This window comes from Mobula birostris, chromosome 15 (genome assembly GCF_030028105.1).
Source record: "Mobula birostris isolate sMobBir1 chromosome 15, sMobBir1.hap1, whole genome shotgun sequence".
NCBI lineage: Eukaryota > Metazoa > Chordata > Chondrichthyes > Myliobatiformes > Myliobatidae > Mobula > Mobula birostris.
In genome coordinates, this window is record NC_092384.1 from 20509016 (window position 1) to 20569963 (window position 60948).

At 43.9% G+C, this 60948-nt stretch overlaps 1 protein-coding gene and 1 pseudogene across 1 annotated transcript; one reads left to right on the forward strand and one right to left on the reverse strand.

The window, feature by feature from the left end:
* Positions 1–11185: 11185 nt before the first annotated feature.
* On the forward strand, positions 11186–32829 carry LOC140210424 (adhesion G-protein coupled receptor G2-like). The gene is made up of 6 exons (XM_072279377.1): positions 11186–11194; positions 19107–19234; positions 20284–20552; positions 30048–30147; positions 31599–31876; positions 32256–32829. Exons 1-6 carry the CDS (start codon positions 11186–11188, stop codon positions 32333–32335), a joined length of 864 nt encoding a protein of 287 aa, XP_072135478.1. The 3' UTR covers positions 32336–32829.
* A 1457-nt stretch (positions 32830–34286) lies between these two features.
* On the reverse strand, positions 34287–43723 carry LOC140210426 (uncharacterized; annotated as a pseudogene).
* Positions 43724–60948: the final 17225 nt, after the last annotated feature.

Here is a 60948-nt window from a genome sequence, read left to right on the forward strand (position 1 = left end):
TACCGTCATTCTATTCCTCAGTCACACGTTCACCAGTACCGTCATTCTATTCCTCGGTCACACGTTCACCGGTACCGTCGTTCAATTCCTCAGTCACACGTTCACCGGTACCGTCATGCTATTCCTCAGTCACACGTTCACCGGTACCGTCGTTTCATTCCTCAGACACACGTTCACCGGTACCGTCGTTCTATTCCTCAGTCACACGTTCACCGGTACCGTCGTTTCATTCCTCAGACACACGTTCACCGGTACCGTCGTTCTATTCCTCAGACACACGTTCACCGGTACCGTCGTTCTATTCCTCAGTCACACGTTCACCGGTACCGTCATTCTATTCCTCAGTCACACGTTCTCCGGTACCGTCATTCCATTCCTCAGACACACGTTCACCGGTACCGTCGTTCCATTCCTCAGTCACACGTTCACCGGTACCGTCGTTCCATTCCTCAGTCACACGTTCACCGGTACCGTCATTTTATTCCTCAGACACACGTTCACTGGTACCGTCATTCTATTCCTCCGTCACATGTTCACCGGTACCGTCGTTCTATTCCTCAGTCACACGTTCACCGGTACCGTCGTTCTATTCCTCGGCCACACGTTCACCGGTACCGTCATTCCATTCCTCAGTCACACGTTCACCGGTACCGTCGTTCTATTCCTCAGGCACACGTTCACCGGTACCGTCATTCTATTCCTCAGCCACACGTTCACCGGTACCGTCATTCTATTCCTCGGTCACACGTTCACCGGTACCGTCATTCTATTCCTCAGTCACACGTTCACCGGTACCGTCATTCTATTCCTCGGTCACACGTTCACCGGTACCGTCGTTCTATTCCTCAGACACACGTTCACCGGTACCGTCATTGTATTCCTCAGTCACACGTTCACCGGTACCGTCATTCTATTCCTCAGTCACACGTTCACCGGTACCGTCATTCTATTCCTCAGTCACACGTTCACCGGTACCGTCATTCCATTCGTCGGTCACACGTTCACCGGTACCGTCATTCTATTCCTCAGACACACGTTCACCGGTACCGTCAATCTATTCCTCAGTCACACGTTCACCGGTACCGTCGTTCTATTCCTCAGCCACACGTTCACCGGTACCGTCGTTCCATTCCTCAGTCACACGTTCACCAGTACCGTCATTCTATTCCTCAGTCACACATTCACCGGTACCGTCGTTCTATTCCTCAGTCACACGTTCACCGGTACTGTCATTCTCTTTCTGCTCTGACCTGCACTTGGTTCTGGCACTGATCCAGGGATGACTTCAGATTCTTCCCTGACTCCCTATACTCTCTGCGCAGGATCTCTTCTCCCTTTCTACCTATTTCTTTGGTGCTATTGTGCACCATGACCTCTTGTTGCTCATTCTCCCCCTTGAGAATCTTCTGCAGCCAGTCTGAGGCATCCTGGACCCTAGTACGTAGTGGGGTGGGGAGCAGCACATCATCCTGTGTCTCTTTCGCAGCCAAGGAATCTCTTGTCCGTCCCTATAACTATTGAGTCTCCCTTCACTATAGTATGAAAGAGTACAAATCATTAGTTGATTGAAAGCAGTATCACGGGTAAACAGGGTGATGAAATAGCTGTTTAGCACATGAATATTCATCAATCAGGACCTAAGTAAATAAGACCAGAAGACTCTAAGATATAGGAGCAGATTTAGGTCATTTGACCCATCGAGTCTGTTCTGCCATTTTATCACGGCCAATCCATTTTCCTCTTAACCCTAATCTCCTACCTTCCGTATCTCTTCATGCCCTGACCAATCAAGAATCAATCAATCTCTGCCTTAAATATACGTAAAGACTTGGCCTCCACAGCTACCAGTGGGAATGAATTCCCACATTCACCACTCTGTCAAAAGAAATTCCTCCTCACCTCCATTCTAAATTGACATCCCTCCCACCATAGGAAGCACCCTATCCACATGCATTCTATCGAGACCTTTCATCATTCATAGGTTTCAATTATGTCCTCCCTCATTCTTCTGAATTCCAGTGAGTAGAGGCCCAAAGGCATCAAACACTCCTCATATGATAAGCCCTTCAATCTCGGAATCATTTTCATGAAGCTCCTTTGATCTCTCTCCAATGTCAGCACATCCTTTCTTAGATAGAGGCCCAAAGCAGATCACAATACTCCAAGTGAGGCCAACCACTGTTTTATAAAACCTCAATGTTACATCCTTGCTTTTATATTCTCGTCCTCTCAAAATGAATACTAATATCTTATTTGACTTTCTTACCACTGACTCAATCGTTTTGAATTTTCTCCCCATTTAGAAAATTGTCTATATTTTTTATTTCTTCTATCAAAGTACATGACTGTACATTTCCCAACACTGTATTCCATCTGCCATTTCTTTGCCCATTCTCCAAATCTGTCTAAGTCCTTCTGTGACCTCTCTGCTTCCTCAATACTACCTGTCTTCATATCATTTCACAAACTTGGCCAAAAACCATCAATTCTGTCATCCAAATCATTGACATATAACATAAAAAGAAGCAGTTCCAACCCAGACCCCTGTAGAACATCACTAGTCACCAGCAGCTAACCAGCTCCCTTTGTACCCACTCTTTGCTTCCTGCCAATTCACCAATGCTCTGTCTATGCTAGTATCTTTCCTGTAATACCACGGACTCTTAACTTGTTAAGCAGCCTCATGTGCGGCACCTTGTCAAAGACCTTCTGTAAATCCAAGTACACAACATCATCCACCGATTCTCTTTTGTCTATCCTGCTTCTTATTTCTTCAAAGAATTCCAAAAGGTTTGTCAGGCAATATATTCCCTTGAGGAAACCATGCTGATGAAGGCCAATTTTACCATGTGCCTCCAAGTACCTTCAAACCACATCATTAACAATCAATTCCAGAATCTTCCCAACCATTGAGCTCAGACTAGCTGACCTATTATTTCCTTTCTTCTGTCTCTCTCCCTTCTTGAAGAGTAGAGTGACATTTTTAATTTTCCAGTCCTCCAGAACCATGCCAGAATCGATTGATTTTTGAAAGATCATTACTAATGTTTCCACGATCTCTTCAGCCACTTCTTTCAGAACCCTGGGGTGTGCACCATCTGGTCCAGGTGACTAATCTACCTTCAGACTTTGCTGTTTCCCAAAAACCTTCTCTCTAGTAATGGCAACTTCAAAGTCTTCTGACCCCTGACACTCTCAAACCTCTGGCAAACTGCTAGTGTCTTCCACAGTGAAGACTGATGCAAAATACTTATTCAGATCATCCACCATTTCCTTGCCCCCCATGACTACCTCTCCAGTATCATTTTCCAGCAGTCTGATCTCTATTGATCTCTATTCTTGCTTCTCTTTTACACTTCATATATCTGAAGAAACATTTGTAGTCCTCTTCAATATCATTGGCTATTTTATTTTTGTATTCCATCTTTTCCTTCTATATGGCATTTTTAGTTGCCTTCAGTTAGTTTTGAAAAGCTTCCTAATCCTCCAACTGCCTGCCAATTTTTGCTGTATTATATGTCCTCTCTTTGGTTTTTATATTGGTTTTGATTTCTCTTGTTGGCCACGGTTGCATCAGTCTACCATTAGAATACCTCCTCTCCTTTGGGAAGTATCTATCCTGCAACGTCTGGATTGCTCCCAGCTATTGCTGTTCTGCTGTCATTCATGCTAGTGTCTCTTCCAATCAGTTTTGGCCAGTTCCTCTTTCATGCCTCTGTAATTCTCTTTATCCCATTGTAATACTGATACATATGACCTTACAGCGATTTCAATGGGGCACAAACATACAAGTGTATGGAGGTCCACCAGTGAGAACAGCAAGAAGAGTTTAAAAAGAAAACAGATTTATATAGCGGGCGTGAGAGTAGAGAGAGACAGAGTAGGAAGGCTTTGGCTCAACAGGGCCTCCGCGATAAAGGGTCGGGGTGAGGTAGGTTATCTGTTTAGAATACAGACAGAAAGTATGTATGTGAGGCTGGTTTTTTGTGCTCGGTGTCAGATGTGGGAGGTCCTGGAGACTCCCAGCCTCCTGGACGGCCACATCTGCACCAGGTGCATCGAGCTGCAGCTCCTTGGGAACCATGTTAGGGAACTGGAAATGCAGCTCGATAACTTCCGTCTGGTCACGTAGAGTGAGGAGGAGATAGAAAGGAGTTATAGGCAGGTAGACACACTGGGGTCTCGGGAGACAGGTAAGTGGGTAACAGTCGAGTCACAGTCTAGAGAGTACCCCTGTGGTTGTCCCTCTTACAATCATCATCATTATCATCAGGTGTCATGCCCAGTTTGAGCTTTGACTACCATGGCCCACACACTCCTGTTTCGGGTCAAGTGGATCAATTCATTGGTATTCATTTCCAGTTCTCTGGCTGCTGTCTCCATCATCATTTGTCTTTGTCTTCCTCTTGCTTTCTTCCCTTCAATCTTTCCCATAATTACTGTGCATTCTAACTCCTCTTTCCTAATCACATTTCCAATGAAGTTACGTTGCCTTTTCATGATCTCATACATTATTTCCCTTTCTGTGTTTGCTCTGTTCATAACATCCTCGTTAGATATTCGTTTCATCCATGATATTCTTCGCATCCTCCTCAAAAACCACATTTCTGCTGCTATAATTCATTTCCTCATGTTACTAGATATTGTCAAACATTCTGAGCCATATAACATAACTGGATAAACATAACATTTCAGTACTCTGAGGCGGGTTGTCATGCTTAGTTTAGTGTTGGTCAGTATACTCTTCATTCTCGTAAAGGTGTCTTTTGTCTATTCTTCTTTTTATGTCCAAGTCGCACCTGCCATCTGATGTCACCCAGCTTCCTAAGTAGCAAAAGTTTTGTACTTATTTTATGTCTTCCCCATTTATTCTCAGCCTGCAGATAGGATTCACCTTCTTTTTGGATATCACCATACATTCTGTCTTTTTGCAATTGATAGATAGATCCATTTTTGCACTTTCTTCAACAATTATATCAATTAAGTTTTGTAGTTCTTCCTCCGTACTTGCAATTAACACAGTGTCATCTGCCTATCTGAAATTATTGATGCTTTCACCGCCAGCTTTGATTCCCAAGATGTCTCTTATTTTTTGTAATATTGTTTTGAGAATGAGGGGGGATCTTATTGAAACGTATAAAATCCTAAAGGGATTGGACAGGCTAGATGCAAGAAGATTGTTCCCGATGTTGGGGAAGTTCAGAACGAGGGGTCACAGTTTGAGGATAAAGGGGAAGCCTTTTAGGACCGAGATTAGGAAAAACTTCTTCACACAGAGAGTGGTGAATCTGTGGAATTCTCTGCCACAGGAAGCAGTTGAGGCCAGTTCATTGGCTATATTTAAGAGGGAGTTAGATATGGCCCTTGTGGCTAAAGGGATCAGGGGGTATGGAGGGAAGGCAGGTACAGGGTTCTGAGTTGAATGATCAGCCATGATCATACTGAATGGTGGTGCAGGCTCGAAGGGCCGAATGGCCTACTCTTGCACCTATTTTCTATGTTTCTATGTTTTCTATGTTTCACTGTACACATTAAATAAATCAGGGGAGAAAACACACCCTTGTCTAACGCCTGTCTTGATTTTCGTAAACTGACTCTCTTCTCCATCTATTCTTACAGTGGCAGTTTGTTCCCAATACAGACTAGGCGGAAGTCTTTCGAATCTAGATCTAGAGTTTTCTGTAATATTTCAAATAACTTACTGTGCTTCACTTTATCAAATCCTCTTGTGTAGTCGATGAAACAAACAATCTTTTCGCACTTGAATAGCTCATTCTGATCGTATCCTTAACATCAATACTGTATTGCGTTTCCTGTACCTTTGTCTTTCACAAAACCACCTTGTTTTTTACCTAAGCAACACATATCAAAGTTGCTGGTGAACGCAGCAGGCCAGGCAGCATCTCTAGGAAGAGATACAGTCGACGTTTTAGGCCGAGACCCTTCGTCAGGACTAACTGAAGGAAGAGCTAGTAAGAGATTTGAAAGTGGGAGGGGGAGATCTGAAATGATAGGAGAAGACAGGAGAGGGAGGCATGGAGCCAAGAGCTGGACAGTTGATTGGCAAAAGGGATATGAGAGGATCATGGGACAGGAGGCCCAGGGAGAAGGAAAAGGGGGAGGGGATGAAAACCCAGAGGATGGGCAAGGGGTATAGTGAGAGGGACAGAGGGAGAAAAAGGAGAGAGAGAGAGAAAGAATGTGTGTATATAAATAAATAACAGATGGGGCACGAGGGGGAGGTGGGCCCTCAGAGGCTCCATCTTCCTCTCACCGCAACCCTCCCCTCTCCACTGACACCCCTAGCCTCACCCTCCCCCCCTTTGATCCCAGCTGTCATCCGTGCCGAGTCTTTACCATCCCCCCCCCCGACCTTCAACTGTCTGAGGCAGAACACTCTGTCCTCAGTAAGGGTCTCACCTTTGTCCCCCTTCGCCCACACCTCAGCAAGTTCTGTGCTCGCTATGACGCGGAACTCTTCTTCCGCCATCTCCGTCTCCGAGCCTACTTCTTCGGCCAGGACTCTTCCAACACCACCAATGACCCCCTTTCCCGTCTTCAACCCTCCTCTTCATGGACACCCCGCTCTGGATCTCTTTATTGCTAACTGCCGACGGGACATCAACCGTCTCGACTTCACCGCACCTTGTTCCCATTCCAACCTTACTCCTTCCGAACGCTCTGCTCTGCACTCCCTCCACACTAATCCTAACTTTACTATTAAACCCGCCAATAAGGGGGGTGCTGTTGTAGACTGGCGTACTGACCTTTACCTTGCCGAGGCACAGTGACAACTCGTGATACCTCCTCTGATTTACCCCTCGATCGTGACCCCACTAAGGAGCACCAGGCCATTGTCTCCCACACCATCACCGACTTTGTCCGCTCAGGGAATCTCCCATCCACTGCTACCAACCTTATAGTTCCCACACCCCACACTTCCTGTTTCTACCTCCTACCCAAGATCCACAAACCTGCCTGTCCTGGTAGACCTGTTGTCTCAGCTTGCTCCTGCCACACCGAACTCATTTCTGCATACCTCGACACGGTTTTATCCCCCCTTGTTCAATCCCTTCCTACCTATGCTCGTGACACTTCTCACGCTCTTAAACTTTTCGATGATTTTAAGTTCCCTGGCCCCCACCGCTTTATTTTCACCATGGATGTCCAGTCCCTATATACTTCCATCCCCCATCAGGAATGTCTCAAAGCTCCCCACTCCTTTTGGACTCCAGACCTAATCAGTTCCCCTCTACCAGCACTCTGCTCCGTCTAGCGGAATTAGTCCTTACTCTTAATAATTTCTCCTTTGGCTCCTCCCACTTCCTCCAAACTAAAGGTATAGCCATGGGCACCCGTATGGGTCCTAGCTATGCCTGCCTTTTTGTTGGCTTTGTGGAACAATCTATGTTACAAACCCATTCTGGTATCTGTCCCCCACTTTTCCTTCGCTACATCGAAGACTGCATTGGCACTGCTTCCTGCACACATGCTGAGCTCACTGACTTCATTAACTTTGCCTCCAACTTTCAACCTGCCCTCAAGTTTACCTGGTCCATTTCTGACACCTCCCTCCCCTTTCTAGATCTTTCTGTCTCTATCTCTGGAGACAGCTCATCTACTGATGTCTACTATAAGCCTACTGACTCTCACAGTTATCTGGACTATTCCTCTTCTCACCCTGTCTCCTGCAAAAATGCCATCCCCTTCTCGCAATTCCTCCGTCTCCACTGCATCTACTTTCAGGATGAGGCTTTTCATTCCAGGACGAGGGAGATGTCCTCCTTTTTTAAAGAAAGGGGCTTCCCTTCCTCCACCACCAACTCTGCTCTCAAACGCATCTCCCCCATTTCACACACATCTGCTCTCACTCCATACTCCCATCACCCCACTAGGAATAGGGTTCCCCTGGTCCTCACCTACCACCCCACCAGCCTCCGGGTCCAACATATTATTCTCCGTAACTTCCGCCACCTCCAACGGGATCCCACCACTAAGCACATCTTTCCCTCCCCCCCCGCTTTCCGCAGGGATCTTTCCCTACATGACTCCCTTGTCCATTCGTCCCCCCCATCTCACCCCACTGATCTTCCTCCTGGCACTTATCCTTGTAAGCGGAACAAGTGCTACACATGCCCTTACACTTCCTCCCTTACCACCATTCAGGGCCCCAGACAGTCCTTCCAGGTGAGGTGACACTTCACCTGTGAGTCGGCTGGGGTGATATACTGCGTCCGGTGTTCCCGATGCGGCCTTCTATATATTGGCGAGACCCGACACAGACTGGGAGATCGTTTCACTGAACACCTACGCTCTGTCCGCCAGAGAAAGCAGGATCTCCCAGTGGCCACACATTTTAATTCCACATCCCATTCCCATTCTGATATGTTTATCTACGGCCTCCTCTACTGTAAAGATGAAGCCACACTCAGGTTGGAGGAACAACAACTTATATTCCGTCTGAGTAGCCTCCAACCTGATGACATGAACATTGACCTCTCAAACTTTGGCTAATGCCCCACCTCCCCCTCGTACCCCATCCGTTATTTATTTATATACACACATTCTTTCTCTCTCCTTTTTCTCCTTCTGTCCCTCTCACTATACCCTTTGCCCATCCTCTGGGTTTCTCCCCCCTCCCCCTTTTCCTTCTCCCTGGGCCTCCTGTCCCATGATCCTCTCATATCCCCTTTGCCAATCACCTGTCCAGCTCTTGGCTCCATCCCACCCCCTCCTGTCTTTTCCTATCATTTTGGATCTCCCCCTCCCCTCCCACTTTCAAATCTCTTATTAGCTCTTCCTTCAGTTAGTCCTCACGAAGGGTCTCGGCCCAAAACGTCGACTGTACCTCTTCCTAGAGATGCTGCCTGGTCTGCTGTGTTCACCAGCAACTTTGATGTGAGTTGCTTGAATTTCCAGCATCTGCAGAATTCCTCGTGTTTGCGCTATTCTTTACCTGTTTCAGCTTGTATCTTACTCTTAGCTCTTGTCATCAAAATTCTTAGAAGTATCTTGGCGATATGACTTATTAAATTATGGTCCTATGTAATTCACATTCTATTGCTTCAGCTTTCTTAGGAAGAGTGATAAATACTGATTTTTTCATCTCTTCTGGTATTATTCTAGTCTCATAAATGTCATTGATTAAACCATTAAGTGTTTCAATTCCATAATCTTCAAGGGCGATAATTTGTTCTATTACTCATTCATCAGGACCTACTGCCTTCCCTTTCTTCATCTTATTTATTGGATTATGAGCTTCAGATTTTAAAATACTTGGACCTTCAATGTTTTCCTTAATTTCTCGTTTCTCGCCTCGATCGTCTTCAAACAACTCCTGAATATACTCAGTCCGTCTGTTCATAATCTCATCTTTTTTCATGATAATGGTACCGCCTTTTGCTTTCAAACATCCACCTGAAGAACAGAGGAGCTTTTTACCAGTGATATTCTTGATTTGTTGATGTCACCTTTTTGGAGCAGTAATAGGGATTCTTTCTATTTGCTAACATTCCTGGTTTAACCATTCTTCTTTGGCTTTTTGACATAAGCTTTTAACTTTTTTATCTGAGGACTTATATTCTATAGGATTTGCTTTCTTCCGTCTCCTTTCTTCCATTAGATTTTTGATTTCATCTGTCATTCCTTTATTCTTTGTGCTTTTTTTCTTTTTTAGGAATCACTGACTTTGCTGATTCTACCAAGGCACCCTTTAGAGAGTTAAACTTCATTTCTACATGATTGCTATCATCTTGGATTGTAACAGTCTTTTTCTCCAGGGCAGGAATGTCTAAAACGAGATTTAGGTTGACAGCAAAGATCTTAAATGCACTGAGGGGCAACTTTCTCATGCAGTGGGTAATGAGTGCATGAAATGAGTTCCCAGAGGAAGTTGTTGAATCAAGTACTATAGTATCATTCAAGAAACACAAGGACGGGTTCATGGATGATCATCAAATCCTGATGCTTTAGCTCCTCGAGGCTTCAGTCAGAGAAAACGAGGCAAAGAAAAGCTCTTGCGGGATGTGGGAAGATAGAGAGACCTCCAGTTCCCCTCACAACTATAACTGCGAGAAGTGCATCCAGCTGCAGCTTCTAACAATCTGGATGAACTCCAGATCGTTCGGGAGGCTGAAGGAGTGATAGGATATATAGAGAGGTAGTTAAAGCCAGTAAACTGGGTGACAGTCAGGAAGGGGAGAGGGGTTAAGGAGCCAGAGCAGAGAAATCCTGTGGCCACCCCTCTCAACAACAGGTTGGATATTGGTGGGGTTGACCTAACAGAGTCACAGTGGTCGGGTCTCTGGCACTCAGTCCACCTTCGTGACCCAGAAGGGAAGTGGGGGTGGGGGGAAGAAAAAGCACATTGTGGTGAGTAATAGGCAATATGTTAGTCAGAGGAATGGACAGGAGATTCTGCGGGTGAGAATCAGATTCCCGGATGGTATGTTGCCTCCTGGGTACCAAGGCCTGGGACATCTCGGATTGGATCTTCAGCATTCTTCAGTGGGAGGGTGAAGAGTCAGAGGTCGTGCTCCATGTAGGTACCAATGACATGGGTAGGACATGTGACGAGGTCCTGCATAGGGAGTTCAGGGAGTTGGGTGCTAAGTTAAAGGGCAGGACCGCCAGGGTTGTGCTCTCAGGATTGCAACCCGTGCCATGTGCTAGTGAGGCTAGAACTAGGAAATTATACAGTTTAACATGTGGCTAAGGAGTTGGTGTAGGAGGGAGGGCTTAAGATTTTTAGATCATTCGGCTCTCTTCCAAGGAAGATGGGACCTATACAGAAGGGACGGTTTGCACCTGAACTCGAGGGGGCTAATATCTTTGTGGAAAGATTTGTTAATGCTACATAGTGGGGTTTAAACAAGAGTTGCAGGGGGATGGGAACAGAGTGCCAGAACAGATAGTGGAGACTTTGTGGAGGCAGATGTTGCTAAGTCCTCAGACAAAGTCAGGCATCGAAAGGTTGAGCATAAAGCAACTTATGTCCTGAGCTGTGTATGTTTCAATACAAGAAACTCCTTATAGCACTAAGACTCTTTTGTACAGACCCTGGTGCCCACAATGGTACATAGATTGCTGAACAGTCATTGCAACAGGTTTCTGGTAACACACAAACTAATTAAACAAATCCATATCTTTCAGAATGGATCACATCGATGTGTATTCTTGTTTGAAAATGACAACGGTAAGCTGAAAACCAGTTCAAATATTTCAGTCAATGTTGGAAACCCACTTACAATGTAATCTTTAGCCCTTGAATTAACGTTACAGAGAACATCCCAGACTGCTGGAATTCCACGGGCTGTAAGACAACAGTTGAGGCTAATCAAACCATTTGCGTGTGTAACCACCTCACCTTCTTTGCTGTGCTGCTGGTAAGTTTTATACTTGCTGTCCCCCCCCCCCAAGATAAGTGATAACACTATGTCTGTCACGTGTACAATGCATCGCTGTCTGTCCCTTAATCTAACATCTACTGCACACAGCGGGCCATTCAGCTCACCAAGTCTGATATGACCAACAAGAACTCATTTACACCAATCCTACAGTAATCTGGTTATATTCTCCCCATATCCACTCAACTCCCCTCCCCACAACCCCCACAATCTACCCAGTCGCTTCACAGTGGACCAATTCAGAGTGGCCAATTAACCTATCACCGTGCAGGACTTTGGGACATGGGAGGAAACCAGGGGAACGAGTGGACACCCGTGTGGCCTCAGGGAGAACATATCAACTGCACACAGACAGCACCCAAGGTCAGGATTGCACCTGGGTCGCTGGAGCTATGAGACAGAGGATCTACCAGCTCCATCCCTGAGCTGTCCCCTTCCTCCTTTCCTCTTTCCAACACTTCACCTTCTTCAGCCAGTCCTGTTTGTCCTTGAAAGTCCTCAAGTTCAGCTGCTGACCTGAAAAAGTCTCCCCACCACACAGCATATAGAATCAATCTCCCATCCCTGGTCAGGATGGAGCCATTCCGGTACTGAGAACTGGCACCTACATGGTTAATGGTACAGCAAATTTTTGCACTTGGCCAGAAACATGAGCAGCTCTGTGCCACTCCAAGAGAAGACATGAATACCAACAAGGTCCAGCCCAAGACAGAATTTTATTGATGGTGACCTTCAATGACATAAGGGAGAATAGCCACTGGAATTTGTGTTGCCTTTGGAACTTGCAGCTGCTGTTCCGTGATGGGCACAGCAGTGACCATGGGGTCACACAGCAAGGAAACAGGTCAGTGGGTGCACTGTCCATGCTGACCATCAAGCACCCATTCACACTGATCCCATTTACATCTGGCCCACTCACTGGGAAGTGTGGGTACATCTGTGGGGAATTTGAGAGGGAGAAGCTAAAATCAGATGTATCAGTAAAGATAACTACAGGGGTGTGAGAGGGGAGCTGGCCAAACTTGATTGGAAGGGGGCACTAGTAGGGATGATGGTAGAGGAGCAAAGTGAAGAGTTTCAAAATATACAGGATCATATCATCTGGATAAAGAAGAATTCTAAAAGGAGAATAAGACAATTGTGGCTGACATAGGAAGTCAAAGCCAATATTAGTGAGAATCTAGAGATCTTAAAAATCTGCAGAAGGCAACTAAAATGCAATAAGGGAGAAAATATGAAATATGAAGATAACTTAACCAATAATAAAAGCAAATACCAAAAGTTTTTGCAGATATATAGTATGCCAATGATATAAAAAGCGATACCAAAAGATTTTTCAGATTTATAGTAAGTAAAAGTGAGGCGAGTAGACACCAGATAATGACATGAGGGAAGTAGTAATGAGCATAAGCAATGAATGTTGTTTACTTGGATTTTCTGAAGGTCTTTGACAAGGTGCCACAGAGGAGGCTGCTAAACAAGAAACTAGCATATAGTATTACAGGAAAAGTATTTGCATGAACATTACACTGAGTGGCAGAAGATGGTGTGAATAAAGGGAGCTTTTTTGGTTAGCCACTGTAGGCTAGTGGTGTTCTGCAGGGGTTGGTGTTGGGTGCGTAATTTTCATGTTATATGTGGCGATCTGGATGAAGCATCTGATGGTTTTGTGGCCAAGTTTGCAATGAGGCAAACGTCTGTCAAAGGAGGAAAAGTGCTGAGGAAGCAGGGAGTCTGCAAACGGACCTGGAGAGATCAGGAGAATGGGCAAAGGTGTGGCAGGTAGAATGCAGTTTAGGGAAGTGTATGGCCATGTACCTTGGTAGGAGGAATAAAGATGTAGACTATTCTAGGTGAAGTGGCAAACAGAATTGGGAGACCTGAAGGTTAATATGCAGATTGAGTCAGTAGTATGATAGCCAAATGAATTGTTGGGATTCATTTCAAGAGGACTAGAATATAAAAGCAAGAAGTGATGGTAAGAATTGGAGGAGATGGCAGTTGAATGTGTGGCTGAGGAGTTGGTGCAGGGAGCAGGGTTTTAGATTTTTGGATCATTGTGTTCTCCTCTGGGGAAGATGGGACCTGTACAGATTGGATGGGTTGCACCTGAACTCTATCCTTGCAGGTAGGTTTGCTAGCATGGTTCTGGAGGGTTTAAACTAATTTGCAAGGGGGATGGGACCCAGAGCGATAGAGCAGTGAAAGAAGCGCATGGAGTAAAGCCAGATCTAACATATAGACATCAAAGTTGCTGGTGAACACAGCAGGCCAGGCAGCATCTCTAGGAAGAAGTACAGTCGACGTTTCGGACTGAGACCCTTCGTCAGGACTAACTGAAGGAAGAGTTAGTAAGAGATTTGAAAGTGGGAGGGGGAGGGGGAGATCCAAAATGATAGGAGAAGACAGGAGGGGGAGGGATGGAGCCAAGAGCTGAACAGGTGATTAGCAAAGGAGATATGAGAGGATCATGGGACAGGAGGCCCAGGGAGAAGGAAAAGGGGGAGGGGGGAGAAACCCAGAGGATGGGCAAAGGGTATAGTAAGAGGGACAGAGGGAGAAAAAGGAGAGAGAAAGAAAGAATGTGTGTATAAAAATAAATAACAGATGGGGTACGAGGGGGAGGTGGGGCATTAGCGGAAGTTTGAGAAGTCAATGTTCACGCCATCAGGCTGGAGGCTACCCAGACGGAATATAAGGTGTTGTTCCTCCAACCTGAGTGTGGCTTCATCTTTACAGTAGAAGAGGGCATGGATAGACGTGTCAGAATGGGAATGGGATGTGGAATTAAAATGTGTGGCCACTGGGAGATCCTGCTTTCTCTGGCGGACAGAGCGTAGGTGTTCAGCAAAACGGTCTCCCGGTCTGCGTCGGGTCTCGCCAATATATAGAAGGCCACATCGGGAGCACCGGACGCAGTATATCACCCCAGCCGAATCACAGGTGAAGTGTAGCCTCACCTGGAAGGACTGTCTGGGGCCCTGAATGGTGGTGAGGGAGGAAGTGTAAGGGCATGTGTAGCACTTGTTCCGCTTACAAGGATAAGTGCCAGGAGGGAGATCAGTGGGGAGGGATGGGGGGGGAACGAATGGACAAGGGAGTCGTGTAGGGAGCGATCCCTGCAGAAAGCGGGGGGGGGAGGGAAAGATGTGCTTAGTGGTGGGATCCTGTTGGAGGTGGCAGAAGTTACAAAGAATAATATGTTAGACCCGGAGGCTGGTGGGGTGGTAGGTGAGGACCAGGGGAACCCTATTCCTAGTGGGGTGGCGGGAGGATGGAGTGAGAACAGATGTGCGTGAAATGAGGGAGATGCATTTTGTGTGAAATGGGGGAGATGGAGGAAGAACACCTTATATTCCATCTGGGTAGCCTCCAACCTGATGGCATGTAACTCCCAGTGGCTGCACATTTTAATTCCACATCCCATTCCCATTCTGACATGTCTATCCACGGCCTCCTCTACTGTAAAGATGAAGCCACACTCAGGTTGGAGGAACAACACCTTATATTCCGTCTGGGTAGCCTCCAACCTGATGGCATGAACACTGACTTCTCTAACTTCCGCTAATGTCCCACCTCCCCCTCGTACCCCCTCCGTTATTTACTTTTATATACACATTCTTTCTCTCACTCTCCTTTTTCTCCCTCTGTCCCTCTAACTATACCTCTTGCCCATCCTCTGGGTTCCCACCCTTGTCTTTCTCCCTAGGCCTTCTGTCCCATGATCCTCTCATATCTGCTTTGCCAATCACCTGTCCAGCTCTTGGCTCCATCCCACCCCCTCCTGTCTTCTCCTATCATTTTGGATCTCCCCCTCCCCTTCCCACTTTCAAATCTCTTACTAACTCTTCCTTCAGTTAGTCCTGACGAAGGGTCTCAGTCCGAAACTTCGACTGTACCTCTTCCTAGAGCTGCTGCCTGGCCTGCTGTGTTCACCAGCAACTTTGATGTGTGTTGCTTGAATTTCCAGCATCTGCGGAATTCCTGTTGTCTAAAATAGAGAGAGGCTTTGAGGAAAGAGAAGCAGAATAAATGGTGTAAAGACAGTAAGATAGAAGGGCTGAAATGTGTGTACCTCAATGCAAGAAGCATCAGGAACAAAGGTGATGAACTGAGAGCTTGGAATTATGATGTAGTGGCCATTACAGAGACTTGGCTGGCACCAGAGCAGGAATGGATTCTCAATATTCCTGGATTTCAGTGCTTTGAAAAGGATAGAGAGGGTGGAAAAAGGGGAGGAGGGGTGGCATTACTGCTCAGGGATACTATTGCAGTTACAGAAAGGGTGGGTAATGTAGTAGGATCCTCTTTTGAGTCAGTATGGGTGGAAGTCAGGAACAGGAAGGGAGCAGTTACTCTATTGGGGGTATTCTATAGGCCCCCTGGTAGCAGCAGAGATACAGAGGAGCAGATTGGGAGGCAGATTTTGGAAAGGTGCAAAAATAACAGAGTTGTTATCATGGGTGACTTTAACTTCCCTAATATTGATTGGCACCTGATTAGTTCCAAGGGTTTAGATGGGGCAGAGTTTGTTAAGTGTGTCCAGGACGGAATCCTGTCACAGTATGTGGACAGGCCGACTAGGGGGAATGCCATACTAGATCTAGTACTAGGTAATGAACCGGGTCAGGTCACAGATCTCTCAGTGGGTGAGCATCTGGGGGACAGTGACCACCGCTCCCTGGCCTTTAGCATTATCATGGAAAAGGATAGAATCAGAGAGGACAGGAAAATTTTTAATTGGGGAAGGGCAAATTATGAGGCTATAAGGTTAGAACTTGCGGGTGTGAATTGGGATAATGTTTTTGCAGGGAAATGTACTATGGACATGTGGTCAATGTTTAAAGATCTTTTGCAGGATGTTAGGGATAAATTTGTCCTGGTGGAGAAGATAAAGAATGGTAGGTTGAAGGAACCATGGGTGACAAGTGAGGTGGAAAACCTAGTCAGGTGGAAGAAGGCAGCATACATGAGGTTTAGGAAGTAAGGATCAGATGGGTCTATTGAGGAATATAGGGAAGCAAGAAAGGAGCTTAAGAAGGGGATGAGAAGAGCAAGAAGGGGGCATGAGAAGGACTTGGCGAGTAGGGTAAAGGAAATTCTTCAATTATGTGAAGAAAAAAGGATGACAGGAGTGAAGGTAGGACCAATTAGAGATAAAGGTGGGAAGATGTGCCTGGAGGCTGTGGAAATGAGCGAGGTCCTCAATGAATACTTCACTTCAGTATTCACCAATGAGAGGGACCTTGATGATGCTGAGGACAACACGAGTGAGGTTGATGCTCTGGAGCATGTTAATATTAAGGAAGAGGAGGTGTTGGAGTTGTTAAAATACATTAGGATGGATAAGTCCCCGGGGCCTGATGGAATATTCCCCAGGCTGCTCCACGAGGAGAGGGAACAGATTGCTGAGCCTCTGGCTAGGATCATTATATCCTCGTTGTCCACGGGAATAGTACCAGAGGATTGGAGGGAGGCAAATGTTGTCCCCTTGTTGAAAAAAGGTGGTAGGGATAGTCCGGGTAATTATAGACCAGTGAGCCCTACGTCTGTGGTGGGAAAGCTGTTGGAAAAGATTCTTAGAGGTAGGATCTCTGGGCATTTATAGAATCATGGTCTGATCAGGGACAGTCAGCATGGCTTTGTGAAGGGCAGATCGTGTCTAACAAGCCTGATAGAGTTCTTTGAGAAGGTGACCAGGCATATAGATGAGGGTAGTGCAGTGGATGTGATCTATATGGATTTTAGTAAGGCATTTGACAAGGCTCCACATGGTGGGCTTATTCAGAAAGTCAGAAGGCATGGGATCCAGGGAAGTTTGGCCAGGTGGATTCAGAATTGGCTTGCCTGCAGAAGGCAGAGGGTCATGGTGGAGGGAGTACATTCAGGTTGGAGGATTGTGACTAATGGTGTCCCACAAGGATCTGTTCTGGGACCTCTACTTTTCGTGATTTTTATTAACGACCTGGATGTGGGGGTAGAAGGGTGGGTTGGCAAGTTTGCAGATGAGACAAAGGTTGGTGGTGTTGTAGATAGTGTAGAGGATTGTCAAAGATTGCAGAGAGACATTGATAGGATGCAGAAGTGGGCTGAGAAGTGGCAGATGGAGTTCAACCCGGAAAAGTGTGAGGTGTTACACTTTGGAAGGACAAACTCCAAGGCAGAGTACAAAGTAAATGGCAGGATACTTGGTAGTGTGGAGGAGCAGAAGGATCTCGGGGTACATGTCCATAGATCCCTGAAAGTTGCCTCACAGGTGGATATGGTAGTTAAGAAAGCTTATGGGGTGTTAGCTTTCATAAGTCGAAGGATAGAGTTTAAGAGTCGCGATGTAATGATGCAGCTTTATAAAACTCTGGTTAGGCCACACTTGGAGTACTGTATCCAGTTCTGGTCGCCTCACTATAGGAAGGATGTGGAAGCATTGGAAAGGGTACAGAGGAGATTTACCAGGATGCTGCCTGGTTTAGAGAGTATGGATTATGATCAGAGATTAAGGGAGCTAGGGCTTTACTCTTTGGAGAGAAGGAGGATGAGAGGAGACATGATAGAGGTGTACAAGATATTAAGAGGACTAGATGGAGTGGATAGCCAACGCCTCTCCCCCAGGGCACCACTGCTGAATACAAGAGGGCATGGCTTTATGATAAGGGGTGGGAGGTTCAAGGGGGATATTAGAGGAAGGTTTTTTACTCAGAGAGTGGTTGGTGCGTGGAATGCATTGCCTGAGTCAGTGGTGGAGGCAGATACACTAGTGAAGTTTAAGAGACTACTAGACAGGTATATGGAGGAATTTAAGTTGGGGGCTTACATGGGAGGCAGGGTTTGAGGGTCGGCACATTGTAGGCCAAAGGACCTGTACTGTGCTGTACTATTCTATGTTCTATGTTCTAAGAATATAATGCTGAGGAATTACAAGGTATTGGTCAGACCACATTTAGAGTACTGTGAGCAGTTTTGTGCTCCTTATCTAAGGAAGGATGTGCCAGTATTGGAGAAAGTCCAGAAGAGGTTTATGAGAATGATCCTGGGAATAAGAAGAAAGAGGCAATTGATGTATGAGGAGTGTTTGATGGCTCACTGGAATTTAGAAGAAGTGGAAGTATCATTGAAACTTATCAAATATTGCAAGGACTGGATACCGTGGATGTGGAGAGGATGTTTCCAATAATGGGAGAGTCAAGGACCAGAGGGGAAAGCCTCTGAATAGAAGGATGCCCCTTTAAATTAGAGATGAAGAGCAGTTTCTTTAGCCAAGGAATAGTGAATCTGTGGAATGCATTGCCTCAGATGGCTGTGGAGGCCAAGTCATTGGATACAGTATATCTAAAGCAGAGGTTAATGGGTTCCTGATTGGTGAAGCTATCAAAAGTTGCAGGGAGAAGGTGGGAGAATGGGGTTGAGGGAGATAGATGGACCATGATCAAATGTTGAGGCAGACACAATGGAGCAAACGGACTAATACTACTCCTACGTCTTTTGGTCTTATGGGCTTTATTTCAGCATGAACGGTAGATGTGTTCAGAGTTGCTCTCTGGAACTTGTTTCCTGTTAACAATTCCAGTTTACATCACATACACTTTAGGCATTGTTAATATTCAGTTAACTGTAATTACAATAATTTAAATCAACTCCGTGAATAAACAGTTCGGAGTGAGAACAAGTTTAATTTTTGCTCACAATAACCATTATTTCTCAAAGGATTTACGCCTGGACAACAACATGCTGGATGAAAAAGATGTGATATCATTAACGTACATCACAGTGACTGGCTGTGCAATCTCTGCCGTCTTCTCAGCCATCACAGTATTCCTTTACTGTGCGATGAGGTGAGTGACCCCATCCAGTGAGTTCTGTGGGAGTATCACTGATCAGACTGCACCCTGTCGTAACCTCAGTCCACACAGCAGCTTGTGTGTTTCACAGATCAGTCTCTTCTGTGAACCTTCTAATTATCTCTCCATGGAGCAGTAAAGAAATGGCCACTGATTATTCATCACTCACACCATCACTAACTATTCTACAAATTACCCAACAATGACACAGAAACTGACTACAGATTACTTATAAACCAGTTGACAGCTAAACTGATTCTTTTACAACGCAGGGGTGTCGACAGTGGTGTCCTCAGTGTTAAAAGCTGAATGCTCATTACTTACTGGATGCACGACGTTAATTGAGGTAATCTGCATCGGAATAAGGTTACTTCCGATGGCATATTCCTTGTGTTCCATCGCCTGTAACCCAGCTGTGCCCCCCTTTCCTGGGTCACTGTTAAACCAAAGGGGTGATCGATTCCCTTACCACCTGGCTCCTGATTCCAGTGTGGATCCACAAAGCACAACAAAAGCCTCGGTGATAGCTCCAGGCGTGCTGATGAAGTGTTTCAGTGTGTGAAGCAGTCTGGAGGAGCTCGGCACCACAGTGGCTCGTGGTCACTGCACTCTACAGAATGCAGCTCAGCCTCTCAAATCAGAGAGTCTCAAAGGGCTGGGGAACACAAGCAGAGGGAGCAAGGGAGGGAGAGGAGAAAAGGGGGAGAAGCAGGGCAGGAGAGGAAGCAATGGCAGGAGAAGGAGAAGGGAAGAGTAGCAGGAAAAGGACATTCAGAGTCAGTGCTGAGAGATGTTTTCTGCTTGGAATTCAGACTGTCCCTTGTGTAAACACAGTTCTGAATCCTGGTTCTCCATTCCACCACCGTTCCCACAGTAACTTCCCTCTTGTTCTGACAGTCACCAAGCCCTTTGAAAATGACTAAAACGATTGTGTAAAGCTGAATTGTCTGTTTCCATGTGATATTATCTCAGTAGGATCAGAAAGGTTCTTGAAGTATGACTGTAGTTCACAATGTTGGTATCTGGTTGTCTCTTTGTTTTAGGAAGAATAAAGGTGATCACACCACCCAGATCCACATTAACCTCTGCATTGCTTGCTTTCTACTGAATACGAGTTTCCTGACCAATGAGTGGATTAGTAAGCTGATGGTTGACGGTGCCTGTAAGACGATCGCTGTGTTCCTTCACTATTCATTACTGTGCACTTTAACATGGATGGTAATTGAAGGACTTCATCTCTACTTGTTGCTGATCAAAGTGCTCAACATCTATGTCAAACGCTACATACAAAAACTGGCTTTGATGGGTTGGGGTGAGTATCAGGCCATTTATTTTGTTTTTGATGACACTGCTTTACACATGGAACATTGGCAGATTGAATTGAACATTTCTGACAACATCCAATGCACTTGCCCTGGGCTCCGTGTCTCAGCAGCTTTCCACACATGGCAATGGTTTCCACTCCCTCCTGAGATGCTGAGACTGATTTTTATTTCATTCCCATGGAGAATATGTTAAAGCACTTCTGCAACACGAATTACACATTTCAGACACTCTCCATCCTTTTCCAGAAGTTTTATCCTTTGTTTTATGCTGCCTTCTACTTATTGTAATTGCAGTTTTTATTTTATATTCTAGTATCTTTATTATCTCCTATCACTCTCCCTCTCACCCCACCTCTCCACCCCCTCGTTCTCTCTTTCTGTACCTCTCTCACATTCCCGCACCCACAGATTTTCTCTAACCTCTGTCACATTTGTTATAATTTTCCCCAATGTACCCTCCCTGCAAAGACGTTGAATGGATAGCCATCCGTTTGGTGCAGATTCCCATTATTACAGAGATAGAACTGAAGGGGTTTTTCAGTCTCTCTGTCCTCTTCCCAGGCATAAAGTTTCTAACCTAGGAATCACACAATCTCTTTCACAAAAAGCTGGAAAGATCCTGACAAGAGAGGAGGAAACCGATGAGCCCCAGACACAGCAGGAACTTGTCTCTTTTGTAGTGTGTGGTATATTTTGCGCAGGAGCCCAGGTACCTTTTGCCCATATGGCCTGCAGCAGTGTAACATTCGATGGGAAGGGTGGTGAGCCAGCTGCTCCTGGACCACTGTGAATCTCACTGGTATGTCTCCGATCAGCTGAGCAATACCTACAACTGTTCCCAGCAAATATCACATTGGCATGAAGACAAAACCTCCTTATGAAACCAACTACAGCTGAACTGTGCTTCTGTCAGTATTGGAGAAATCAAACTTTTAATCAGTAATCAATCTTTTAATTAGTGTTGATTAAACATTCCTGCATTCGAACTTCAGTGTAACTGATCTACAAATCTCCTCCTGAAATACCAGGTGCCTCTTGGATTGTCAAACCATGAGCGCTCAGGTGGGTAACCTGATCAGACACTGCCATCACCACCTTTCATTATCAAATTCAAACAACCTTCAAATTAATGTTGCAAAATTGGTAAAGGACTTCTGGGCAGATCGAACTAACTTCCGTTGGGGTTGTGGTCTGCGTCACACAACTGCCCAGAATTCAGCATTTGGTGCCTGGTTAAAAATGCATTTAAAGTATCTTTTTTAGAGGGCGTAATTTTTCATTTCACATCTACTGTTCTTGAATTTGAATTGAGTGTATAATTGGAAAATAGTTTATCCCTAATGCTAATCTGCAAATCTATGATAAAGTACTTATACCTTAACATTCACAATAAGGTAGATAGTGTAATGATATAGCAGCCATTTGGGAGTGCGAGAAGGCATAGCTCACTCCCATTCACCAATTGAGTACATAAGGCATTGATTCCTGGCAGTTTGGTAATTGAACTGTGGTCAATCAGTGATCAGGATTGACTGGCAAGAACAAATTAAAATAAGGCAGGGGCAAGTGACACAGCTGTTGTTGGAGTGGACAGTGTCAGAGTGGTAATTTGAGGATTTAGCTCTTTAAGGTTTCAGTGAGGGCAGGCTTGAAGGAAAGAAGGCAAAAAAAGCTATGAGTAGATTTTTTCCAATCCATTTATTGCTTCCTCATTTATATTTACACAGTTAGAACAGTAGGGATGCCAGGCAGGGAATGCTCCTCTTGTGGGATGTGGGAAAACTTCCAATTTCCCTGATGACTTCGACTGCAAGAAGTGCGTCCAGCTGCAGTTTCTAACGCTCCACGTTAAGGAGTTGGAGCTGGAGCTGGATGCACTGTGGATCTTTCGGGTGGCTGAGACAAGACATATAAGGAGGTAGTTATACCCAAGGTACAGGACAAAGGAGACTGGGTGACAGTCAGGAAGGGAAGAGGAGTGAAACATCCCTGTGGCCATCCCATCAACAACAAGTATATCACTCTGGCTCCTATTGGGAGGATGACTTAGCAGAGGAAAATCACAGCGGTCAGGTCTCTGCCACTGAGTATGACTCTGTGGCTCAGAAGGAGGGAGAAGAGGTGAGGTAAGGTGTAGTAAGTGGGGAATCATTAGTTGGGGGAAAAGGTTCTGAGAAGGAGAACAAGATTCTCAGATGATTTGTTGCCTCTCGGGTGCCAGGGTCCAGGACATCTCAGATCGAGTCCTCAGCACTCTTCAGTGGAAGGATGAGCAATCAGGGGTTGTGGTCCGTGTAGCTACCAATGGCATAAGCAGGAATAGTGATGAGGTTCTGCAAAGTGAGTTCAGGGAGTAGTTAGCTGCTGAGTTAAAGGAAAGGTCCTCCAGGATTGTGATCTTGGGATTGCTACTCATGCTACGTGAGGCCAGGACTAGGAAGATCATACAGTTTAACACAGGGCCAAGGAATTGGTATGGGAGGGAGGGAAGGAGGCAGATTTTTGGATTATTGGGCTCTCTTCCAGGGAAGGTGAGACCTGTATAGCAGAGGCACTTGGCGCCTGAACAGGAAAGGGACTAAAATCCCAGCAGGAAGTTTTGATAGTGCTGTGTGACTAATGTTCTGAGCTGCATATATTTCAAAGCAAGAAGTACTGTAGGAAAGTTACATGAGCTCAGGGCATGGATCAACACCTGGAATTATGATATTATAGCCATTAATGAGAATTGCTTGCAGGGAGAGGTCGGATGGAAGCTCAATATTCCAGGGTTCTGTTGTTTTAGACACGATAGAACAGGAGGGTGTTGCAAGGACGTGGCTGGGCACGAACCCAAGTGCAGGACACAGATGCTGAGGCAGAGTTGTTAGGCATAGCACCTCCGCGAACGGGGAGCCGATATCCAGGAGATGATGTGAAGCTTAGAACTAACAGTTCTCAGGAATAGGAAACAAGGTTTACTCTCACAAGAGTTGACCAACGAACATAGAACATAGAATAGTACAGCACAGTACAGGCCCTTCAGCCCACAATGTTGTGCCGACCCTCAAACCCTGCCTCCCATATAAGCCCCCACCTTAAATTCCTCCATATACCTGTCTAGTAGTCTCTTAAACTTCACTAGTGTATCTGCCTCCACCACTGACTCAGGCAGTGCATTCCATGCACCAATCACTCCCTGAGTGAAAAACCTTCCTCTAATATCCCCCTTGAACTTCCCACCCCTTACCTTAAAGCCATGTCCTCTTGTATTGAGCAGTGGTGCCCTGGGGAAGAGGCGCTGGCTATCCACTCTATCTATTCCTCTTATTATCTTGTACACCTCTATCATGTCTCCTCTCATCCTCCTTCTCTCCAAAGAGTAAAGCCCTAGCTCCCTTAATCTCTGATCATAATGCATACTTTCTAAACCAGGCAGCATCCTGGTAAATCTCCTCTGTACCCTTTCCAATGTTTCCACATCCTTCCTATAGTGAGGTGACCAGAAGTGGACACAGTACTCCAAGTGTGGCCTAACCAGAGTTTTATAGAGCTGCATCATTACATTGCAACTCCTAAACTCTATCCCTCAACTTATGAAAGCTAACACCCCATAAGCTTTCTTAACTACCCTATCCACCTGTGAGGCAACTTTCAGGGATCTGTGGACATGTACCCCGAGATCCCTCTGCTCCTCCACACTACCAAGTATCCTGCCATTTACTTTGTACTCTGCCTTGGAGTTTGTCCTTCCAATGTGTAGCACCTCTCACTTCTCTGGGTTGAACTCCATCTGCCACTTCTCAGCCCACTTCTGCATCCTATCAATGTCTCTCTGCAATCTTTGACAATCCTCTACACTATCTACAACACCACCAACCTTTGTCTCATCTGCAAACTTGCCAACCCACCCTTCTACCCCCACATCCAGGTCGTTAATAAAAATCACGAAAAGTAGAGGTCCCAGAACAGATCCTTGTGGGACACCATTAGTCACAATCCTCCAACCTGAATGTACTCCCTCCACCATGACCCTCTGCCTTCTGCAGGCAAGCCAATTCTGAATCCACCTGGCCAAACTTCCCTGGATCCCATGCTTTCTAACTTTCTGAATAAGCCTACCATGTGGAACCTTGTCAAATGCCTTACTAAAATCTATATAGATCACATCCACTGCACTATCCTCATCTATATGCCTGGTCACCTCCTCAAAGAACTCTATTAGGCTTGTTAGACACGATCTGCCCTTCACAAAGCCATGCTGACTGTCCCTGATCAGACCATGATTCTCTAAATGCCGATAGATCCTATCTCTAAGAATCTTTTCCAACAGCTTTCCCACCACAGACATAAGGGTCACTGGTCTATAATTACCCGGACTATCCCTACTACCTTTTTTGAACAATGGAACAACATTCGCCTCCCTCCACTCCTCCGGTACCATTCTTGTGGACAATGAAGACATAAAGATCCTAGCCAGAGGCTCAGCAATCTCTTCTCTCGCCTCGTGGAGCAGCCTGGGGAATATTCCGTTAGGCCCCGGGAATTTATCTGTCCTAATGTATTTTAACAACTCCAACACCTCCTCTCCCTTAATATCAGCATGCTCCAGAACATCAACCTCACTCATATTGTTCTCACCATCAACAAGTTCCCTCTCATTGGTGAATACCGAAGAGAAGTATTCATTGAGAACCTCGCTCACTTCCACAGCCTCCAGGCACATCTTCCCACCTTTATCTCTAATCAGTCCTACCTTCACTTCTGTCATCCTTTTTTTCTTCACATAATTGAAGAATGGCTTGGGGTTTTCCTTTACCCTACTCGCCAAGGCCTTCTCATGCCCCCTTCTTGCTCTTCTCAGCCCCTTCTTAAGCTCCTTTCTTGCTTCCCTATATTCCTCAATAGACCCATCTGATCCATGCTTCCTAAACCTCATGTATGCTGCCTTCTTCCCCCGACTAGATTTTCCACCTCATTTGTCACCCATGGTTCCTTCACCCTACCATTCTTTATCTTCCTCACCAGGACAAATTTATCCCTTACATCCCACAAGAGATCTCTAAACATCAACCACATGTCCATAGTACATTTCCCTGCAAAAACATTATCCCAATTCACACCCGCAGGTTCTAGCCTTATAGCCTCATAATTTGCCCTTCCCCAATTAAAAATTTTCCTGTCCTCTTTGATTCTATCTCATAATGATAATTATAAAGGCCAGGGAGCGGTGGTCACTGACGCCCAGATGCTCACCCACTGAAAGATCTGTGACCTGACCCAGTTCATTACCTAGTACTAGATCTAGTATGGCATTCCCCCTAGTCGGCCTATCCACATACTGTGGCAGGAATCCATCCTGGACACACTTAACAAACTCTGCCCCATCTAAACCCTTGGAACTAATCAGGTGCCAATCAATATTAGGGAAGTTAAAGTCACCCATGATAACAACCCTGTTATTTTTGCACCTTTCCAAAATCTGCCTCCCAATCTGCTCCTCTGTATCTCTGCTGCTACCAGGGGGCCTATAGAATAACCCCAGTAGAGTAACTGCTCCCTTCCTGTTCCTGACTTCCACCCATATTGACTCAAAAGAGGATCCTGCTACATTACCCACCCTTTCTGTAGCTGTAATAGTATCCCTGACCAGTAATGCCACCCCTCCTCCCCTTTTTCCACCCTCTCTATCCCTTTTAAAGCACTGAAATCCAGGAATATTGAGAATCCATTCCTGCCCTGGTGCCAGCCAAGTCTTTGTAATGGCCACTACATCATAATTCCATGTATATATCCAAGCTCTCAGTTCATCAGCTTTGTTCCTGATGCTTCTTGCATTGAGGTACACACATTTCAGCCCTTCTACCGAGCTTCTTACTGTGGTCTCAGGGTTTTTATCTTGCTGTTTGATGGGAAGCAGGTGCGTGTAGTTAGTGGTACCCGGGAATGATTGGAATCTAAATAAGGTGATCGAGGCCCAAATCTTGAGGCAAATGGCAAGGTGGGGGATTGCCAGACGGGACCATGACAGAGGGATTAAAGGTGGTGTTACTAGTCAGGGAAAATGTCCCAGCAGTGCTCAGTCAGGACAGACTGGAGAACTCATCTAGTCAGGCTTCATGGGCGGAACTGAGGAATAAAAAAGATATGACCACATTAAAGGGGCTATATTATAGACTACACAACAGACTGCAGGATTTAGAGGAACAAATTTGTAGAGAGATTGCAGACTGTTGCAAGAAACATAAGATTGTAACAGTTGGTGATTTTAACGTTCCACATATTGACTGGGACTCCCATACTGTCAAAGGATTAGATGGGATAAAGTTGACAAATGTGTTTAGAAAAGTTTCCTTAATCGGTACATAGAAGTCCCAATGAGAGAGTGTGCGATACTTGATCTCCTATTAGAGAATGAGATAGAACAGGTGACAGAAGTTTGTGTAGGGGAGCATTGGTTTCAAAGTAAAGATGGAAAAAGATGGATCTGGTCTGTGGGTTAAGATTTTAAATTGGAGAAAGACCAGTTTTGATGGTATCAGCAATTATCTGGCAAGTGTGGATTGGGATAGGCTGCTTTCTGGCAAAGGTGTAATCGGTAAATGGGAGGCCTTCAAAAGTGAAATTTTTAGATTACAAAGCTTGCATTTGCCTGGCGGAATAAAAGGTAAAGATAACAGGTGTCGGGAACCTTTGTTTTCAAGAGAAATTGAGTCCCTGGTTAAGAAAACAGAGTACATAGCAGGTATAGGCAGGTAAGAACAAATGAGGTACTTATGGAGTATAAGAATTGCAAGAGGAATACTGGAGAAATCAGGAGGGCTAAAAGAAGGCATGAGGTTCCCCTTGCAGACAAGGTGAAGGAGAATCCTAAGGAATTCTACAGAGATGTTAAGAGCACAAGGATTGCAAAGGACAAGATTAGTCCTCCAGAAGATTGGAATAGTAATCTACATGTGGAGCCAAATGAGGTGGGAGAGATCTATAACCGGTATTCTGCATCTGTATTTATTCAGGAGAGATAAGCAGAGTCTAGAGGACTGAGGCAAAGCGGCAGTGAGATCATGGACCCTCTACAGATGGCAGAGGAGGAGCTGTTTGCTTTCTTGAGGCAAATTAGGATGGATAAACCCCCATGACATGACAAAGTGTTCCCTTATATCTCATGGAAGGAAAGTGCAGAAATTGCAGGGGCCCTAGCAGAGATATTTAAATCCTCTTAGTGACAGGTGTGGTACCGGAGAATTGGCGAATATTGAATATTGTTTCCCCGTTCAAGAAAGGCTCTAAAAATAAAGCAGGAAACTATAGGCCGGTGAGCTTGACATTAGTAGTGGGAAAGTTATTGGGAGGTTTTCTAAGAGACTGGATATGAGTATTTGGATAGACATGGACAGTTTTGTGCGTGGTAGGTCATGTGCAACCAAACTTAAGAGTTTTTCAAGGAGGTTACCAGGAATATTGATGAAGGCAAGGCAGTGGATGTTGTCTAAATAGACTTTAGCAAGAATTTGACAAGGTTCTGCATAGGAGGTTGGTCAGGAAGGTTCAGTCTATTGGATTAGACATTGGCTTTGTGGCAGAAGCCAGAGAGTGATAGTAGATGGTTACCTCTCTGACTGGAGGCCTGTGACTAGGGGTGGGCCACAGGGATACTTGGAGGACCTCAGTTATAAGGAAAGTGTCATGGTCCGGATTGGGGTCTCTTTAAATTTACTTTGTTCATGTTATGATCCGGACCATTGACTCCCTGTTTCCCTTTGTTTCCCTGTTTTCCCATGTCCCTCGGCCTTGGTGATTAGAGGCAATTTACTCTCGGCTAAACCAGTAGTTTATAGTCTCCGGCTTTCAGCTGTTTGGCGCGAGAGCGTTTGCAAAGTCACCAAGGTACGGCGTGCCAATGTAATCTGGCCGGAGCGAGCCTAGTCTCCACCCGAAGCGAGTGTCGGTAATTCGCCTTTCCTCATTGGAGCAACCCTGTCAAGTTACCTTGTCAAAGCGAACCTGCAAAGTTTCCTCACCTAGGTGGGTCCATCAGTTAACCCACTGGAGGGAATCAAGAACCGCTATCTACTGTTCCTGGGCCGAGTCGAGAGCTCGCCACTACCCGGAAGTTCCGAGTCAAGTCCTGGCCCTGATGGCATCCAAGTTCCGAATCGAGTCCTGGCCCTGGCGGCTTCCAATTTCCGAGTCGAGTCCTGGCCCTGGCGGCTTCCAATTTCCGAGTCAAGTCCTGGCCTTGGCGGTCTGTGATTCCTGTCCTACCCCCCTGTCTGAATCCCTTCTCTGCCCCTCTTGCCTCTAGCCCTCGTCTGCAGCCCTCACCTGCAATTCGGTCTAGTTCTGTCGCCATAGCTAGATAGGTACTGTCTGGTGTTCTTTCGTGTTGGTCTTGTCTTGTCCTTGCCTCTGTGGGGTAAGTCTGGCCATCTTGCCGTTGCCCCGCGGGGGGTTATGTCTTGTCTTGTCTTGTCCTCGCCTCCGTGGGGTAAGTCAGGCCGTCTTGCCATTGCCCCACGTGGGGGGGGGTGGTCATGTTTTGTCTTGTGTTGTCCTCACCTCCGTGGGGTAAGTCAGGCCATCTTGCTGTTGCCCCGCGGGGGGTCATGAGTCCCGGCCCTATGTCCTGTACCCAAGGAGGGGTCCCGACTCTGTGTTCTGTGTATGTGTCCATGGTTCCGTGTACCTGCTCTCCCGAGACCGAGGCTCTGTTTTTCCATGTTCCTCCTCTCCCTAGCCTGGTTCTGGGGTCCGAGCCTGAGGCAAGACCCAGTACCTGGCTCAGGGTCCATACCGTAGCCTCTTCATGTCGCCTCTAGTTCTGGGATCCAATTTTGAGTCCTAGCCCAGACCCTTGTCCCAGCCTAGTCGTAGTCCTGAGTCCTTGTCCAGTTCGCTATTTCTTGCTTCTGTTTTGCTCTCCTGGTATCAAACAATAAACTCAATTTAATTACCCTCACAAGATGTGTCTTGAATTTGGGTCCACCCTTGCTCCCTATGCTCCCCTCCCCCATTGCGACAGAGAGATTGAATGGATTAGGACTTTATTCCTTCAAAAGTAGAAAATTGCAGGGAGATTTGGTAGAGGCATACAAAATTTTAGGGGTATAGATAGAGTAAATGCAAGTAGGCTTTTTCCACTAGGGTTGGGTGGGACTACAACTAGAAGTCATGTGTTAAGGGTGAAAGGTAAAACGTTTAAGGGAACATGAGGGGAAACTTCTTCACTCAGAAGGTCATGAGAGTGTGGAACGAGCTGCCCGTGGAAGTGATGCATGCAAACTTGATTTCAATGTTTAAGAGAAGTTTGGATGAGGGGTGAGGGTGGGTATGGAGGGCTATGGTCCAGGTGCAGGTTGATGGGATTAGGCAATTTAAATGGTTCAGAACAGACTAGATGGGCCAAAGGTCCTGTTTCTGTGCTGTACTTTTCTATGATTCTATATTTATCTGTGATAAGCATTGATTATGTGATGATACGTGTCATTTTCTTCTATTGACAGGCATCCCTGCTGTGGTGGTGTCTTTGTGCATTGCAGTGGACAAGAACAATTATGGACAGTTTCAAATCAAAATGCAGGACAATAACAGCTCTGTTTCCATGTAGGTCTTGTTAACCATGCCAACAGTAATAATGTTGATATTTATCTCCATTGCTCAGTCTGTGACTAGCATTTCAGCTGAGCTAGATGTGCATCGAGCCAAACAGGCAAGGGTGCTCTGAGGTTCTGAGTCAGCTGACACTGGACAGTCCACAGTGAGGAGAGGAGACTCTGCCAGGGATCAGGAGCAGGTTAACTACGTTGCAGCCAACTATCAAACATCCCACTGACACCCTTTATCATGGAGAGACATTGGGGGGTGGCCAGCAGACCGGTAAAGCATCATTGTCTGTTGGAAAGAGGTACTGGAGAGAGCAGGACGGGCAGAGAAATAATGGAGATGATACAATTAAAGAGCCGTGTGAAATAGCAACAGATTATACTTCAGTAACTCAGTATTAGATAGAGAAACATCATACGATTTTTGCCATTTCCTTTCCATGGACAAAGAAGATAAACGGTTGCCGTGATTTACACAAGAAACAGCATGTGGCATGTTATCTCAGGAAGTTGTTTTTCAATTTTTCAATTACTCACTGCAGTGAACCAATTTGCTTCTCTCCCTACCACCCCCACCCACCAACCCCACCCCATCACAAATGGTGGATCTGAAAGGGATTAAGTTAAAGCCTTACTTGCATAGAGGATCATTTTTGGACTGGATGTCACTTTGCAATGACTGGTCAGGGCATGAAGCATAAAAAAATTGGGAAGTCACTCACGTTGCAGAAGATGAGGCCTCATTTGGAGAATGATAGGCGGTTCTTGTTGCTGCATTACAGGAAGGATGAGGAGACCTTGGGGAGGGTGCAAACAAGTTCATCAGGCTGTTTCGTGGATTACAGAGTATTAGATACAAGGAGAAGGTTGGACAAACTTAGATTATTTTCTCTGGAGCATCAGAGTCTGAGAGGCAACCTGATAGAACGATATAAAATAGAAGTACGAGAAATATAAACAGGATCAATATCAGAGCATTTATCTTGGGGCAGAAATGTTTAATACTAGAGGGCTTAGACTTCTGGAGGGTGTGTGTATGGGGTGGAGTGACATGAAACTTTAATGGATATTAACAAGTAAGATTTTAGAGACAGGGATAGAAGGTGCCTGGAACGTACTGCCATGGGAAGTGATGGAAGTAGATAAGATGGTAAGATTTTGGAGGCATTTGGACAGGCACATGATCAGGCAAGGAGTAGAGGGATATATTCCACATGCATTGGAATGGGATTAATCTAATTTGACATCAGGGCTGGCACAGGCATTGTGGAACAAAGGGTCTGTTTCTGTGCTGGTCTGTGTTCTGTGTTCAGAGACCTCGTGGTGTTAAAACATTTCTCCAGAGTGTTGGAGCTGGTTAGGCAGTGGATCAGAACACTGGATGCAATGGGAAATTATTTCCAAACAAAATCTGCAAATTGAATACTTCATGGTTTATATATTTTCACACAGGTGCTGGATAACAAATAATAAAGTGCATTATGTTACAAACTGTGGCTTTTTCGGCATGATATGGCTTTGGAACCTGACAATGCTAATCACCGTCTGTGTCAAGTTAGCTCAGATGAAAAAAGGAATCAACGCTGTGTCAAGATCTGTGTGGAAGGATCTGTGGACGGTCCTCGGCCTCAGTTATTTGCTGGGCATCACGTGGGCTTTGCCGTTGATTTTACATGGACCAATGTACGTGGTTCAAACGTACCTGTTTTGCATCTTAAACTCCCTGCAAGGTTAGTGAGAGATTTACCAGGTATGCTGTGGCAATTATAAATTAACGGCCATACAATGGTAACAAATCTTCTAGTGCATGTGCAATTTTATTAACTTATTGTTTCAATTATTTATTTTAATAATTATGGAAATTAATTGCAACATTTTATTAGATATTAGCAGGGGTTCCCAACCTTTTTATGCCTTGGAGCCTGACCATTAACTGTGGACTCTATGGACCTCAGGTTGGGAACCCTTGTAGGATACCCAGAGGGTATATTTGATACGTCTCATATTTTTATCCATTTAAAAACAAGTATGTTATCCAATTGTAGCTGTAGACAATTACTAAATAATGTTTAAAATCTCAATGCCATTTTCTTCTTGAATCTTTTGCAGGGTTTTTTATATTCTTGTGGTACTGCACCATAAAACTACCATCCAAAGAGCAAACTACAAATTATACATCAGATAAGTAAAGAAGGAATGGAAATGAAACTGGATTTGCTGGAAAAGACCCTGCTGATTATCAACTTTAATTAAAAGAGCAGAATTTGTTATTTCAATTTGCCCTAAAAATGAGAACTAATATCTTTGATTTATCTTTGTACGAGTGACTTATATTTTACATTTGGGGGATAAAAAGGTTAATTAGAATTGATTAAACTAAAAAGTTATTCAGGTATCCAATTGGTGAACTACAATAGGACAATCAATGTCAATACTATTTGGTGTGTAAGTTTAGACAGTACTCAAAGTCTGAGGAATCAAATTGCTCAATGTGTTTGAAAGGTATAACTGATTTAGACGTGATCAGATAGTGATTAATACTGAACTGGGTTTCAAATGCCATTTCCAATTTTACACTTAAATGATCATTTATGGCTAAAAGCAATAATTATGATGTTTAGTTGGTTACATGTCTATGACCTAAATTACCAACTACTGTAATTCCCAAATGTTCCCTCATTTGTCAGAATACTTGGTTTAAGTTTTGCAGGGAGGAGGGGTACAGTGGGGAGGGGGAGGGGAGGGGAAGGGAGGGGAAAGGGTGAAGAGGAGGGGGATGGGTAAGGAGGAGGGGGAGGGGAAGGAGGAGCCTCCTGATAGGTTGAATTCTTTGTTGAAGAACCAATGTAGGTTGGGTATTACAATTCATCTTTGGCGACCCCTGCATTGGCAACTGAGAGAAATTAAACAGGACAATATGATATGAATTAGATGGTAGCACAGAGTTTGACACTCCCACCCTAGTGAGTGGCAGAAAGGGTAACTCAACTTTACTCAGTCGGAAAGATAAAAGATCAGGGGTATACAGTAGCAGTGGATGACTGGACCCTCCCTCATTTCTGCTGGCAGCTCATTCCACACTCTGACCACCCTGAGAGAAGAGGTTCCCCTTAAACTTTTCACCTTTCACCCTTATCACCTCTAGTTCTACTCTCACCCAACATCAGTGGAAAAAGCCTGCATGCATTTACCCTGTCTATACCCCTCATAATTCTGTATAGCTCTATTCAATCAACTATGTCCAAGGGAATAAAGTTCTAACCTATTCAAACTTTCCCTGTAAATCAGGTCCTCGCCCTGGTAACATCCTTCTAAATTTTCTCTGTATTCTTTTAAACTTATTCGCATCTTTCCTGTAGGTAGGTGACCAAAACTGCACACAATGCTCCAAATTAGGCCTTACCAACATTTTATACAGTCAACCTTCACTAATCTGACTACCTGTAATCCGGTTCCTTCGATAATCCAGTACTGATCCCCTCACCCCTTCACCCTTCCGCTCACCCTCCGCTCCCCCTTCCTGTCACCCTCCCCTCCCCCTCAACCCTACCGTCTTCCTCACCCATTCCCCTCCTCCTCACCCCTTCCCCTACCCTCCCCCTCCCCACTGTACCCCTCTCCCTTCACCCTGCCCCCTTCCTGTACCCCTCTCCCTGTTCCTACTCCTCGCTCTCCTTGTACCTTCTCTCCCCTTCCCTCCCCACTGTACCCCTCTCCCTCCCCCTCCTCCCTTCACCCTGCCCCCTCCTCGTACCCCTCTCTTGCCCCTCCCTTCCCCTGTAGTTTCTCCTCCCTCCCCCATACCCCTCCCCTGTACCTCTGCACCCTCTCCTCAGTACCTCACCCGTACCCCTACTCCCCCGCTGAGTACTTCCCCTGTACCCCTCCCTTCCCCCCTCCCTAGTCCCACTTCATGTGTGAAACAAGCAGAATTAGTGATCTTTCATACACAGTTATTGAAATAATGCAGAAGTGGAAGATGTGGATTTCTCGGTGACGTGTTTAAGGTTCCGAGCTCTTCTTCTCAGTGAGAATGTTGAGCAGATGGAACTCGGTCATTTTGTGTTCAACAGACCAGCTTTAGTCTTGATCCAGGGCACTCAATTCTTCATTTTCCTCACATTCCTGGTGTTGAAAAAATTAAATATAAAATAAAAACAAAAATTCCTTGTGTTCATCAATTGAAGACATTACACGTGTCGTTCGTATCTCTTGCCTCTTTTTCAGTTATTGATGGCTGAGATGAGCAGTCACTTGCTTTCCATTCCACTTGACCCTGTAAATATTTGTAAATGCTAATCTCTTGTTCAAGCTGTGTCTTTATGTTTAATAGTTTCTGATATTCCCTTGTCTGATAGATAGTCTTTTTCTTCAGTTCCTCACTGTATTCTCTCTGTCTGAACAATTTGTTTTTCTTTTCTAACAGCAAGTTCTTCATTGGTTCATCTTTTAATTTTAGCTCATTTATTTCTTTATGATAGTATTCTAGTTCCTTCTTGGCATTTTCCAGTGCCTTCGTGCTGCCTTCCTCAATCTTTTGCTTATATTTGTCCATATGCTCTTTATTTCTTCCAATAAACTGTTGATATTCAGCATGAATCTCTTTAAGAGCTTGTACCAGATCTGCCTTGTGTTTGTCTTTCTGTTCAAGGATTTGTATGTGCTCTACCTTCTTCTGCCAATCAATCAGTTGCTGATCACGCATGTCTTTCAACCGAGATAACTCTGTTTCCGTAACATGAAACTTTTGTTGAGATTCCTCCATTGCAAGATGGAAGATGACCTCGGCGCGGCCGGTTTCGTCCTTCTCAAGGCCATTGTGGAGCCCCTGAAGTTGTTCGCCCGCCGTGTCTCAGTGGGTGAAGCCCTTCCTCTGGATCGGGGCTGATGGGTGTTTACTGAACCGTTAAGATGCGAGGTCATTGAGGGCTGGTCAAAGTTTCCTCAGACACTCAGCGCACCGGGTGGTATGGGGTATCGACAGCATCCATTTATTTTTGTTGGTTAAACGCTGACGTCGCAATTGCCCTGCCCTGCCCCCAGTCCCGTTCAACGGTAAACAGCCAATGGTAAAAGCCAGTGGCTGAAATCAACCAACCGCGAAGCCGGAAAACCCGGAAGTTCTTTCTCCAGCACTGGTTGTTCGAGCATTGTTCGCTACTTTGTTTCTGTGAAAAAATGGCTCCTTAAAAGCAATTACGTGGTCAAAGCAATTCCTCAAAAGCTAAGAGGAAACGCAAAGTGCTATCTCTCGCCAAGAAATATCAGATCTTTTGAAAAGTGACATGTCCCATTCCGAAGTGGGCGGTAAGGTCGCTAAGAACGGATCGAGCATTCGCAGAATAAAGCAGCAAGAAGCTGAAATTTGTGTAAGTGTTAGTGCTGACTGGTAGGTTTGCCAACTTTCTCACTCCCAAATAAGGGACAAAAGTGGCAGTCAAATCCTGACGAAGGGTCCCGACCGGAAATGTCGACTGTACCTCTTCCTATAGATGCTGCTTGGCCTGCTGCGTTCACCAGCACTTTGTGTGTGTGTTGACAAGACACTTCTGATTACCCCGAGAAAGCCTACCATGACCATGAAGCTTTGTGCATGATACGCGCATGCGTGTACGTGCCCATTTTTTTTCCCACATATCGGTTTTGGCTTAATCTTCCCAACTACACTGTACATACATTATTTCCACCTTATATAGGCTGTGTATTTATCATATAATTCCTGCTTTTGCTATATTTTAGACTTATTTCAGGTTTTATGTGTTATTTGGTATGATTTGAAAGGTTATTTTTTGGGTCTGGGAACGCCAAAAATTTTTCCCATATCAATTAATGGTAATTGCTTCTTTGCTTTACGCCATTTCAGCATGAAAGGTTTCATAGGAAAACTCTACCTTAGCGGGGGGGAAATACGGGACAAGAGCGGTCCTGTATGGGACAAACTAATTTAGCCCAATATACGGGCTGTCCTGGCTAATATGGGACAGTTGGCAACCCTACTGGCTGGCTATGTAAAGCGCTACAGCCTCAAGAACTTAAAGATCAATGGGAGAATCGGTGGGGTTTCTTCGTGTTGGGTTTCTTTGTGTACTTCAAACAATGATGACTGAACTGAGCTCATCATGTTGGAGTTGGAGCTAATAAATGTTGAACAAGAGTTACTTCTATTGAAATTACTGCAACGCAGGAAAGGGAGAAGACATCAGAGGAGATGGCGTGTATGACCATTCGACGGATTGAGGCAGAAGGAGGGTGAATTATCTGTGCTTGTCTGGCCACTGAGATACATGGACGAGGCAAATGCATATCAAATATTTTCAGATGTCGGCAGGTAGATTTGACGATTTGGTTCATCGTCTCCAAGCAATGCTACCAAGTGGACCAGTCGCAGTTGTTGCGGAGTGTTGTTTCATCAGCTGGTGTATATTTTGATATTTTGTTTGATATTATTCCTGTAGAGTCCTGATGAATTAGATGTATGGTCTTGTGATGAGAATTGCCACACACACTTTTCCTCATCAGGGTATAGAAGGCTGAGATGTGACCTTTTAGAGGTTTATAAAATCATGATGGACGTAGGTAACATGAATAGTGATAGTCTTTCTCCCATGGTAGGGGAGTCAAAATACAGGGGAATGATTTAACGGAGACCCAAGTGGCAAGTTTTTCCACACAGCGATGGGTACTGGCCATTCCTGGTAACAAATTAGTTCAGTTTAATTTTTGAGATGTCCAGAAGTAGATGTTTTTTCAGTAAGTCAGAAATTGCACAAAAATCATGATGACCATAATTTTGTCCCAGTGCAATGCATCTAATGGGCAAATACTGATAAGAAACAAAAATTACTATAAGTGAAGAGGGAAAACAATTTGCTCTACCATAATTAATTTGTTTTGTCAGTGGATGTGGTCCATATGGAACTTACTGAGCTGTTAGACAAGATTCCTCACTATAGGCTCATTCAGAATGTCAGAAGGCCTGAGATCCAGGAAAACTTGGCTTTGTGGTTTCAGAAATGTCTTGCCCACTGAAGGCAGAGGGTGATGGCGGATGAAGTATATTCTACCTCAGGTCAGAATAGGCTGGGAACAGTTCCACCGGGAACTGTTCTGGCCCCCCCTCCCCCCCGCTCTTTGTGATTTTGGTATATCATTTGGATGAGGGTAGAAGGATGGGTTAGTAAGTTTGCAGATGATAGGAAGGTTGGTGGTATTGTGAATGGTGTAGAACATGGGTTCGCAACCTGGGGTCCTTGGACCCCTTGTTTAATGATCCTGTTCCATGGCATATAAAAAAAATCGGCAACACCTGATTTAGAAAGTTTCATAGGTTAACACAGGACATTGATAGGGTGCAGAGCTGGGTGAGGAGTGGCAGAAGGTATTCAGTCCAGAACAGTGTGAAGTGGTACACTTTGGAAGATCAAAGTTGAAGACAGCGTACAGGGTTCTTAGCAGTGTGGTTAAACAGAGGTACCCTGGGGTCTACATCCACAGATCCTTCAACGTTGCTGAACACATTGAGAGGCTGGTTAAGAAGGTGCATGGTGTGTTGGCCTTCATTAGTCAGGGGATTGAGTTCAGGAGACATAAGCTAATACTGCAGATCTCTGGTTAGCCCACTTGTGGTGTATGGTGTTCAGTTCTGGTAGCCCCATAGGAAGAATGTGGGAACTTTGGAGAGGTACTGAGGAGACTTACCAGGAAGCTGTCTGGGTTGGAGAGAATGTCTTTTGAGGGCAGGTGAGTTTGGACTATTTGGAATGAGTGTGGATGAGAGGTGACATTATAGAGGTGTCTAAGATAAGAAGCATAGGTAGAGTGGACAGCCAGACTTTTTCCTAGGGCTGAAATGGCTTGTACAAGGTGGCATAATTTTAAGCTGATTAGAGGAAATTATAAGGGGATATCAGAGGTAAGTTTTTTTGCATGGGGTGGTGGGTGCGTGGAATGTGCTACCAGTGATAGTGGTGGGGGCAGATACATGGGCAACATTGAAGAAACTTTTAGGCACATGGCCTGTGGGTAGCGGGGTGGTTAGACTGATGTTCGAGTAGGTTGGTCTGATATACAGGAGGTACAAGGCGCTCCTTCTCTGCTCCAGCCTTCAGGTCCCTCTCGGGCAAGGTGTAGCTGCTTAGCCCCCTGTTCAGGCTCACGTGAAGCCATGGGAGCAGCTGATAGATGGTTGCAGGAGCAGTTGGTGCAGATCACAAGTCCTGGTCATGTGACCACTGATGCCAGGCAGAATATTGGTAATGGCTGGGGTCACCCATCTTGTAAAAACTCTGCCCAGAAGAAGGCAATGGCAAGCCACTTATGTAGAAGAATTTGCCAAGAACAATCATGGTTATGGAAAGATGATGATCACCACGACATACGACACAGCACAAAACGAGTACGCACACTCGTATTTGACTATGCATTGTGGCTGGAGCACAGTACTGTTATAATAATGTTCAGGAATCACTTGAGATCTGAATTGCCTTTGAGTATTTGAAGATGTGCTGGAGTGACTAATGAGATGATTTATGACTTCACTCTTATTAAAACAATATTTATAATAAGAATGGGTCCAAGCATTTTCAATACAAGATTTATTAATACAGTGCATTCCCCTGAGCGCAGATCTGCAGTTCTCACTTGGAGCAGTTGTGCTCTGTCATTATAATCCAATTTATATGGCATTTGTGAACCTTGGAAGAAATGGTAAGTGAAGTTCACTTTTCAATTGAATTTTTTTATTGATAGGTTAATGAGAAAAATTGGAATCATTATAATCCAGATTGTGGATGTGCAAATGATGGTTATTAACAGCATAGTAGCTCACAGTGCATTGTAACCAAATGCATGAGAACTGAAGACTTGTAGTTACATTTAAGGAAACGCTGGCATCTTTAGTTTGCTTTTCCCCCTGATTTTAAAGTTGTGATTGGCTACTACAGAGAGAACAGTGATTTTCCAATTGATTACAAAATATATCTTTTCTGAAACAAGGCAATGATTGATTTGGAATATTTGACTTAATAGCCCATATAGGAAGTGGAAAATTACAGCTCGTTGTCGTTCAACATCCCACAGTGTCGATGATAAGTCAAAACAGGTTGTACTGCTGCTTTAGGTTAAATACATTAGCTGACAGTGCGTGTTGAAGAAAATGGTTGCTCGCAACTGCATCAGAGGAAAGGGTGGAAGTTAGTTATGTTGAGAGTGGTTTGAACACTCAGGTATTTAGGAGTAGTTTTTTTGCAAGCTGTCCTTTCACCCGTGGGACATGGAATAGTTCTCAGATTGATGAAATGAGTGCTCCCTTTCCACACTACCAGGCAAAGTCACGTGCTGCACTGACCTAGTGCTCTGAGACCAAATCCACAAACACATCTCATTGCATGTTGGCAGTATATTAGAAGTCTTGTTAAAATGTTGCTGTTGCGACAGCTGGTGCTGTTCTGAACTTTGGAATTAGGAATATTATTGGGTACAGTTCGGGAAACTTTACCCCTCATTCAGCTATTCAGAGTGGAACCTGAAAATACACAACACTGAAACAGTGACAGTGTGAACACTGAAGGTAATGATTTCTCATCCAATAATTGATGAGTGCTCTTTATATAGTGATATGTTATCAATAAATGACATAATTTGATTAAAATCAACTTTAAAAGGATTTTAAATATGAGCAATTGAATAAGCTGTTTTCAGAAATGTTCTGAAAGTTGAAGCTTCCAGCAACAGTATTTATATTCTTGTTTAAATCTAGCCCAGCTGTTTCATTCCTGTACTTCAATTATTTTTCACTCATGTACTTAGTTGATATAAGGTGGACAGTGAAGTTCAACTTGCAAAGCTTGTGAAGCACACCCATGCTCCTGTGCATGTTGTTTCCTTAAAAACTTGTGACTGGTTTGCAGTGATTGCCTTTTACGAAGTTTCATTTATTGCATTTTTCCTCTTTCCCACTGATCTTGGTGGCTTTCCAGCTAAACAGTATTTCAATATGTAGTGCATTCTGGTTAATTGGGCAATTGGTTAATCGGGGCAGCCACACGGGACAGCTCTTAAAGAACAAAAACGAATGGAGAAAATTGCTGGATACCCTTTGTCTATTAGGCACTATGCTGCTTAATTGGGGCAGGAGTCTGTTGCTGAACCATTTCTAAATAGCATCAACTGTGTGCACTCGTGTCTGTTAGACACTACACTGCACTCAGAACAAACAGTTTTAATTAGCGTCAGCTGTGTGTGTATTCAAAAAGCAGTGATCTTTGACACTGATTGTTGGCAAGAAATAAGCAGTGAGATGATTCAGAACTGTTTTGCTCACTGTGGTTTCAAGCATTCAGGCTTGGAGATGCCAGAAATGAGGAGGAGTGAAAATGAAACAATTTCACTACTTCAACAAGTTAGGAGCTACGATGAAATTGAGGTATTGACAATCATCTGCAATGTTACAGTGAAAATGAAGATTTGGAGGATGCAATTGTTGATAGCACTGTGAGGGTCATGTTTTTGACTTCTCCAGTGCGTTCAACACCACCCACCCTGCTCTGCTGGGGGAGAAGCTGACAGTGATGCAGGTGGATGCTTCCCTGGTATCATGGATTCTTGATTACCTGACTGACAGACGACAGTATGTGTGCTTGCAACACTGTGTGTCTGACAGAGTGATCAGCAGCACCGGGGCTCCACAGGGGACTGTCTTGTCTCCCTATCTCTTCATCATTTACACCTCGGACTTCAACTACTGCACAGAGTCTTGTCATCTTCAGAAGTTTTCTGATGACTCTGCCACAATTGGATGCATCAGCAAGGGAGCTGAGGTTGAGTACAGGTCTACGGTAGGAAACTTTGTCACATGGTGTGAGCAGAATTATCTACAGCTTAATGTGAAAAAGGCTAAGGAGCTGGTGGTAGACCTGAGGAGAGCTATAGTACCGGTGACCCCTGTTTCCATCCAGGGGGTCAGTGTGGACATGGTGGAGGATTACAAATACCTGGGGATACGAATTGACAATAAACTGGACTGGGCTAAGAACACTGAGGCTGTCTACAAGAAGGGTCAGAGCTGTCTCTATTTCCTGAGGAGACTGAGGTACTTTAACATCTGCCCGATGATGCTGAGGATGTTCTATGAGTCTGTGGTGGCCACTGCTATCATGTTTGCTGTTGTGTGCTGGGGCAGCAGGCTGAGGGTAGCAGACACCAACAGAATCAACAAACTCATTCGTAAGGCCAGTGATGTTGTGGGGATGGAACTGGACTCTCTCACGGTGGTGTCTGAAAAGAGGATGCTGTCTAAGTTGCATGCCATCTTGGTCAATGTCTCCCATCCACTACATAATGTACTGGGTGGGCACAGGAGTACATTCAGCCAGAAACTCATTCCACTGAGATGCAACACAGAGCATCATAGGAAGTCATTCCTGCCTGTGGCCATCAAACTTTACAACTCCTCCCTTCGAGAGTCAGACAGCCTGAGCCAATAGGCTGGTCCTGGACTTATTTCATAATTTACTGGCATAATTTGCATATTACTATTTAACTATTTATGGTTCTATTACTATTTATTATTTATGGTGCAACTGTAACGAAAACCAATCTCCCCCGGGATCAATAAAGTATGACAATGACTACGAAGGCAGTATGAAGGTGTCTGCATTGATTTTGTTAATTTATAATCCATCAAAAGATACTGAATTAATTTCCTCTACTTATAACAATTAAGAATTAATAGTTTTATTGTACTGTAGTAGTATTGATCATGTTCTAACTTGTTCTGTGTTTAATTTAAATGCATGATTTGTTACAGTTAATGGCAATTTTTTTTTACACTTTTTTAACTCTTTCCATGAAAGCCTTTGGCTAATTGGGTCATAATGTGCTGGTCCAGATGTGTCCCAATTAACCAAATCCACTGTATTTAGAAAGTTTTTCAAGCAATTCTGGTATTCTGCTCCATTAGTCAATTCTGTTGACAACAAGTGGACGGAATTGACAATGTGTAATATTGTGAAATGGGTGAGGACACAGCCAATCATGCAGCACAGGGACAGGCCCTTCGGCCCACTGAGTATGTCCCGATCATCAGGCACCTATCTGCACTCATTTCTACCCATCCCCCTCCCCAGATTCTAGTACTTTCCAACACAAAAGTCAATTTACAGTGGGCAATAAACGCACCAACCCTTGCATTTTTGGGATGTCTGAGAAACTGGAATACAGAGAAGGAATGCACGGTCACTGAAGAATTTGCACATTCCATGCAGGCAGCGTCAAAGGCTGAGGTTGAATATGGATGACTGGAGCTAAAAGGCAGATGCTCCACTAACTGCTCCACAGGGCTGTCCATAAATGTACAACAAAGGTGGTGATTTCAGAAAATGTCCTTGCATGAAGGTAAGACTTGTTCTAAAGAAGTGAAGAAAACTACTACTTCAGAACAAGTTGTGCCTGTATCCAAGCTCTTTTAGTACAGTTACCACACTGGCATCTACCCAAATAGGTCATTACCCAGGTCACATTTCAGTGTGATCAGTGTGCCAATAACCCAACAAGTGTTCTCACCACCACCCCTTGCTTTGCCATTGCTGTCCCCATTATCATTATCGCATGGGATGTCAATAAAAACTCAACAGAGCCAGCCAAATAAATGTCCTCAGTGCCACTGGGCGTTCTGCAGTATTGCCCTGCTTCCTGATGGCTCTTTGGAACTCTCTTCCTCAAAGGGCTTTGGCTGCCGACTCTTGAAATATTTTTCATACAGTCATAGATGCTCAGTAAAGAAGGGGTGAAAGATTGTTACAGTTCAACAGGGATGTAGAGTTTATTTTCCAATCAGCTCAGCTGCTGATTAGATCTACGCTTGGCTTGGCTTAAACCAGTCACCCCTACTGGGGCATAGGCAGCTCGCCAGAGTCCTCTATCCTTGGCTGCTCTTTCAACATGTCCCCAGGTGTAGTCCATTATCTTTGATCCTCCCTCTCACAGGAATGCCAAACAGTAATACTAATGTAGGCTTGTAGATTTAGTGTAGCAATTTAATTTGATGCAAACGATGCACTTCACTGTATACTTCGATGAAAATGTGATTAATAAATCTAATCTTTTATTTTAATGGCTCTGGACCTCTTTGGAGTTTAGAAGGTGGGGGGGGGTGTGGTGGAAAGGAAATGAATGGGGGAAGAAGGGGATCTCATTGAAACCTATCAGATATTGAAAAGTCTTGATAGAGTGTACGTAGAGATAATGTTTCCATTAGTGTGAGAGGACCAGAGGGCACAGCTTCGCCAGAGTCCTCTATCCTTGGCTGCTCTTTCAACATGTCCCCAGGTGTAGTCCATTATCTTTGATCCTCCCTCTCACAGGAATGCCAAACAGTAATACTAATGTAGAGGCGACTGGAGAATGGAGAGGCGACTCTTTAGAACAGGGATGAGGAGGAATGTTCATATCCCCACAGTTTTCTCCATGACACGCTGGAAATTTACCAGAGCTCCCGCTATGCCCTGGGGCATCCATTTGAACAGGAAGAATCCCAGTGAACATATAAATGCCGTCTTTTCTTTGTCAGGCTCACTCATGGGGATCTGGTAATATCCACTCCTGAAGTCCAGCACACTGAACCACTTCACACCACTCAGACAGGCCAGCGCGTCTTCGATCCTTGGGACCGTATGCTGGTCAGGGACGGTACGCCTGTTCAGAGTCCTATAGTCCACACACACCCATACCTTCCCATTCTTCCTTCTGACCACAAATCTGGAACACAACACCTGAGAGGATGATAGAGGCCAGTACAATCATAGCATATAAGAGGTATTTCGATAGGCACTTGAGATATCGTGGTGCTGAATAGTATGGGCTGGATGCTAGGAAAAGGGTTTAGTAAAGATAGGAAGGTAATGACTGGCATAGAGATGAGTTCAGGAGCTCATTTCCATGTTGTATGGCTCTGTGACAGTATATTGTCAAACACTGTTGCTTAAAAGTAAATAGTTGATGTAGAAATTCTCATTCTTAATCATTTTGGAGATTTTTAAAATTCAACTGAAAATGTATTTCCTTTCCTTTTCTGAATCCATTCTGTACCTGATTTTGCAATGACTTCACTATTCTGACTTACTCTTCCTGAGATGTTTATTTAACAATTTTTTCAGAGTGATTGGTTCAGGAGTTAAACAATGTTTGATCTGTTGACATAAATCTCAAGAGTCTATATTGTGCTGGATTTTCCCCCTTTTAAAGTACCTTATTGTGCATGAGCTCATGAGAACTAAGTGAATATTAGACATTGTAACTAAAGATGGACTCTTCTTCACAGTGGTCATATAAATTAAGATTTGCCATGTTTCAAAACTGATATTATTTGAATGCCTTGGCAAACTAAGTATACTTCAGCTATTTTGTTATCACCACTTGCAGTGGTATTATTTTGATTCGAATGGGTGAAATCCATCAGTTGACAGGCTTATCAGCTGTGGGTATTCCTCACATTTGCGAAATGATCTAACATAATTTAGAAATGGTGATTTTTAAATGAACTCTGAATCTCTTGTATATGTAAGCACATTGTAATTATACTTCTCCTTTTACCAACAGACAGCTCTGCATAAATTGCCTGAAGTAGATCAATGTGGTGATTATAATCCTCGAATTCCATTGGGGCTCAGATCTGGCAGCTCTGCAAATATTTCCCCGCAGTTCCAGAATTTACTTGATCTTGTGGACTGACATTGGAGTGGTTCACATTTACTCGACAGAAACCAAAGCTTTCTTAGTAAGTTGTCTTCCTTTATGAATGGCTTGGTGATCCCCCAGGGTTGAGGTCAAGAGGTAAAATTCACGTTATCAATTCCTGGTAATATTTGTAAGACTTTAAATGAAGCATGATTTTGAGGCAACGAATTTTTATTGAACATTTGAATAAAACTTGTAAAATTAAACTAAAGCAATCTAAAACTAAGTTCGCAGATGATGAGGAAAAAGCAGAGATGAACAAACGTTTGTTCACAGTTGTTTTCTGAATAACTTACAAAAGGAGAAAAAAAGAAGATGCTAGGTTTCGGGTTAGAGTTACAATTGCCTTGTCTCATCGATACAACTAAATAACATTCATAATGCTACTTCGTATCTTATTTATAACAAATTTTTAAAAATACTGGATATATCGAATGACAACTGAAGTGCTACCCCAGAACTTCCAAATCGCTGCAAGTTTATTTTGGAGCAGTGATTCAGTTTTTCTTTGTTGCCATATAATCTCCTATAGACTGCTGAAGAACTGCTCTTCAATGCGCTGGACACAATGGCAATTTCAAAAGTTCAAAGCCTGGAAGAAAAGGTTAAAGTGTTAACAGAAGAGAACAGATCTCTGCTGATCAGAACAGTGTCTGGCCTAGATTCTGCAGTTACTTCATATTAAACATCAATTGACTCAGAAAGAAGATGATTTGGTGAGCATCATTTAATCTTGTGTCCACCACTTCCACTGCCACGTCACAGAAACCCGTTAACTCATCTTATTGAAAACGAATGTGCAATAGATCCAAGAGTGGTTCTACAGAAAACACAATTGGTAGTTTTTGGGGGCAGATTTTGCAGTCAACCTCTAAAATTCTTCAGCTCTTTCTCCACGCGGAGATCCCTGTAGTGTGGCAATTCTGACCCTTGTGCAATATCGTCTTCACTCATTCCATTGGTAGTTTTCAGCCCCCTGTGGCAAAAATGCTGAAATTCCCTCCCTAAGCTTGTCAGCACCTTTAACTTTTTATTTCTTTCGTAACCACATTCTCTGAAATCTAACTTTTGACCAAGCTTCTGGTCTCATAGCAAGCATTTACAAATTAAATTTTGTTTGCTAATGCTCCTTTTAAGAGTCTTAGGATGTCTTATTGTGGAATTGTTTCAACTTGCTATGAAACAAATGTTTCAAATTTGAAACTACTTTATTTCATAAAAGCTTATATTTCCTAAGCATGCCAACTTCAAATCTTTCAGAAACTTCCTTTAAAACCTGAGGCACGGTGGCAATGCAAATTATATAGGATTTGCACTATGATCTCTTTGATGTTTAAAATATTGGTAAAGTGTGTATCTTCTAGGGAAGAATGAAAATATATATCTTTCTGCACTGTAAAAAGGTATGTCTTTCATATGTCAAGCCTGTCCAACCACATTGGAAAAACTTCTAAAGATTGACTTTGACACTTGCTTTTGACTAAGGGAACAGTGACATCTTGTTTTAATACCTTTTGAAGGAATCTTTAAATGGGAAGTTTGAAAAACTGATCGATGAAAACGACAGGCTGTGCTCTCGGTTAAAGAGTTTAGAACTTGCAAATTCTGCTGGACATCAACAACGCAACGGTAGGTCTCTTTTTCTCATTTAAAATGTTTCTGTAGATCCGTTATGAAATAAAAAGAGAAAGTGCAGGAAATATCTCAGCAAGTCCAGCAGCTTCAATGGATGGAGACGAAGAGTCATTCTGGCTGATGATTCATCATGAAAGTTGGAAAATTTTACGATCGTACGTTTTAAGTTGCAGAGAAAATGAAGGGGTGGAGCAAAAGAACGTGTTTGTGATCGGGTGGAGTTGGAAAGTGTCTGAAATGTCACAATTATTGCTGATGTCATCTGAGAAAAGGCAGTAAAAGCTCATTAATAACAGATCTGGCTGCCGGACAATAAATATTCCGGTAACAATGGAAAATGAGGAAAAGTGAAGGACAGTTGAGGAAAACAATGCTGCAAATACACACCATTCAGATAGTATTTGTGGAGGGTTTATGGTTGTACACAGACTGAATGATTCCATTTGATGACTAGTAATGAAAACTTCTCTTTAAAACTTCAAAAGAGTAGTTACCTGAAACTATTGAATTCAGTGTTAATGCTAAGGTTGCAATATACCAAGTTACAAGGTGGCATGATTTCTTTTTAAAGCTTTAAATTGGCATTGTTGGCAAGTTGTAAGAGGTTAAAGACAGGTCTCCACCCTATCACACAAATTGTTCTCACCATCTGCCTTTCTCTGCAGCATAAAATACATTTGATGCAGGTGGTATGTGTTGCTTATTTAAAATTCCATTAAGATTTGAGTAATATTGTACATGTATTGTTTTATGAAGCATTCTTTGTTGTTTTCATAATGGATTGCAAGTTATCTGTAAGAGTACGTAAATGGCATACATCTTCACACCATCACATGATAGGTGCACTTTGGAAGAGCATGAAGATTGAATGTTAGGAGATTATTCAATTCTGCAAAGTTTATACTCTAACAGTTTATGTTGTAATAAATTCAGAAAATGGTGAAGCTTTGTAGCAGGTCGTGTGCCATCTCTGGAGGAAAAACAAGTTAAACTTCCAGGTGATTACACGATTTGATTAAATATTTACCTTTTTTCCCACCTTCCCCAAATGTTTCATACAAGCAGAGTTTTCTATTCTGTTTTTATTTCAGCTTTCTAACATCTACAATGTTCTACTTCAAAAGTTTGTCAGCTTACATATTATATTCCTGTATTTTGTTGATCTTATGCATAAATCCAGATATCCCATTTGGCTTCATCAACCACCTACTCAGGAATTAGAATATTCAGGGAAAATTTAAAATATTAAGGATTTAGGAGCTAATTATTGCAGCAAAAATGTAAATGTATAATAACCCTGCCACTTCAAACCTTTGCTGCTGATTGTTATTTTAATCTTTACTCACCAAATATCAAAATTGCTTGACAGAGATTTAACCTGAATATAAACCAAAATGTTCAATGATTCCTGTAAAATGGTGAAACATTTTCTGTTTATCTGTTCTCTCAGAGGAACTTCACAGAGAAAATGACAGACTAAACTTGCAAGTGGAAAATTTGAATCAGCAAATTAAACAATACAACAAATTAAAGGATGCTGCCACGATGTTACAAGGGAGTCATAGGTAATAAAAACATAGAAAACTATTGTGATATGTCAGCAGGAGCATCTATTTGAAAATAAGGAGATGTATGTTAATATCTAACATTTCATTCAGAATCCAATGCATCAAATTTAGCAAGCAATGGAATGGAATTTCAATATATATTACTTTATGTTTTTCTTAACTTTTGTGCTCCTTAAAATACTGCACCTAAAAACTATTCAAATTGCTCTACAGTATTTCAAAATTTCTTGTCATATTTTTGTAATCTGCAGTGTTATGAAAACAGTTTAAAACTGCTCTTTCATTATTGAGTAGAAAATCACCCCGATTTGCAATTCAAAAAAGCTGAAGTGTAAATCAACAATGTGAAGATATCACTGCTATTTAAATTCTAATCAGAGGTACTGTTCTATTTTGAAAAACCTTTCTCCTCAAAGCATTTACTTTCCAGAAACCAGCAGTCCCAGCAGAGTAATTTTTAAGGCCAGGTTGAGTACAATAAACTGTAGAAATGAAAACGAAAATAAGACAGGAACAGGAGAACAAGCAAATAGAATATTCCAGCTTAAAGGGGAACCAAAAATCTAATCTCTTCTCATGTGCCATTACATCGCTGGCATTTTGGTCAGCAATGAATGTCCTTCATCTCTGGGGTGCTTATGGCTTCCTTCATCACAGCAGAAGCTTCCTCTCGGTTTTCACTACTGACAATCGTGCAAGTCCCTGGTGGAGACTCAGGAATACCTTCACACTCAGATGGAGGATTCTTCATTGCTGTTTCCGTAATAATTATGTTTTACCAGTCAGGGTGTCAGATCTGAGTGGAATTCCTCACCCTGGAGGACCAGTGGACCATTCTGAGTCTGGACTCTGTCTTTTGACCTGTCTGGCATGGATGATCCTACCAAAAACCAAAGCTTAAATCTCTGACCCCAGCCAACATACTGTAGCCCTCAGGGTAACTAAGGTTGTGGTCTTCTTCGAGGAAAATCTAGCAGGCTGAAGGATAAAAGGGGGAACACTTGCTTGGATGCAGAGAATGTGAGTGAAAGACTTCATGGGTACTTTGCTTCAGTATTTACCAAGGAAAAGGATGTGGAGGACCAGGAGATCAGTGCTGAGTGTATCACTACGTTAGGCTGTTTAGAGGTCAAGGAGGAGGAAGTGTTGCTCCTCCAAATCAGTATTAAGGTGGAAATGTCCCCAGGTTCTGATAGGTTTTTCACCAGGTTATTGAAGGAGGCAAGGGATGAGATTGCTGGAGCCTTAACCAGTATCTTCGTGTCCTCTCTAGCCACAGCCAAAGTCTCGGAGGACTGGTGAGAGGCTTACGTTGTACCTCTATTTAAGAAGGGAGCAAGGGAAAATTCATGGGAACTATAGACTGGTGAGTCTCAGGTCAGTGGTTGGCAAATTGCTGGAGAATATTCTTAGTGAAAGGATATATGAGCATTTGGAAAACCATGCTTAGTTCGGGAGAGCCAACATGGCTTTGTGTGGTGCAGTTCGTGTCTTACCAATATGATTGAATCTTTTGACAAGTTGACTAGAGAGTTTGAGGAGTGGATTTTGTGTACATGATTTTAGAAAGGTGTTCAACGAAGTTCCTCATGGGAAGCTAATCCAGAAGATTAAAATGCATGGGATTACTGCAAATTAGCCTGTTGAATTCACAATTGGCTTACACATAGAAGGTGGGAGGGTAGTGGTTGAAGGGGTTCATTCGAACTGGAGGCCTGTAATTAGCGGAGTTCTGCGGGGATCTGTGTTGGGACCTCTGCTGTTGGTGACATATATAAATGACCAGGATGAAAATGTCGGTGGGTGCAATATGGACAGAGAAACGGCAGATGGAATTTAACCCAGATAAATGCGAGGTGTTGCACCTTGGTGGGGCAAATGGAAGCAGACAGTTTACTGTTAAGGGCAAGATCATTAACAGTGTTGCTGAGCAGAGAGATCTTGGGGTCCAAGTTCATAGCTCTTTGAACGTGGCTACACAGGCCAATAAGATGGTTTAGAAGTCTCCTGGAATGCTTGCTTTTATTGGTCGAATCATTGAATCGAAAAGTCTTGAGGTTTTGTTGTAACTTTATAAATTCTGGTTAGGCCACATCTGGAATATTGCATACGGTTCTGGTCACCCTACTATAGGGAGGATTTTGAGGCTTTGGAAAGAGTGCAGAAGAAGTTGACCAGGATGATTACTGATTTTGAGGGCATTAGCTTTTAGGGGAGGATGGATAAACTTCGGTTGTTTTCTGTGGAGCACTGAAGACTGATGAGAGATCTGATAGAGATTTATAAGATAATGAGAGGCATAGATAGAAAGGACAGGGAGTATCTGTTTCCCAAGGTTGAAATGTCTAATGCCAGAGGGCATGCATTGAAGGTGAGATTGTCATTTGAGGGGGATGTGAGGGGTAAGTCTTTTACTCAGAGTCGTGGATGCCCAGAATGCACTGCTTGATATGGTGGTCCAGGCAAATACATCAGAGGCTTGAAAGAGATATTTCGACAGGCACATGCATGGAAGGAAGATGGAAGAGTATGGACATTGTGTAGGTAGGAGGGAAGAGTGTCTGGATATTTTTAATTGGTGACTGGCTGAGTTATGTTGGGCTCAGTAGCACTGGATGACTCCGGACCTGCTGGGATCGAGAGAGTGGAAAAGCCCCAGTGGAATAACTTCTCAACTTTAAAAACCAACCTGTACACATTTCAAAAGATATTGTCGGATACAGCAAAACAACCAATCACCTGAATGTTCTTGAGTTTTGAAATTATGTATACTGGTGGATTGCAAAGTATGTCTTTCACTGCATCTTGGTCAGTCCTCATTGTTGTTCTGACAAAATGGTTATGTTGAGCTCATGTTCCCCTGAGTTTGAACATCTAATGGTCAAATGAAGACCATTCTATTTACCTTGGGAATTCTTATCCATGATTGTGATGGCAGCTTATATACCACCAGCAATCGAGTATAATCAAGCACTCACAACATTGCATAATGTCATCCGCAGACAAGAAACAGCCCATCCCAATGCATTTCAAATTCTAGTCGAAGACTTCAACCGGGCCTGTTTGAAGAAAACCATGCCAAGTTATCACCAGCGTATAACCTGTAGCACCAGAGGTCCCAACAAACTAGACCACTGCTATACTAAGATAAGGAATGCCAACTGCTCCTTGCTCAGACGGCATTTTGGTAACTTGGATCACTTGGCTGTCCTCCTTCTACCTGTTTACAGGCAGAGCTTAAAAAGCAAGGCTCCAGAGATTGGGAGAACTAAGGGATGGTTGCCGGAGCGATAATGGAATTGCTTTGAGTCAGTGGACTGGGCTGTGTTCAATCACTCATCTATAGATCTGAATGAATGAATACACCATGGTTATAACAAATTTATTAAACCAGCTGTAAATGAGTGTCTCTCCACTCGTTCAGAAGCCCTGGATGAAACATGAGATCAGAATTTTGCTGAGGGCCAGATCAGAGGCATTGAAGCCTGGAGAACAAGAAAGCTACAAGAGGTGCAGGTATGATCTCCGGCAAGTCATCTCATGGGTGAAGTGGAGATTCCAGACCAGACTGAATCAGTGAGGGGTGCTCAACATCTATGGCAGGGCTTGAATGCCAGCACCTCCTGCAAAATTAAATCAAGCAACATGAGAGACAGCAGGGCTTTGTGTCCGGATGAGCTCGGTGACGTCTATGCTTACTTTGACCATCAGAACACGGACGAACCATCATGGACCCCGACATCTCGTTATGCTCCTTTAATCTCAGTACCTGAAGCTGACGTGGGGACTGCCTTCAGGAAGGTGAATCCAGAGAAATCATCCAGACTAGATGAGGTACCTGGTTACATACTGAAAACCTGTGTTAACCAACAGGCTGAGATTTTTAACCTCTCGCTTTGGCAGTGTGTGTTACCCACCTGTTTCAAGCAGGCTTCAGTTATACCAGTGCCCAAGAAGAGCATGGTGACTTGTCTCAATAACTATTGCCCAGTTGAACTTGCTGTTTAACTGGGCAATGAAACATATCAGCTCTTGCCTGAGAGGCGACTGGGATCCACTTCAATCTGCCTACCGGAGCAATAGGTCCACAATAAGTACCATCTCATTGGCTCTTCACCCAATCCTGATGCTTACAACAGGATGCTCTTTATTGACTACAGTTCAGCATTCAATACCAACATCCCCTCAAAACTAATCAATAAGCTCCTAGACCCAGGCCTTAATACCTCCTTTTGGAATTGGACCCTCGATTTCCTCACTTGCACACTCCATTCAGTATGGATAATCAACAACATTTCCTCCACCATCTCCATTAGCATAGCTACACCACAGGGCTGTGAGCATAGCCTCCTGCTCTACTCGTTCTACACCAATGACTGTGGCTAAGCACAGCTCCAGTGCCTTATTCGAGTTTGCTGATGACACCACAGTTGTGGCCAAATTAAAGGTGGTTCTGAGTCAGCATACAGGAGTGAGATTGAAATTTTGTTGAGTTGTGTCATAACAACAACCTCTCAGCAAAACCAAAGAACTGATTGTAGACTTCGGGAGAGGGAAACCAGAGGTCCATGAGACTGTCCTCATTGGAGGATCAGAGGTGGAGAGGGTTAGCAACTTGGAATTCCTGTGTGTTACTATTTTAGGGGATCTGACCTGGACCCAGCATGTAAGTGCTGTTGTAAAGAAACCTCAGCAGTGCTCCTACTTCCCTAGGAGTCTGTGGAGATTCAGCACGACATCTAAAATGTTGACAAACTTCCACAGATGTGTAGTGGAGAGTGTCTTAGGAAAACAGCATCCATTATCAGAGATCCCCACCACCCAGGCGATGCTCTCTTCTTTCTGTTGGCATCAGGTGGAAGGTACAAGAGCCTTAGGTCTCAGACCACCAGGTTCAAAAGTAGTTACTACCCCCCAACCATCAGGCTCTTGCATTAAAGGGGATAAGTGCACTCACGCCCCATTATTGAGATGTTCCCACAACCAATGATCTCACTTTAAGGACTCTTTATCTCATTATCTCATGTTATTTATTGCTATTTATTTATATTTGCATTTGCACAGTTTGTTGTCGTCTGCACTCTGGTTGATCTTTCATTGATCCTGTTATAGTTACTGTTCTATAGATTTGCTGAGTATGCCCACAGGAAAATGAATCTCAGGGTTGTGTACGGTGACATATATGTACTTTGATAATAAAATTTACTTTAGAAATAGGATATCTTTATTGTCATTGTTGTGGAGCAATGAAACACAGTTTAGCAGCTCAACGTTTTGCAGCATGACAAGAATATATACATAAAATAAACTCTAAAACCTCAGGAGTGCAGTCCAAAATTAATAATATATGGATGGGGGGGGGGGGTAGGACTATTCCACACCTGCCATTCCTGGAAGTGTGATGCATTTAGCTGCCGCCATCTTGGGGGGGCGGGGGCAGGAGAAGGGAAGGAGGTGTTATACATTTCACTGCTTGTGGGTAGAAGCTGTTAAAGAGTCTCTTCGTTTTCATCCTTAATGCTCTGTATCTCTTCCCAGAAGGTACAGGGGAAAACAGGTGATGTCCAGGATGAGTGGGATCCTTTGAAATACAAGTGGCCTTCTTTTGAAGTCTGCCAGTATCAATGTCTCTGAGGGAGGGTAATGTTGTGCCAATAACCCGCTCTGCTACCCTCGCCACCCGCTGCAAGTCCTTCCTGCTCTGTTCTGTGCAGCTGGCAAACCACACTGCACAGCAATACGTCAGGAGACTCTCTATAATTGTCCGATAGAAGTTGATCAGCAGGTGATGAGGGAGGAGAGCGTGCTTTAGCTTCCTTAGGAAGTAGAGCCTCTGTTGGGCCTTCCCCACCTGATAAGAGATATGGGCAGTCCAGGTGAGGTCAGCCGAGATGTGGACGCCGAGGAACTTGAAACTCTTTACTCTCTCCACCTCTTTCCCGTATACGTACAGAGCCAAGTGCTCGACGCACTTTGATTTCCTTAAGTCTACTATCAGCTCCTTGGTTTTTGTGATGTTCAAGTCCAGGTTATTATGACAACACCATTCTGTCAAATGCTGTACCTCCTCCCTATAGGCTGTCTCGTCACAGTCTGATATTATACCTATTAGTGTGGTATCGTCAGCAAATTTGACAATGGTGTTGGTGGAGTGAATGGTAGAGTAGTCATGGGTGAAAAGAGAATAGAGGATGGGGCTGAGAACACACCCCTGTGGTGTACCGGTGTTCAGGATGAGAGTAGATGATGTGTGTTCTCCCATCCTGACACTTTGGGGTCTGTTACTCAGAAAATCCAGTATCCATGAGTACAATGGAACTGTGACAATAATAAACAACAAATAATAATAAATACTATTGATTCAATAAGGTAATGTTGCATTAAGAATATTCCCAATTCTTTCTCTTAAAGATTGGTCATTGCGATATACAAGCATCTGCCAGATGTCAGCTGATCAGCTGAACGATATGATTTCCAAATGTTCAGACTTTAATATGACTGAAAGCACAAGATGTTTTCCAGTTGCATTTGTTCACCAGAATACCAGCTGCACCCTGTGCTCCCCTCAGCATTAGGTACTTAGTGACTGATATTCTCTTGTGCATTTAGCACTGGAGACCAGAAACAATTTCTCCTGTGTCATATTTACAGTGGCTCACACAATTAGTCCACAACATATGTCCATGTCAGTGGGTGGTTTCACCGAAGAAGAAATCTCTGGGGATTAGAAGAAAATTGGATAGTTTTGTAATATAGTCATTAAGTGCCACTAATGGAGCTGGCTGAAAGGTCAAGGAGAAGAAACAGTGTAGTACTTAAATTGGGGAAGTGTTTTGATGACAAGGCATGGCCACCTGGAGCAGAGATAAACAATAGATGTTGGAATATAGCTAAGTACAGCAGAACTGAACATGAGATAATCTAAGACAAAACTGAAGGGCAAGACCATAAATTAGAACACCTAGTTGCAGGGCGAATGGGGAGAAATGGCTGCCTGGTGAAGGAAGCAGAGTCGATTTGTCAGACAGTTAGAGGCAACAGCAGCAAGGATAGAACTAAGATCAAAGACTACAAAGAAAAGCAGCTGACTGATGACGTTATGAAATGCACATAAAACTACTCCAACAAGAATATTATAACAAGCTGGAAGTCTATTTGGGATCATTGGAATATCTTTGAGCTCTCACTTGAAATGCTGCCCAGGCCTGAACTTATCTGAGACACTCACCGACCATCTATGAGGGATTTCCTGTCTGTGGTGTCCTGATCTGAACAATAATAATTGGAAGGGTGACTGGGACCCAGCTGAAAGCCAGATTCGGGGTGAGGGTTTAAACACAAATTGCTCCAACATGGAGCTCGTCAGCCTTGGACGGCAGCCTGCCTAGGAGAAGGAAAACTTTGATTTTAAACCTCCACTGCCTTGTAGCCATACCCACCCATGGGAAAGGCTTTGGAGTAAACCCCGAGGAAGAAATCCAGAGCCAGGGTCCCTAAGGCAGTTTGATGTTGTTTACACCTTCACTCTGGCAACCTCGGCAATGACAAGTTGTATCGCTTTGGCTCACTACTTTTGACTCTGTGTCCATCTACTGAGTAAATTCAGATGCAAGAAAATTATTTAAGATCTCCCCCATCTCTTTTGGCTCCACTCCTCTGATCTTCCAGAGGACCAATTTTGTCCCTTGCAATCCTTTTGCTCTTACATATCGATAGAATCCCTTAGGATTCTCCTTCAGCTTGCCTGCTAGGGAAACCGTACGCCTTATTTTAGCCTCCAGATTCTTTCTGAAGTGTTCTCGTCCATTTCTTATACTCCACAGGCACCTCAATTGTTCCGACCTGCCTATAACTGCTCTGAACCTCCTTTTTACCTTAACCAGGACTTCAATATCTCTTGAAATCAAAGGTTCCCTACACCTGTTCTCTTTACCTTTTATTCTGATAGGCACACACAAGCTTTGTACTCTCAAAATTTCACTTTTGAAGGCCTTCCACTTACCAAGTACACCTTTGCCAGAAAGGAGCCTGTCCCAATCCACACTGCATGATCCTTTCTGAGACCATCAAAATCGGCCTTTCTCCAATTTAGAATCTCAACCTGCGGACCAGACCCATCTTTTTCCATAATTACATTGAAACTAATGGCGTTGTGGTTAGTAGATGCGAAGTGCTCCTCTACACAAGCTTCTGTCATCTGCTCTTCCTTATTCCCAAACAGGAGATCAAGTATCGCACTCTCTCTCACTGGGACTGCTACGTACTGATAAAGGAAACTTTCCAGAACGCGTTTGACAAGCACCATCTCACCTAGTTCTTTTACAGTATGGGAGTCCCAGTCAATGCTGGAAAGTTAAAATCACCTACTATAACAACCTTATGTTTCTTGCAACGGTCTGCGATCTCTCACAAATTTGTTCCTTTTAGTCCCTGGGAATTTTGGGTGGTCTGTAATATAGCCCCATTAACATGTTCATACCTTTCTTATTTCTCTTTTCCACCCATAACACCTCAGTAGACAAGTTCTCTAGTCTGTCCAGACCGAGCACTGCCATGACATTTTCCCTGTTTAGTAACGCCACCCATCCCTCTTTAATCCCTACTGCTCTGCCGTGTCTAAAGCAAATGAACACCAGAATATTGAGCTGTCAGTCCTGCCTCCCCTGCAATCAAGCCTCATTAATGGCTACAATATCATAATTCCCTGTGTTGCTCCCCTGAACACATCTGCCTTTCCTACAATACTTCTTGCATTGAAATATACGCAGCTCTGGACAATGCTCACCACCATGCTCAAACTTTTGGTTCCTCACTTAGTCTGATTATGCAGTTCAAGATTCTTGATTTCCAGAATTTGAGTTCCTTTAAAAAGTTTGTTATGTTGTAATTACAGATTTTATCTTTTAAAAGGCAAACAAGCAGCCTTATTTCCAGGAATGCAAATGTATGAAGTGTTTAGAGTTCAGGGTAAAATGCAAATAAAATTCCATAGTCTGTTTTGCAAATTGACCATGATGGACCCTAGTTTGCAAAGGGTGGGTATCGGAAGTTTTTTTTTAGATTTGAGAATAATAAAATGAGTGAAGTAAAATAGGAACAGCGTGAAGGCTGAGAGAGGCAGCAAGAGATTCCATGGGTAAATACGATACCAGTTGTGCACCGTATACCCATCTACTGTGGCAAAAGTGGAGCAATGTTGTCCATTTAAAAGTTAATGAGAAGAGGTGGGAGGGATTTAACGGACACTGTTAGAGTTGGTATAGGATTAATGTGAAGAGGTGGGAGGGATTTAACGGACACTGTTAGTGTTGGTACAGGATTAATGTGAAGAGGTGGGAGAGATTTAACAGACACTGTTAGTGTTGGTACAGGATTAATGTGAAGAGGTGGGAGAGATTTAACGGACACGGTTAGTGTTGGTACAGGATTAATGTGAAGAGGTGGGAGGGATTTAACGGACACTGTTAGTGTTGGTACAGGATTAATGTGAAGAGGTGGGAGAGATTTAACAGACACTGTTAGTGTTGGTACAGGATTAATGTGAAGAGGTGGGAGAGATTTAACAGACACTGTTAGTGTTGGTACAGGATTAATGTGAAGAGGTGGGAGAGATTTAACGGACACTGTTAGTGTTGGTACAGGATTAATGTGAAGAGGTGGGAGAGATTTAATGGACACTGTTAGTGTTGGTACAGGATTAATGTGAAGAGGTGGGAGAGATTTAATGGACACGGTTAGTGTTGGTACAGGATTAAGTGCAAACCTTTTGTGTGTGAGTCCAAGTATGTATGCGCCAAATGCCAAGGTTCTGTCTGTCCCCAGTGTTGCTAAGGTCTGGCCCTGTTGCCATGCGATGTCACAGTCAGCTGGACATTGTTCCACTATCTGTCCTTTATGGAAAAGTTATTCCAAGCTAAAACCTTTGACCAATAGTCCATCAGGCAATGGTCAGCACTGAACGACTTGCGGACACAGCAGGTGTTGATAGACACAGTGGGGTGGTTCCCTGGGAAGACTGCCCAGGCCATCTGGCAGAATCCCTCATCACTCGACCTCAGCAACAGTTAAGGGGGGCTCCCCCAGTCAGATCCTTCCTTCCTGCCCAGAGCATTACTTCCACCTCGCGCTGCCCACAGAATGACTGTAGCAGGGAACTCCTGATCTACAGGCTGTTCCCAGGGACACACAGAGATGGGTATCAAGCGCTACAGGGGGATCATCAACCCGGTGAAAGACACTGTTTGGTCTGTCCAAAGCTTGTTGGTCTACCCGCACATCGAGACACCTGTGGAGAAACACTGCTGACTGCCACATTCCAGACTGCAGGAATAATGCTGAGGAACACGCTGATGCTTGGCACAGCCACCACAAAGGCACCGTCGGAAGGGCACAGTTTTGGATTCTTCCATTACTGGAGAGGAAGGGGCCGAGCTGAGTGAGAAAGCTTCTCAGTTCCTGTAGTAGTGTACCACCTCAGGGGGCCACATGAGTAGCAACGGTTGTATCGGTTTGATGGAAGGTAGACCAGAACTGAAAGTATTGACTATGAATGTAAGAATGAAAGTCACTGCACAGTTTATTCTTGTAAAGAACTTTAATTGTGAATAAAGTTAATTTTCGACTATAATAGGGCCGAGCACATTGTGAGAAATACAGTTAAGTTAACAGACTGAGTACCAGTTGTGGCCATTGCGGCTCTCACCAATGTAGAGGAGGCTGCACAATAGACAACAGATTCGCAGGTGAAGTGTCGCCTCACCTGGAAGGACTGTTTGGGGCTCTAAATGGAGGTGACAGCAGAGGTGAATGGGCAGTTGTAGCATTTTGGCTGCTTCCAGGAATAAAGGCTGGAACGAAGATTAGTGGGGAGGGACGAATGGACAATGGAATCACAGAGGGACTGATCCCTGTGGACAGTGGAGAGAGGGAGTAAGGTGAAGATATGCTTATGGTAGGATCTCTTTGGAGATGGTGGAAGTTGTGGAGAATGATATGTTGGATGTGGTGGCTCATGGGGGTGGTAAGAACAAGAAGAACTCCCATCACTGTTAAGACAGTGGAAAGATGGGGTGAGCGCGGAGGTTTGGGAAATGGAGGAGATGCGGGTGAGGGCAGCATTCATGGTGGAGGAAGGGCAATCATGTGCTTTGAAGAAGGAGGACATTTCTGATGTCCTGGAAAGGAAAGCCATATCCTGGTAATAGATGCAGCAGAGACGAAGGAACTGAGGAAAAAGGAATAGCATTTGTTACAGGAGACAAGATGGGAAGAGGTATAGGCAAATAGTCCTTGTCAGTAGAATTAAAGGACATGATGTAAAATGGAAAGGCAATATTATGCACATGGTGACAAAGTAACAGAGGCTCATGGTGAGTGGTTGCTGTTCAGGCAAACAGTGGCATTCTTCCGGGATCAGCTACCAGGCCAATTTTAATCTATGCCAAAGAACTGGATTTGGAACTTGACAACCACACTCTAAATTGGTAGATGATGCAAAATTTTGGCAGTATCTCAAACGGCGAGGACCATTGTGATTAACAGAACCCAGAATATAGTCTACCGCTGGAATGGTAAGATGCATGACAGATGATGTTTAATACAGATTCGCATGGGCCAAGGTATTTTGGTAGGAAAACTGATGATCGATAGTAAGAAATAAAGGATGCTGTGCCAAAGTGAAGACAAGAGCAGGAGAATGTTTGGGTATATGTGCACAATTCATTGAAATTTAGAGAGCAGATGAAGAGAAAACAATAGCACAATTGTTTGACAATCGTCTGCACTAGTCTACAATAATGAAGGCCAACATACCAAACGCCTTCTTAACAATTCTATAAACATGCACAGCAATTTTCAGTCGGTGGTTCAACTCCCATCTCTGTGCAGGTTCTCTCAACTCCCTGGTCTTTCAAAAATACATCTACTTCCTAATGAAATACCCAACGATCTAACCCACACACAGTTCCAGGACGGAGAATCTCAGAGATTCACCACGCTCTGTGGGCACGAGACTTAGTCTCAATGCTTGTAAATTTTCTTCACATCTTTTCCAGTAAATCTGAGTCCTCTCAATAACATGAGAACACAGCTGAACACGTCACTGTTTTAAGGTACGGTAGTTAGCAGTTAGTGTAACGCGATTGTGGTACCAATGAACCGGGTTCAATTCTGACAATGTCTGTAAGGAGTTTGTACGTTCTCCCCAAGGACACATGGGTTTCCCATGGGTGCTTCCGTTTCCTCCCACGTTCCAAAGATGTTCCGGCTGTGGAAGTGAGTCAGTGTAGTTGCTATTACTAAGGAGAAGGTGATTGGGAGGCTACAAAGTCTGAAGGTAGATAAGTCACCTGAACCAGATAGACTACATCCCAAGGTTCTGAAAGAAATAGCTGAAAAGATTCTGGAGGCATTAGTAATTAACTTTCAAGAATCTCCAGATTTGGGAATAGTTCCAGAGAACTGGAAAATAGCAAATGTCACTCTACTGTTCAAGAAGGGATGGAGGAAAATGACAGGAAACTATAGGCCAGTTAGCCTGACTTCAGCAGTTGCAGTCCATTATTAAGGATGAGTTTCAGGCTCTTGGAAGCACATGATAAAATAGGCCAAAGTCAGCATGGTTTCCTTCAGGGGAAATCTTCCTTGAGAAATCTGTTGGAATTATTTGAAGAAATTACAGGCAGAATAGACAAAGGAGAGTCAGTGGATACTTTAACAAAGTGACAAGGTGCCACACATGAGGCTGCTAAACAAGATAAGAGCCCATGGTATTGCATGTAAGGTACTAGCATAGACAGGGCTGACTGACAGGAGGCAAAACGTTGACTGCCAGTGACTAGTGGTATTCAGCAGGGGTTAGTGTTTGG

What these genes read in the sequence shown, in the direction of transcription:
- LOC140210424 (XM_072279377.1), top strand. An exon ending in TTCCTTTACTGTGCGATGAG is followed by an intron (nt 19,235 to 20,283) that starts GTGAGTGACCCC and finishes TCTTTGTTTTAG; the next exon opens with GAAGAATAAAGGTGATCACA. An exon ending in CATCTTAAACTCCCTGCAAG is followed by an intron (nt 31,877 to 32,255) that starts GTTAGTGAGAGA and finishes AATCTTTTGCAG; the next exon opens with GGTTTTTTATATTCTTGTGG.